This window comes from Castor canadensis, chromosome X, assembly GCF_047511655.1.
Source record: "Castor canadensis chromosome X, mCasCan1.hap1v2, whole genome shotgun sequence".
In the NCBI taxonomy this organism is placed as follows: Eukaryota; Metazoa; Chordata; class Mammalia; order Rodentia; family Castoridae; genus Castor; species Castor canadensis.
The window spans coordinates 96,718,717-96,790,805 of NC_133405.1; the positions used below are offsets into that span (position 1 = coordinate 96,718,717).

Consider the following 72,089-nt stretch of genomic DNA (forward strand, 5'->3'; position numbering starts at 1 on the left):
ACTACAAGGTGGCTCTCATATGTGGAAACTAACATGTGTCCATGTGAAATTTCAGTAGTGAGGATTGCAGATTATGAAGGGTGTAGGGAAGAGAGACGATGGAAAAGGGTGGTTGGATTTGATGCACACTGTATGTAAATGAGGAAATACCACACCAGACCTTATTATTATGCAAAACTACATATGCTAATTGGAAATAAAGTGAAAATTTGAGAGATCTGGTGAGAATTGTATGGGAAAGTAAGAGATACAAGAAACCTGCAACTCCCATGTTGCTGAGTCCTATGGGATGGGACAGAGGCTATGCTGAAATCTTTAAAAGTTACCATTTTAGACACTACTTTAGAAATGATTGTCCTAATCCCTGAGGAGTTAGCTCATTGGAGACACAGGCAATGTGAGATTATGAGAAACAAGAAAAACGTACAATGGCTTGATTTTTTCTATATTAGCAAAATGAAAGTAAAGAAAGGTTGTGAAGATGGTTAGGCTGAACTTGGATTTTGGCCTCTACAAAGTCAGGCTGCATACCTTATGTACACTACCAAGAGGAGTAGGACAACAGACAGAACTCCTACGTCTGGTTCCTCAGATGAATTTAAAACATCAGCATTCTGAAGAGCCTTTAATAAGATGAGCAATGAGCGTTACTAATTTAGGAGAAGTCTCCTTAGTTTTGATTGTGGCAGAATAGAGAAGCATGTTTAGGTTGATGAGAATTCACAGCTTACTATTTAGCATCATAGGTGGCTGCATAAAATCCTGCTCAGAGGAGGTTATTCTCCAGGGGAAGCCAACCTGGTAGACTGGATAAAATGCATGTGACTCATTCATCCAGCAAAGGAGAATTGGAATTTTCCTCCTTTAAACACCATGTGAAATCCCCTGAATTAAAGAACTCATAAACTGCATATCCAAGTCTTATTGAATGGGTTTTATAATGAGTGGTATCTACTTACTTCATCATGGTAAATGGCCTGAGAGGTTACAGTATTGAAAATAACAGTAGTTTAAAAATTTGTAATAGCAGACAGCTACAAAAAGATTTTGTTCCCCTCATAGAATTCGCATAAGGCTTTCTTGACCTGATATCGGGAAATAGTCAAAGGCCCTATGTCCATTTTTGTTTCAGCTTCATTCGTGGAATTTTTTTAGTACTGCATTTTAGGCACTCAAGATACCTGCCACTTAAGTCATGCCTCCAGCACTTTAACTTGCTTTTAGCTTGTTTTTTCAGACAGGGTCTTGTGCTTTGGACCATGGCCTGCCTTGGACTACTATCCTCCTGTTTTTGCCTCCTACATAGCCAGGATTAAAGGCATGGACAACCACACCTACCTCATTTGTTGAGATGGAACTGCACTAACATTTTTCCTAGGCTGTCCTTGAATGTCCATCCTCCTATATCCACCTCCTGAATAGCTAAGATTCCAATTGTGCATCACCACACCCAGCCTTCTGTTTATAGTTCTAACATATGCTAGGTTATTCATACAAGACTAAGGAAAGACAAAGAGACCAGGCAAGGGACTTGCTCCCAGAGGATGGAAATATTTAAATGTTCATTAAGAAACGGTTAGAAGTAATGAACACCTAAGGCAGCAGCTCGCTTAGCTCAACAATGAGGTTAGTATGGACCAAAGAGAGGCCTCGGTGGTCCTACAGCATTGAAAAGCCCTGAACAGAACCACTCTAGTTTGCAGTAGTTGGAAAAAACCACAAGGCAAAGATGACCACAAATCCCCAGACATAACGGTCTGGCAAATTCAGAGGATGAAGATAGAGTTCGTCAGCCCAACACCCAGCTGGGGCACTGAGGCCTCATGCACATTCTCATTAAGACTGCCAAAGAGAGGAAAAGTCTTTTCGTCACATGGGAACCTGATACACTATAATTACAAAACGTGTTGGTAAAGTCCTAACAGAACTACAAATGCACTGGAAAGAAAAAGTGAGACTTAGAGAGGGTATTTCAATAGGAACTGAACAGCAGCCACCTATCTGTGTGTCAAAGTGGTGACTTGAATGCCTTTGCCCTTCAGACCCACACTGAGACATGACTTCAGAAATGTCTGCAACCCATACTCACACAGATTGAAGTATATGGGGAAGCCATCAGTGTGATGCTAATAAGTTCCAGCAATATTTTACTCAGATTTACTGACTGCTTCTTCTTTCCAAGAACATTCCTCATAGTATTGGAGCACATGGTCCACAGAAGTGGTAGAATGCTTACTGTTACAGCTTAGTGACAAAATGCTTAGAAACCATTTTCTGTTTGAATAGACAAAAATGCAGTTCCCAGACACCTCAATGCCAGAATCTACTGATCCTATATACCTATAGCTTTTTGTGTGTATGGAAAATTATTAGACAGGACAGAATAAAACCATGAGTTTCTGATAACCTGAAACCTGAGTTTCTGATAATCTGAAAGCCGCAGGCATCAGGGAATCCAAATTCCCCTGGAGAATGACCTCATCATGAAACAAAAAAAGGGTAAAGGTAACTTCTGGCATATACAAACTAAGTTGAAATTGCTAACCCAATATTTTATTATAAAGTTTATATTAACTGCCTTCAGGCCAGTGACATCACGAATGATGCATGAAACATTATCCTACAAAGGAGAAAAGGAGATTAAGGGTCCTTGTCTAGGCTTCGCAGAATAAACCAAGCTCCCTTTAAATTAGGAATGTCATTTCAGATTTATAACATTCAAAACAAAACAGGTTGGTAGAAGAAAGTAGCTTTCAGAACGAAGGGAAAGTGTATGCATCATGCCTGGCAAGATGAGGAAGTTTGAATGTAGGGCATACAAATATTTCATAATACTAGAATCCAGAGCATTCAAATATTTCATAATACTAGAATCCAGAGTGACTTGACAGGGCTTCGTGACTATTTTAATACAGGTTTGGAATAAACAATAAACCAAGGGCTCGGTATATTTGCATATCTCATGGATACCAGAATCTTATGAATAACCCAATTATGGGAGTTTCTGGATGACCTAACTTGTATCAGGAGCACATGCCTTGTATAAGAACTCATCAGAATAAGACAGATGCTGCAGAGTAGTTTCACAGATACCAGAACTATTCTGAATAATTTCCATGGTCTTCCAACAGGAATCCAAGCTCCACAACACCACTCTTGTTATATGTATATGGGCTGAGAAAAGGTAATTTCCTTTGTCCTAAAATAACCATCATGGACCATGTTATGAATCTTCTCCATAATAAAATGGTAGCCCGGTCCTCTGGGCCTGCAAGGCCTCCAAGCACCCTGATAGCCAACCATGGTAGAACAACTTCCAAGGAGTCCCTGTGGGAGCAGAGAGCCTGGCAGCTGCTCTTTTCTCAACAGAGTCTTTCAAAAGAGGACCAGAAAAATGGTGCCAGGCCTTGCCACCATTCATGTGGTGCAGATTTTAAAGGCATGGCAAACATAAGAATTACCACGTCGTGGAGGCTTCCATCCAGATTTCAAGAGAAAGCCTGGGAGATAGACATTGCAGGAACAGAATCCCTGAAGACAGACCTTGAGATGGTTACGCATAAAGCTGTGAGAGTGGGGGCCTAACCTGCAGCAGAGATGCTGTAGTTGCCATGAACATCTGCAGAGGAAAGGTGCAGGCAATGAGCAGAGCCAGTCTAAGACACCAGCCATGTGGGCTGCAAAAGCAAGGCTGCAGGGCTGGGGCTGCCAATGTCTTTTGGATCACACATCAGAGTAGTTTAACAGATGCTGGATGGGGAGCTGTGGGTCTTCCAGTGTTTGCTGTGCTGGGTTTCCCTCTTGTTTTGCTGCCATTCTTTGCTCTTTCCCTATTCCTCTAATTTGGAATGGAAATGTTTACTCTGCACCATTGTACATTGGAAGCATATAGTTTTCTTCTTGATTTCACAGGGGCTCATAAGTAAGAGTTTTCTCTGAGCCTCAGAAGAGGTTTTGAGCTTGGACTTTAAAAAATGTTGTCATTGTTAAGACTTTGGGGACTCTTGGGGATGGACTAAAAGTGTTTGCATTATGAGATTGTCATGAACCTTTGAAGGTCAGGAGTGGACTGTTACCCTTGAATATTAAATGACGCCCTCCCCACAAAGGCTCATGTGTCACAGGCTTGGCACCCAGCTAATGGGACTCTGTTGGGAGGTTCTGGATATCTTAGGAAGTGGGGTCAGGCTGGAAGAAGTAGGTTTCTATGGGGCAAACCTTTCAAGGTTTGGCCTGGTCTCCAGTCCTCCCTCACTCAGCCTCCTGGCCACCATGAGGATTGGTTTTTCTATTTTGGGGAAGACTGTCATTAGAATTTTGATGAAGACTACACTGAATCTCAGAACCATTTCTCAGTAACAGAGCCATATTCACAATATTACTTCGGATGATCCATGATCATGGCAGTTCTTTCCATCTACCGTCTTCCTCAATTTCTTTATGCAGTGTTTTACAAGTTTCATTTTGGAGGGCTTTCACCTCACTCGCTGGGTTTATTCCTACATATCTTTCTTTGAAACTACTGTGAGTTGGATTATTTTCTGATTTCTTTCTCAGCATATCTGTCAATGGTATGTAGAAAAGGTACTGATTTTGTACTTTGGTCCTTTGCTTAAGGTTTCCATCAGGCCTAATAGTTTTCTGATGCAGTCTTCCTATCTTTTCAGTATAAGATCATAACACCTATAAATAGGGATAATTTGATCTCATCTTTTCCTATTTGTATCCCTTTTATTTCTTTTCCTTGCATTACTGTTCTGGATAAAAAATCAAGTGCTATAAATATTGAATGAGAGTAGAGAGAGCTGAGTGCTGATGGTTCACGCTTGTAAACCTAGCTACACAAGAGGTGGAGATCAGGACACTGGCTTGAAACCAGTCCAGGTGAAAAGTTCTCAAGATCCTATTTCAAAAATACCCAACACTAAAAAAATGCGGATAGAGTGGCTCCAGTGGTAGAGCACCTGCCTAGCAAGCAAGCATGAAATCCTGAGTCAAAACTCCCATTCCATCAAAAAAAAAAGGAAAAAAAAGAGTGGAGAGTGTGGTCACTCTTGTCTCATTTCTGATTTTAGAGGAAATGCTTACAGATTTTATCTGAGTACAATCTTGGCCATTGGTTTGTCATGTATATCCCTTATTAGGCAGAGGTATGTATGTTCTTTGTAGTCCTCAACGCTTCAGGTTTTTTTATCTTGTAGGGACGTTGTCTCTTTCTCAATTATTTTTCTGCAACAATTGAAATTATCCTGTGACTTTTTTTATCCTTGACTCTGTCTACGTGATGTATCACATTTATTGTTTTGTATATGTTCATCCATTCTTGAATCCCTGAAATGTAACCAACTCCCATGATATGTATGATATTTCAATGTGTCATTGAACTTAATTTGGGAATTTTTCATGGAGAATATTTGCATTTATGTTCATCAAGGAAATTGGTCTATGGCTTTCTTTATTGCATCCTTATTGGGTTTTGGCACCAGGGTAGTACTGGCTTTTCACTTGAGTGTGGAAGCATTCTTTCCCTTTCTACTTTGTGGACTAGTTTGAGGAACCTTGTTGTTAGCTGATAAGGGTCTAGTGGAATTCAACTGTGAATCCATGTGGTCCTGGAGTTTTCCCTGTAATGATTACTGCTGCAATCTCATTGCTCATTATCAATTTCTGCATGTTATTTATATTCTTCTGGTTCAATTTTGTTAGGACATATATGTCTAGAAATTTATTTCTGCTAGATTTTCCAAGTTGTTGGAATGTGGTTTTTCAAAATATTCCCTAATGGTGCCCTGGATTCTACGAATATGAAATAGAGATATAGAATTCTACAAATTTAGAAATATCTTCTCTAATTTTATTAATTTGGATCTTGTCTCTCTTTTAAGGGTGTCTGTGAAGGGTTTGTCAATCTTCTTTATCTTTTCCAGGAACCCACTCTTTGTGTCATTTAGCCTTTGTATTATTCTTTTAGTCAGCATTTCATTAATTCCCTTTATTATTCATTTCTATTAATTGTGGCTTGTTTTGTTTTCTAAGACTTTGAGGTATGGTGTTAGGTTATTTGAGAGCTATCTAATTTTTAAATAAGACACTGAGAGCTGTCACACTCCCCTTAGCCAAGCCTGGTGGCATACACCGATAATACCAACACGTGGAGGTGACTAAATTCAAATAAGAAACATATGCAGCCTCCTCATTTTATAGTAAAGTTGAGATGCATAGTAAATAGTGCTGTCAAATCCTCTCACTTGAAGACCAGTGTCTATCTTCACAGCATGTATTCAGTGGGTTGTGACTGCTTGGTTACATAAAAAGGGAAAGATCCTTTTTACCATTACCAACTCTTCAGTTGATTGCCTGTGATGTTCATCACATTCTGGTACACTTCTTTTTAAATAATAAAAATGATTTATTTCTCTGCCCTCTTAAGTGGAGAGGATTTCTGGAGCCAGAGAAAATTGTGGTTTTAATACTATTTCCCCAACATTTGTCTGAGAGAAGGAACAAAAAGACTAGACACTCAAATTAAGCTGGCAGTGAAAACTGGGATATTCAGGAATTAGGAGAATTAGGAGGGTACTACACAATAGATGATATACACAACTGTGCAGTGAACAAATTAGACCACATCGATGAAACAAAATCTGGAAACATGAAACTGCCAAAATGACTTAAGAAATATAAAATCTGATCAGACATATAGAAGGAGCAATCAAATCAAAATCAGTATCAGTAATCATGATCTTCCTAATAAAATGAAGAGCTTGAGGTGCATCAGTAGGATAACTCCAGTGGTGACACTGTTGGGGCAAGCCTGGCTATTTTCCTGGGATTTACTGTGCCTGGTATTACCTTGGTTTCCCCACTCTGTCTTCTAGCAGCTTTCTGCTAGCAGCTCTGCAACACTGCAGTCACCTGCTAGCCCTGCAAAGTTTCCCACAATTGTAACCACATACTAAAAGGGGCAGGGGGGAGGTAGTAAAGGGCAGGTAGAAGGGGCAAACTCTGTAAGTATTTAACCAAGCCCCTGACACAGATCGGGGCTCAGGGCTTTGAGAATTATCTCCCCCAAGTTCACTATTGTAATAAACTCTCTGCTTCCTGTAAAAATGGTCTCGGTGACTTTGCTTCCCTTGTTGTTCCCCAACACTTCTGGCGCATTGGTCTGGAACCGGGTTAGACCAAAGTTGGCATTTGTGCCTCCCTGGCTTAAAAAGTGCTTTGAGGACAACTGTAAGATTCTGATGGCGAGAGTATTGGCTACCGGGACTGTTAAAAAAAAAGAAAAATGAGGCTCTTAAACTACAGAATCTTAAGACGTTGCCACTTTTCCTGGAATACCCTCTTACTGCCAGTCCAGAACCCAGGCATCAATGATTACCGCACAGTGCAAAATCTCTGAGGGGTCAATCAAGCAACATTGACTTTACACCCAGTGGTTCCAACTTGGTTGGCCCTGATATCAGCAGATGCAACCTGCTTCTCATGTTTGCACTTTGCTATATATAAAGGAGACTGATTACATATTCCAAGGTATGGGATCCCCATCTCCACTGGGTAAGATCAGACAATGGACAAGCTCTTGTGGCAAAAGTTGTTAAACAACTGACAAAGAGACTACAAGTAACCTGACACCTTCACACAGCATACTGGCTTCAGAGTTCAGGCAAGGTTGAAAGGATGAAGCAGATACTAAAAACTCAGATGAGTAAACTCTGTCAGAAGACTTGCCTAAGACTTGGGAACAGATCTTGCCATTAACTTTACTTAAGATTAGGTGGAGCCCCAACAAACAAACTGGGTTCTCACCCAATGAGATTCTCTTTGGAAGTCCAACCCCACTTAGTAAAAGGCATTAAGAGAGATTTAAAAAAAAGAAAATCTAACCTTGCTCCAACACCTGAGCAGACTGGGAAAAGTGCTTAATGTCCTGCACTGCCATGTTCGAGAAAAACCCCCGATCAGCTTAACCACTGATGTGCATTTCTTTAAGCCAGGTGACCAGGTTTGGATAATACAGTAAAATCTCCAGCCTCTCCCTCCTCAGGGGAGGGGACCCTATCTGGTGATCCTGACTACTCCCACGGCAATCAAGGTGGAAAAAAAAAATCACCCTATGGATGCATCCCACCCAAGTAAAGAAAGCAGCTTCCGAGTAGAAGAGTCAGCTGGACTCCAACAATCCACTCAAACTGACCCAAAGGAGGGGATCTTCAGCCTTGCCCTAGTCACAAACCAGAAGCTGACTAGTCATGGTGGAAGCTTGAGGAATCAGCTGTCAGGCAATTAAGGAACTGTTGCTTCTCACAGTCAGAATTCTGTGGTAATGCTTGTGTGCTGCCATCCCGCACCTATCTCTCTTTTCAGCAGTGTAACCTTGCCTTGCTCAATAGGAATAACAGTAACTGCCCCAGCGGGATAAAACCATGTCAAAAGGCTTTCTCTGACAGTTTTCTCTTTCTCTCCAGCTAACAGGATGTGGTATTTGGGTGCTTCTATTCTGGGTTCCTTTTGCAAATCTTATGTACTACTTGGCCTAAAAATGCCATTACATAAAATAGATAATAAAAGAGATCACAGATAAAATAAAAAAGATTGCTCATGTTCCAGTTCAGACGTGAAAAGGGGAAAATCCTGATGCTTTGCTTGGAGGATGGTTCGAGGATTTAAAACGATGTGAGGGGCTGTATTACTTACGGTGTTGGGCTGTCTTATACTCCCATGTTTGCTGCCATTGCTCATATGTTCCCTATCAACCCCGATAAAAGCCACAGTGAAACAAAAAAATGGCTACACAATTACATATATTACAAGGCTACCAAAGAGTAAATCCCATTCCTAGAAAAAAGAAACACAGGATGCACTTTGATGAATAAAATGTCAAACCATCGAAGTTGGGAATGTTGAAGCCAGCTTGGCTATTTTCCTGGGATTTACTGTATCTGGTGTTTCTCCGCTCTGAGTCTTCAAGCAGCTTTCTGCTAGCTCTGTAACACTGCAAGCCTCCTGCTAGCCCTGCAAAGTTTCCCACAATTGTAATCACATATTAAAAAGAGCAGGGGGGAGGTAGTAAAGAGCGGGTAGAAGGGGCAAACTGTATTTAACCAAGCCCCTGACACAGATCAGGACTCAGGGCTTTGAGAAACTATCTTCCCTGAATCCGTGGGCATAATAAACTCCCTGCATTCTAGAAAAATGATCTCGGTGACTTTGTTTCCCTCATCATTCCTGCAACAACACAGCCATTAAAAGACTTTACATCATGGGATGAGAATGTAGCTCAGTGGCCTACTGTTTGCCTAGCATGCTCCAGGTCCTGGCTTCTATCCCCAGTACCACACATGCACACACATTTTTTTTTTCTAATTTCACACCAATCATCAAATTTGTCCAAAGAACAGGAGAAAAGGGAACAATAAAGCCAGCATTATCCTTATACCATAAGTAGACAAAGATATCTCAGGAAAAGAAAACTACAGGCCATTATTACTCATTAAGACAGACTCTTAAGAACAAAATACTAGCGAACCAAGCCTAGCCACTTACTGATGTTTTTACAATTACCGATGGAATTAAATTACAGGTGGAATTTATGGCAGAGTAATTTGGTTACCATACCCACTCCGTTTGAGGGGTTTGGATAAACCCTTATAAATTCTAATGCTCATGCACAATGGACTTAAGTCTTTCTCCATCTTCCTTCCCTTCTGTGTGTATTTGGCATCTAGCACTTGTCAAAATTGTGCTGGGTGCTGCAAGCATGTTCTCTGTCCTTATGTGGCTTACGAGGAGACAAAAGGATGGATACAGAAAAGGTAAAGGGAAGTCTCCGGAACATAGGAGTCCTTGTCCTTTTCCAGGTCTCCCACCTAATGGAGCAGGAAACAGGGGCCTCTTAAAATTTACTAAGAGCATGATGAGCCTGAAAGTCATCAAGTCAAGGGACTTGCCTTTTTTTTTTTTTAAACAGCGATTTATTTCATTTGGAATTTTCCTGCAGGCGGGGCTTGGTGGTTAAGCCTGCAATCCTAGCTACAAGGGAAGGCAACGATCCAGAGACTCCTGTTTGGAGGCCAGTCAGGACAAACAAGTTCAGGAGAGTCCATCTCAATCAGTGACTGTCAACCCAGCTGTTCAGGGACCAGGCTAGCATAAACCCGAGGCCTTGTCTCAAAAAGGAAGGTTTCTTGTTTTAAGTGATACGTTAACACATAAAATTGTACCCACTCTTTAGGTGCTACTTGATGAATGGACACATCAGATTAAGCACACCCATCTGCTTTATCATTTCTTCATGGCGAAAACTTTCAGAGCCTGTTCTCCTAGCTTTTTGAAATGCACAGAATTATTACTGTGCGCTAGCCTGTGTCACAGCACACCAGAGCTTCTTGCTCCTGTCACTTAGTACCCATTGATCCCTCCATTTCTCCTACTCTCCCAGTCTGTAGCGTAACTTTTGTGAGAAGTACTGAGTCGGATTCCACATGAGAGAAATCCTGGGGTTCCGGTCTTTCTGTGCTTGCTTATTGCGCTCCATGTAATGACCTCAGGTTGCATCCACGCTGTAGCCCACGGCAGGATGTCGTTCTTTTTGTGAGCAAGAAGTATCCCAGTGCACATTTTTTGGATACACGTTCAGTTATATGTTCCATTGCCATGGGTTTTTTATAAAGTAGCAGAGCGAAAGATCCGTCCAATTCCGTCCTTAAGTTCAGCCCCTCCTTGTTGACAGGTCCCACCTTGACGGAATCCGTCAGGCTATCCAAACTGTTTCAGAGTACCTTCTCCACGTGTTCTACTAGGTGGGCGCTGGGCCACGCAAGAACAGGCAGGGGCCGGGGCGGCGAGGCGGGTGCACGAGTGTTGCGGGGAGGGGGGCGCTTAGAGACATGCCGGTCCAAAGAGGCGACAGGGCGCGGGGTCAGGAGCGCGGGGGTAAACGCGAGCGCTTTGGCGGGGAGGCGCGTGTGGGGCACAGGCATACCTAGAACGCAGGGATATGGAGGCGCACACGGACACCCAGGCGAGGAGCACGAGGGCGCTGTCACGAGGGAGCACGCGGAAGCTCGGGAGCCGGCTCGTTCCGCCGCGCGGGGGCGCGAGCGCGCAGGAGCGGAAAGGAGGGACCCCGCGTGTGGGCAGGGGCTGTGTGGTGCGCAGGGTCTCTCGGGGGCGCGCGTGCGCCAGCTCGTACGTGGGCACGCTGACCCCAACCAGCTACGGAAGCCTGCAGCAGCTGTGACGACGCCATTTGCCTCCCGGCTGAGGTCTGTCGTTAGGGGACCTCACACGGTGTGCGGAGGGCCTACTACTGACAGCCTCTTGCAGCTTGCCCACCTAAAACTTAGCTTTCCAAAAGGAGTTGTAACCCACCTGGACTTACAACCCACCCCACCCAGGTTACCGTTCGCGCCATGCCAAAGAATAAAGGTAATGCTGCGGGGCATGGTTCGGTTGTATTTGGTATTCCCAGTCCTGACACCTACCGGGTGCAAGGCGCAGTGTCAGTTCTCCCTGTCTGCTTGCCGCTGGACCTGCGAGTGTGAGCTCGGGAGGGGCGCAGGGAACTCACTGCTCTTTCCCAAGGGGGACGTCGGGGTGGACCCCACACCATTTTTGTAGCAGCTCCTGTGGGAGGAAGTGAGCTTTCGCGATAGAGATGTGTAAGGAGACCTCGCTGCGCGCTTCCTCGACTTGGCAGATGGATCCCCCTTGACCTTCCCGGGACGTTTTGAGCAGTGCTTAACTTTCAAGGGCTACCTTAATGACCTCGTACTTAAGTAGGTGTTTTTATGGGCTGTTAAGAGTATCGTTGAACACAGGCCTTTTTCCTTCTAAACGGTGGGTGGACCTTGCAACACTCTGAGGTTTCATCTTCAGCGGCTTATGCTACTCCAGCCCTTCACAGATTTTAATACTCGTTTCCCAAAACTTGACTTGTTCCATGTTTTAGCAAACTTTCACATTCTTTTCCGATAATGGATATTGTGCGAGTGAAGACGAAGAGGTTCCTTAGTTCCACAGTTAGATGTTCACAATTGGATTCGACAGTAAGTTTACTTGGCAGTTCCAAAGCAGCAAACCTAACCCTGGTAAAAGCAGAAGCGTGCACAATCAAGACTGAAGGAAGCTCTTCTTGTAGACCTAAGGCGACCTCTCGTTTTTAATGCTCCAGTTTCTGGAAGAAAACTTGTCGGCAGAAACAAAGTTTTGCTATATATATATATGTATTTTTTTCTCCCATATATATATATATATATATATATATATATGGGAGAAAACCGTATTTCATAGCGCACAGTACCTTTCTTGGATTCTTGGGACCCAGACTTAACCCCCTGTTCTTTGTGTCTCACACCTGGCAGCAGGGATTCTACTTCATTTCCTCATTTCACTGATGTGTCATGTTTATCCCTTATAATGCCTAGGATTCTGTGCCTGACTTAGTGCAGAGTGCCCTGTAGACATCCCAGCTCGTCGATTCCAAAACCGACTGGCAGGTCGTTTTTGTAGCCTGGGTTTTACTGGTAATTACACTTGGGAAGACTGGTCTGGGGAGGAATGTCTTCTTATCTAAGTTAGAAGAAGAATTACACTTTTCTCCTAATGATACATCCAGTTTCCTTTCTATGCTATAAACTCTGATGATACTATCTCTCCTATGCATTATCCTCCCTATTCCTGACTCAGTCGGGATAAATAATAGGTTCCCTATGGTGCGTCCCACACAGGACTTTTAAACTAAGTAAGATCTAAGAAAGTCCTCATTAGAGGAGGTCTCCAAAAACACATCTAGTTTGTTTAAGCAAGGGTGTGTATGAATTTTGTGTTAATTTTAGTTTTACATAGCGACATAAAATATTACAAAGAATTACAGTTTTTGAACGTGCCTTTTTTAAGGCTTGTCTCAAAAGAATAGAAACTGCACAACTTTTTCATTGCAGTGAATTGAGTATGGTTAATTCTGGTAAACTTTCAACAGACCATTTTTATATGGTATTTAAGACACAGAAAGGAATATGCACAATAAAATAAACCCTGAACATTTGAATTACAGCATGATTAAAAAGCCATCGTGCACCTATTTGAAACCTCTTCCTCTTTCTCCCTTTTTTCTGTAGATAAGTGCCATCCTGAGTTTTGATGTTTTTGCTCTCTCCTTAGTTCACAGGGCACATCTCTTGACCCCAAATTAATTAATTTTGTCATTTATGGTGGTATTGGGGTTTGAAGTCAGGGCCTCAGGCTTGCTAGGCATGTGCTGTACTTGGCTTGAGCTGCACCAAGCTGTTTAGTTGTTTCTGCTTTCTCTACCACCACAGGGTCTGTGTAGGGGGGTTGCCTGGGACCAGCACGGGGCCCTGATCCTTCTACTTAGGCTTCCTGTGTAACTGGGATCCCAGGTGTGAGCACTGGCCTGAGACTCTGAATTTCATAAGAAGCAGCTTTCTAAGGTAGAAATAAATGCTGTAATTTTAAATATCACAAGCCTTGTAACATTGTCATGATAACGGCTACCCGAGTAAAGTTACATATTAGTTGGGGCTATATGTTGGATGACTTTGGGTTTGCCTCATTCTTACTCTGCTCCTCACATCAGGGAAATGGCCATCCATTGGCTCGCTTATGAATATTATGGTAAGGTGCACTTACACCTTAAGAGGGTTACTACAAAGGATTTAAAAATCGCCATCTTTTAGAAATACATGAATGACTGATAGCGTATTTCAAAAACTACCAGACCTTGTTATATAACTTAAAATGCAGCAACCCAGCGATCCTTTTCCTAATGCAGCATATTTTGTACAGTGTGTTTTGACGTTGTAGTGTGGCTAATACTTGAAGTAGTACAGTACTTTTCTCTTTCTAGGAAATTAGTTTGGGTGTGTCTTGAGAGTGGATCAGACCTTGAATGTGAATGGGTCAAGAAATTGAGGAAGCTCCCTTATCTTTCAGACTATCAGGGAGCATATGAGACTACCACAAGGGGGAGTTTGTGCATTTGAGAAGTAGATGGTTATGTTTAGAGACCAGCTGTGCACACGCTGACTCTTCTCCTTGGTCTTTCATTACTTCACAGCCTTCCTCCCATCTTTTGAAAATGGGATCTGGCGGAGAAGTACTCCTATTATCCCTCAGTTACTTAATAGAAAAATCTCAGAAGGAAATACCATTAAGAAATAATAGCTGAATGTGTTCAATTTTAGAGAAGTGTGCATTTAAATCTTTAGTATGGTGAGGTTGTGATGAACGTTAGGGTGACAGAGGACTAAATGTTTTTCTTCTTGGCTGATGGGAGTTTAAATTAGGAGAGCTGATCCAAAGCCTGAGGAACTGAATGCATACCCATTAACTCGGAAATTCTTCCTCTGTACATTTATTCTGCGGAAGTTGTTTGTAGGCTAATGTTCAACACAGCAGAATTTAATGACAGTGAAACAATGAAAGAAATCAAAAACCGGGACAAATACACGTTAGTGGTCAAGATGTTGGACCAAGTCTGTAGTCCTTGGCATGACATGATACTCGGGACAGATGATTGAGTGTGGTTAAAACACACTACAGAAAAGAATGACACCACCCTGTTTTGCTTTGGAAAGCGTGGACAACGTGTTAATATTTGTCGCTGGGTGATAACATTTTCTCTCTCCTACACTTGTATATGAGGTGTGGTCTTATTTTAGAAATACCCAAGCACAATTGCTCGAGAAAGGTTACACATTGGTAGCTGTCCCCTGTGATCGGAACCTCAGACCAATGACAAATGTTCTGAGAAGACTGAAATTTGGTAATTTTCCTTCCTTTTTGGCAGTATGGGGATTTGAACTCTGAGCTCATGCTTGCTACATAGGCACTCTACCCCTTGAGCCACACCCTCAGCCCTGATTTTGCTTTGTGACTTTTCAGATCGGGTCTTGTGTTTTTGCTTGAGCTGACATAAAGACCTCCCTCATCTTCCTTCCTGTGCCTTTCAGGTAGCTGAGATTACGGTCCTGCATCCCCATGCCCAGCTTGTTGGCTGAGAGGGTATCTCACTAACTTTTTACCCAGCCTGGCTGGGACTGGGATTCCCTGATCTCCATCTCCAGAAGGCTGGGATTGTAGGCATGTACCACTACACCTGACCCTTAAAATTAGGTACATTTTTGAAAGTGTTGTTTCCTGTTCTGTTAATGTAGCTACTTAGTGAAATGCTTCTAATTTTCAGGTGGCTTTACAAACATGCTTTGAAAGTCATTTTAGTTTGTTTCATAATTCTGTGTGAGAAACATTAGACTAGTACAATTAATTTTGTATTTACTTTTACTAACTAGGGAAAGGAGGTAAAAACAGGCGCAGAGGTAAGAATGAAAATGAATCTGAAAAAAGAGAGCTGGTATTTAAAGAGGATGGGCAAGGTAAGACTTGCTAAGTTAGGCTCTTTTTAGAACAGTTTTTATTGTTGCTAACATAAATTCCAATATGTAACCTAGAAGAGAGCCATTTGTTTGTTTATTTATTTATTTGTTATCTTTTTATTTATTGCTGGGACTGGGGTATGAACTGGGGGTGGTGCCCTTGCTGGGCAGTGGCTCTACCACTTGAGCAGGCCCTCAGCCCTTTTGTGCACTGGCTGTTTTTGAGAAGCATCTTGAGCTTGTGCCCAGGCTGGGCTGGACCTTGATGCTCCCCATCTGCCTCTTGAGTAGCCGGGATTGTGGCCGTGAGTCACTGCACCTGGCAAGCAATGTGTTTTGAGGGTATTTTTCCATACATTTAAACAAATGTTGAGTGAGTCTCTTTTTTACTTTCCTCAGAGTATGCACAGGTAATCAAAATGCTGGGAAATGGACAATTAGAAGCAATGTGTTTTGATGGTGTCAGGAGGTTATGCCACATCCGAGGAAAACTGAAAAAAAAGGTAGACATGTACGGTCTGTTTTACTTTGATATGCAGTGGCCTATAAAATGGTTCCTTTCACTGTAAGAGCAAGAAATAGGTTTTTGTGAGTTTCCAAAAGACTTTGATGAAAAAAGGTGATTTACATGACGGTGTAAAAAGGAAGATCAGGAGACCCTTGGTCATTAGGACCTGCTCAGCCTCAGCTGTATTCCTGCCGGAAGTGTTTACTAGGATTGGAATAGTGAGGAAATAAGTAGACGAGTCCAGGCTACAAATCGAATGGTCTGGACTCAATTAAGTGTTTCTTCCACGTAAGAAAAAGAAACGCTAGAAATTGTTTAAGATTAAAAGAGACTTCACAAACTTAGTAATGCAGTACACTAGTAAAAATCATGGGAGTTTTGGAATGGGGGAAATGCAGTCCTTAACAGCACACAAGACAGGTTTATAAATCAGATTACAAGTTTCTTCAGTGTGTGTTTTAAAGTTTTTTCAAGTCTCTTCATCCTTCCTCTTCCAAAATTAATGGTACTTTTAGGGGCTGTCTTTCTCTATTTGGGCTGCTAGTACAAAATACCACTGTGTGGGTTGCTTATAAATTGTAGGGTTTATTTCTTACAGCTCAGGAGACTATTCTCCTGGAGACAGTTTAACGCCTGGTGAGGTTCTGCTTCTTGATTCATAGTGGCTTGAGTGTTGAGAGGGACCAGTGTGATTTCTGGGGCCCCTTTTATCAGGGCACAAATCCCATCCATGAGGCTCCTCCCTCATAGCCTTATCACCTCCAAAGACCACCCCCCCCCCCAGTAAGTCACGTTAAGGGTTAAGACTGCAACAAATGCATTTTCCAGGGACACAAACACTTCAGGTAACAGTAAGATCTATACTTATGTTGATTGATTGCTGGATAGCTGTGTTTGCATAGAGAAGTAATTTTTACATATTTGGGTAATTAACCATCTGAAGGATGACTTGTGATTTTGGTCCCTTTCCACGATGAATGATCATTTTTCGACAATTTCAAATGTTCGAGTAGTTGAAATAAAATTGCCCCCTGTTTACGCAGGCTCCATATATACTGTGTGTACTATACTTTTTCCTACATTTTTAATTATATTTTTTTGCTTTAATTGCAGTCCTGTTTCTAGGGAGGAGCTCTGCCATTTGAGCCATGCCTGCGGCCCTCCTCGCACCTTTTTCTTTTCTTTAATGGTGCTGGGGTTTGAATCCACGTCCTTGGGCATGGCAGGCAAAAACTGTACCACTGAGCTACACCGTAATTGTTTCTCAAAAACCTATTCATTTGTTTACCTTGTTAATTTTGCGAGACGCCTGTCTCTGGGTAGCCCAAGGTGCCCTGAAGCTTGCTATTTGGCACAGGCTCGTCTTGAATTTGTGATCCTCCTGCCTTGGCCTCCTGGGATTACAGCTAGGATTACAGGCCTGCACCACCACCTTGTCCCTTTTGCAACCTAATTCTCGACAGATGCTTTTCCCAAAGTGGGGAAATTGAGGATCTAGTTTGTGGGGACACACATCTAACATTGTTCTGTACCATATATCTTTTAAATAATATGCAGGAAATTGTCTTTTACAGGTTTGGATAAACACCTCAGATGTTATATTGGTTGGTCTACGAGACTATCAGGTAAAAAAAAAAATCTCATTTGAATTTGTACTGGGCCCTTGTTACTTAGTGGTTAATGTTTGAAAGATCACAGTATTGGCATCTTTGGCCAGTTCCTGCCCATAGGCTCTCTCACCATTCTGCCATTAACATTATTACGGACCCTTGAGTCAGAGATTACGGCTCTTTTATTGTTCAGAATAATTCTCCAAGTTGATTAATAGTATATGTATCTTGTGGGAAAATGCTTTTTTCTCTTACTATTTTAAATATACGATGCAATAAATAATCCCTGGTAGGTGTAGATAAAAACCACAGATCCTTCTGTTCTCATTCATCTGAAGGCCGTGTGTTAGATGCTCTGGGATGTTAAGAGATGGCGATTCCCCAACACTGGTCTGTGAAGTAATAATGGCTCAAGCTGACGTTTTTCACTGCTCTTATGGTAAAATGGCAAAATTGTCCATTTTCTTTAGCAGTTCTAAATTACATTTCCTAAAAAGAATGACAGCCTAGGGAGGAGGTGTTCATTTTACAAAGGAGTCTTCCTTTCTAGTTTTCCCCCACTTTCTTGTTAGGGCATGTCAGTTGTACTATGTGTGTGGGGGTCTTTCATCGTGATATTTCCATATATGCATGCAGTGCACTCTGATCACTTCACCCCATTACTCTTTGGATCCCCCACAGTCCCCTTAGAAACATCTGTCTCACAGTTTGTTTGTTTGTTGTTTGTTTTAATGGGTTTCATTATGACTTTTCCATACATGCACACAATGTACTTTGATCCTATTCTCCCTTGGTAAAACAAAAATTTAGTAATCCTGTGGAGTTCCAGTCACTTACCACCTTAATGTATTTTTACTGGGGAAAAGGAGTTTTGCTGCATTGCCCAGGGTATCAACCTGGGCTCCAGGACTCAAGTGATCCTCCTGCCTCAACCTCCCACGTAGCTGGCACTGTAGGTGAGCCCCACCACACCCAGTTCATTACTTACGTCTTCATTTTTTAAATTTAACGATCTGGGAAACTGTTATTCTAGGAATGCAGATGAATAAGTCAACTCTTCCATTCTCTTGGGCCTTATGGTCTTGATAGTCTGCTGGTGGAGCATGGTGATGTGCATGCAAATGGTTAAAATACAAACTGTTCTTTAAGCATATGCTGTCAATTTAGGTAGGATGAGCACACAAGCTGTGGTCATACATAGCCCTCTGTAAGCTCAAGCTTGAAACTGCATATGCTTTGTGAGTTTGTGAAATCCATTTGATTTTCATGTAGAAGAAACTCATCCCTTTTAAGTTATGATACTGTGAAGTTTCCAGTGTGTCTATTGCTGTGCTTTGCAGGTTTCTGTAGGTATCTGTTAGGTCTCGCTGCCCTACACTTCAGGTCCTCTTATTTCCTTGTTGATCATTTGTCCAGTTGTTTCTTCTCATTATACAGTGGCCCCGTCAAGTCAGCTATTCAGTTTTTTACCTTTTATTATTATCCTAATTGTTGTTGGCTTAGCTGGAGGTTGAACTTGGTAGGCAGGCCAGCACTACTACTTGAGCCACCCCGCCAGCTCTTTTTTTTCTGCATCGGCCAATTTTGAGATAGGGTCCCACTTTATGCCGTGGGACCACCTTGGGCCGTGGTTCTCCTACTGGGCTTCCCTGTGCAGCCAAAACCACAGCCCCGTGCTACCGTGCCTAGCCATTGGTTGAGAGGGGGTCGTGTGAACTTTTTGCCTACCCTGGCCTGGAACCACTATCCTCCCAGATCTCCACCTCCCATGCAGCCAGGAACACAGACTTGAACAGCCATGCCTGGTTTGGAATTTGTTTTTTTGGAGAAGTTCTGTGTTTTCATTTTTATTTTCCATTTAGTGAGACTGTTGCGGGAATCTCAAGCTGAGATACAGGACACTGAGGCAATTCAGCAGGAAGCAATGGTTTAATTGTGCCGGCACAGACCCAGTGGACTCGTGTCGTCCAAGGGCTGAGCCCCTGAGAGCAAAGGGGTCTCACGTTATATACCCTTGCAAGCAGGTTACAGAAGCAAGAAGCAAACCTCAGCCCACATTTGGTTGCAGGTGACTTTACTGGCTATTCCATTCCCCCAGGGCTTTGTGACCTTCTTCATGTTTCAGTGTTTTATCTCTCTGCTTTGCCATCCCTTCCCCCTGCCTCATTACCAAACACACCCTGTCTGTTTCTCTTCTGGTCTCCTCCCTGCTACAAGACATCAGTCTCATCATCCCATCAGTATTTGTACATATGTTTTCCTTTAATTCTTTAAATGTATTTATAGTAGTTGATGTAAAGTCCAACTTCTGGCCTCTGTGAGATATTTTTTGCAGTAACTGTTTTTTCTCTTGTTGGAGGCCATACTTTGTGTTCTCAAGGTCTCCTACTTTTTGGTGGTGTTATTGTTCAGAACTGAACATGTGAAATACAATGTAGTGAGTCTTAAACTGGTTGCTGCTGCTTTTTTGCTAGTGACTTTTCTGAGCAAATTCTGTGGCCTTGACTGCTTGGTTCCTTTAGTGGACAGTTCATGTTTTTGGTTGAGATTTTGTTAGAAGCAGGAAGCCTGCCAGGTGTCCTGATACCACCAATAATCCTGGTACCTGGGAGGTGGAATGCGTAGGAGCCTGAGTTCAAGGGTTAGTTACATGGCAAGACAGTCTCAAAACACAACAACAGCAACTATGCACTACGCTAAGCCTCCCAGTCTATGAGGGTGACTTTGTACAAGTTGGGATACACTGAGCCAGTCAACAGAGCACTCATCCTTAGTTTTCATCTCGTGCTTTGAAGAGTCTCAAGGTCAGTCAGAGCTGAGAATAGGGCCTTCTAGAGATAAGAGATTAGTGTCTTCTCTTTTGTGAGCATCTGCTCGGGCTTTCTAGATTCACAGAAGTGTGCTGGGGTGTTCCAATCTCCTGTGGACATCGACTTCTAACACTTTTACGTTTTTTTGGTTGGGCTTTTTTCCCCAGATGTTACCTCTGCTTAAAGGCATTGCACAGACTATTTTTCTCTGAATCCTTTGGGCAAAGGGTGGTGGAATATTGCTAGTGAATAAGCTCTGAATTATTTCAAATAAAGGAAAGCTTTACTGTAAGGGGGAGCTTCCGGGTACTACGGAATAGCTCTGTAGAGAGTGGTGTTTTGACAGAGGTCAGAACTTGTTCTACATCTTCCAGTGGCTGCTTCGTTGCTGATTTTCATGGCTACATGGAACAGGTATGAGAGGCATAGGAACAGAGTCTTAGGACAGGGCAAGTTAAAATACTAGAGAGCTTGGTCTTCTGACAGTCACCCATTTTTCTCCAACAAGCACTCTTCAGATTATCATGTGCATTTGATTATTTTCAGACTTCTGACAGAATCGATAGTGACAGACTTTGGCAGTATTCTCAACTCGTTAGAGAATTTCAGTGAGTCTTGGTGTCTGTCACAAGCCCCTCTCTTGGAGCAACAGCCCCTCTCTGTGGGGCCCAGCTAACTGGTGGCTAAAGAATAACAGATTGGAGAAGTTGATGGTATAATGGGAAAGCTTCAGTGTGCTTGTTCTGGGAAGACAGGTCTAAGGGGAGTTAGGAACAGCCTTGAGGTCATATAGCAGGGAAAGAACAAAGGCAAGACTTGGGTGTTTGCACAGCTAGTGCTCCTGGTGGGAGCATAATCTGAATAATCATCATCCCTGAGTCATGACACGAAGTGCTGCTGCTCAGGTGCAACCTCCCTTTGCTTCACAGGACAGACTTTGGTCAGATCCACAATGCCAGAATTAAAATAATGTGAGGGGGAAAGAGCAACTCAGAAAAGGACACTGTGTGAGAGACAAAGTGGAGTCTGGTTGACCATTGGATTCTCCTCCACTATGACTGTTCTGTGCCTCTGATTTAATAGACTCAATCATATAGTAGTTTTCTTTTATAAAAACTTCCAAAGTAGAAAGTTACAGGTTTTCTCTGAAACTACATATTTTCATTCAAATTTGAATCCCATGTGCATTTTAATAAAATCTTTTTGTATTTGTCTGCACGTACTGGCTCACTTCATATGGTCAGTGAATCACCATGATTATTTTAGTTGCCTCTCTTTGGATTTCTTTGCAATTAATTGTAAGGCATCAACAGGAACCTCTGCCCACTCACCAGTCTAGCTGAGTCAGGTTCTTTAAAAGTTGAGCATTTTAGGTCTGTGCTTCTCAGGGATGTTTGCACCAAAACCACCCGTTGGAAAGAGCTTTTCAAAATTCAGTTTCTGAGGGTGTGCCCCACATCTACTCTCAGTCTTAGAAAGGAGTTAAGTATTTTGAAACTGCACAGATCATTCTGATTGGCAATAAATCCTAAGAACCAGTTGCAACCACGAAAAGTCTGGCTGTGCGGCTGCTAACATGGAAGCATTAGCACTTTGTATTATCTTGTCACTCTGTCTCTTGGTTCTCTGGTGACAGCAGAATTACCCATGGTAGGCCATCTTACATGATGCTGCCAAGAGATGTGTCTAACATCTTTTCTGGGAATGTTCTCTCAGTCTCAGTCACCTGGTGCCAGAGTAGCATTTTAATCTTTAGTAATGATAGCTTTTACGATGTGGGCGAGAGCGTTTTAGCTTAGTCTGCAGGTTGCAGAGCATCCCAGACCTGTGAAGGTAAGAAAGCAGCAATTGTGCAGAAATCTTGTTGTTTAGAGGTCCAGGTGTCTGGGTTTTCTCACAGGAAGTCTCTGCTTTACATTTTCCTCAGAGCTCTTCTGATTGTGACCTTTCCTACAATTTGGGAATGGCCAGTACCCAGGGAAAGGGCTGAAACATTTTAAATAATTCTATACAAAGTCATTAAGATAGGAAACACGGTATAGGGAGAAAATAGTTACACAAGCATCAACTGAACAGAATAATGAGGAAAGGAAAAGCCACTCAGCTCAGGCCCAACTTCACACTGACATGTTTTTCTTGGACCCATTGTACTCTTTTTCAGTTTTGAATTGTGTTTCACCTATAAAGTTTACATTGCGGTTTTTCTGCTTCAAGAGACTTCTAATCAAAAGTATTACTAAGTAAGATGAAGGGGAAGGTTGTCTGTTCTGCTTTTATGAAGGTTAAATCTGTAAAGGGTCCTTTGCATGAATTCCTCAGTATTAGTTATATGCACCCTACCTTTGTTTTCGTTAATTTACCCCCAAAGGTTGTTTGTGTTTCTTTGTTTGTTGTGGTACTGGGGTGTGAACTCTTGGCCTACACCTTGAACCACTCCACCAGCCCTTTTTTGTGATGGGATTTTTTAAGGTAGGGTCTCTTGAACTATTTTGCTGGCACTGGCTTCAAACTGGGATCCTTCTGATCTCTGCCTCCCCAGTAGGTAGGCTTGTGCCTGGCATATGTTTGTTTGTTTGTGACAGACGCACGGAGTGAGTTTTTCCTTATTGTGTGTAACTTGAAAATAATTAGGAAACAAATGATACTTTGTTCTCACCAGTTTAAAACATTAATTGTTTATTTTTAAGGATAAAAAAGCTGATGTAATTTTGAAGTATAATGCAAATGAAGTTAGAAGCCTGAAGGCATACGGAGAGCTTCCAGAACATGGTAATGTCTATAGTGTTACCAAATGCTGTCATGTGCTGTTATGGTTCCTTAGGGATAACATGAGGGGTTTTGGTAGAATTGGGTCTGTTGTGTGTTACAAAATTTTAAGTATGGTAGCATTTTAGAAAGTTAAGTAGGAATCACTAAAAAATGTTCTTTTGGTGAGCAGTTGGTGAGTTTATAAGCTTTGAATGTAGAGCATCCAAGAATGCCATTTAGGAAACTTTTTCTTACTCTCTCCTTTTTTGGTACTAGGGTTCTCCTCCTTCTCCTGCTCCTCCTTCTACTTCTCCTCCTCCTCTATCTTGTTTTCCTTCTTTCTCCTCCTCCCTGTTCTCCCCCTCTTCCTCTCTTCTTCTCCTCCCTTGTTCTTTTTTCCTCCTTCTTTGCTTCTCTTCTTTCTTTTTTTCTTCTTTCTCCCCCTCTGGCTTCTTTTCTCTTCCTTCTTCTTTTCTTCCCGTTTTCCTTCCCTCCTTTTCTTTCCCTTCCCCTTCTCCCTCGCCTTTGTTCTCCTTTCTTCATGCCTTCCCTCTTGCCCCTGCCTTCTTAAAATACTGAGTTTTGAACCCAAGACTTCTGTGATGCTAGGCAGGCACTTGATCCATGCCTCCAGAACTGAAGGTATTTTTTAAAAATACAGTCTCACATCTTAGTCCAAGATGAACCCAGACTGTGATCTCCTACCTATGGGTTTCCGCACAGTGAGGGCCACAGACCTGGCTCATTTGCAGAGGTGTGATCCGAACAATTTTCTTTTTGCCTGGGCTGGCATTGAACCATAATCCTCCCAGTCTCCATCCTCCCCGTAGCTGGGATTATAGCTGTGAGCCACTGTGCCTGACCCCTGATAGTAGATTTGAACTCAGGGTCTTGGGGTCAGTAGTCAAGTGTACTACCTCTTAAGTCACCCCTCCAGGTCGTTTGCTTTCACTTGTTTTTCCAATAGGGTCTGTGGCTTCCTCAGGCTGGCTTCTGACTACCGTCCTAATTTCACAGTTAGGATTATAGGCATGATCTACCACACCCAGTTTACTGTTTTGAAATAGGGTCTTGCTAATTTTTTTGATCAGGCTGGTCTCAAAATAGGATCCTCCTTACTCCACTTTCTTAAGTAGCTGGCAACTTTATTTTGTTAATTCTTTTGATAGGGGGTTTCACTATGTACCCAGATGAGATCCCCCTGCCTCAGTCTCCTGAGTAGCTCGGGTTGCTGGTGTGCTGCACCATTCTCAAGAGACTGGCAGTTTTCATGTAAGCATTGCCAATTATGATACTTGTTTTGATTTTTATAGAGAACAATGTTCTTTTATGTGTTGGCATGGTTAGGAGTTGTGTGGTTTTGTATTGCAGTGCTGGGATTAGAACCCGGGGCCTTCACATAATGTAGTACTCAACCACTGAGCTACATCTTATCGGTCAGAAAGATTTACTCAATTCATGCTTACGCGTAAGAAATAAAACCAAAACAGAGCTGCTACACTTAAACTGCCAATAATTTCATCAGGATCCTCATGTTACATTCCCAAGCCCTTCATGATTCATGATTGTATCTACAGGGTATATAAAACAAAAATACTTATTTTCTTTCTGAAAGGCCAACATAAAGCATTGTCACTTGAAAACTTGGAAAGACTAAACTAAGACCATGCATGAATTTGTAAGCCTCAATGTTTTCTTTATAGGGCAGCTAGTTTATTTTTAATTCCAGTGCATTTTATCATAAAAATAGTAAGATTCTTCCTAACAATGATGATCCTCATGAAATTATTGGCCTTTTTAAAACTAGCAGCTCTTTTTGTTTTATGTCTTACAGGTATTTGACTAAGTCTCTCTGACTGGTGAGAACTCGCATACTATGAGGATATTTCTAGGCCTTTCTCAAATCCTTTCTGAAGGATATTTTGAAGGTTTTCAGTGAGTCTAATCAGAGCCTGTCGGCTTTACTAAAATACTCTTTTGAACAAAAGAACACATGGCTCTTGTTTTTGTAACAATTTTTAAATGAATGATCTTCTGGGGGACTTTTATTAATTTGATCTCTGGGATTTTTGGTAAAGAAACATGCATGAATTGAAATAAAGAATGTGTATTGTTTTATGTCAGACCCATTTCTTTTCTTAATAATACTTAATAATATTTTGATTATTCAGTGGGCATTTTTGTTATTGTATGTTTAGCTAAAATCAATGAAATGGACACATTTGGTCCCAGAGAGGATGATGAAATCCAGTTTGATGATGTTGGAGATGATGATGAAGACATTGATGATGTAAGTATTATGACCCTTACAGATGTTTGGTGTATGTTCTTTATGGATTATATGTCTTATCTGGGAGAAAGTCCCCTTCTTACCCTGATATTTTCCTTTGGCTTGATTATGCTGAATACGTAAATTTAGGATATGTTTCTGAGCTTGAATATTCAGCACTTGAATATTTGGAACTAGCCAGAAACAAGCTGTTTATTCTCTGCTTTATAATCCCTTGGGATATCTCTTTCTCTCAAAATCAGGATTCGTTTTGGCAGAAGCCGTGCCATAATCCTAGCTGTTTTAAGGAAGAGTACGTAAAGAGGTAGTCGTTGACAATTTCTTTTGTGTGTGTGCGTTGCTGGTAGAGGGGTCAGCATAGTGTCTTCCAAGAATTTTAGCAGTTTTGAGCTCATGCCTTTTCTGAAACAAAATATTTGTGTTAAAAAGACTTATTTGATACAGCGTTGAAATTGCAGCATCCTTTGACAACCTTCTTTCAATGGGGGCATGTTGTCAGGGTCCTGTTATTTTATCAGGTATCACTATTGCCCTAAACCTCATTTGGAGTTGCTGTGTGATTAATTTGTGAAAAACGGCTGTTCTTCCTAGCATAAAGTAGTGAGCTCACAAGAGTACTATGCTTTTTAGTGTTCTTTTGCTGTTCTACATTTAAATGAAATTCCTTGATACACATTTATTATGACAATTATGTATATGTATATATTCATGTATAAACATGTATAAGTTATGCTTAGCAAGCACTCTGCCCCTCACCTTTATCCTTAGCAGTATATCCTGCAGTATATTTAAGTCAAAAATATTTATTTTCTTAAACGTATGTATACCTATCCATACACACACACACACACACTATCCCATTCCAAACCACTGACAGTACTTATACTGTGAATGTGTGTGTAACTGGGATGGCAGTATAGCTTACAGTTCAGTGAGGTTCTTCTTTTAATTCCCCAGTAATGAAAATGTATAAAGCCAAAAATAATGAGTGTTTGATTAGACACTAAGTTGAAAGTTTAGAATACGTAGAGTAACTTTTCAAAAAAGATTGCATGTGGCATAATTACCAGAGCTTGTAAAAAATGCACAGGGCCAATCTTGGGGAAGTCATTTGGGTCTCAGGTGACCCTAATGTTCACACCTCATGGAGAATCCTTGATCAAAAACAGTGATCTCTAAAATTTTATTCCCTAATATCTTTGTAAGAGCATCTTCAAGCTACTCAAAGAAGTTGAAAATTTTCAGTTCAAGTAAACATCAGCTAATTTTACAACTTGCATTTGTTTATACGTGGTTTGTCATACCATCCCATTTTCTATTTTTACATCATTCCAAACCATTTACATTACTTATACTGTAAAATAACATAGCCTCTACCCCTATTCTGTACCACTATTGTGTGTGTGTGTGTGTGTATTTATAAATTGTATATACAAGTTTTAAAACATACATCACTCCAATGTTACATAAGTCTTAAAGCTATCTAAGTGTAAAAAGGAAGAATGGTGAGTAGTGAACATGTTCTTCTAATTTCTTTGTACAATTCTCTTTCGGGACCCTAAGCCAAAGGAGTCTTACGACAAAACAATATTAATGATACTTTCCTGAGACAAGAGACTGACATATCATGTCACTATTGGTTGTGGCTTAAGGGCAGACCTGAACATTTTGTCAGCTGACCTTAGTTTTAGATAATTAAAGATCCTGTCCAGACTGTATGTATTAATACAAAGCTGTGTGCACAGATGATAGACTAGATGAGAGTGTAGGCACAGTAACCATGTTTTCCGGAAAATATAATCTATGCCACTATTTCTTCTGGAACACTTTGAGTGGGCTGAGAGGGGAAGGGATTGGAAAGAAGTGGGACTATTAAGGAAATTTGGTATTTTGACTATTTCATAAAGGCTGCTTTTGTTTAAGACCTGAGGACTCTACTACTTCTAGAGCAGCTCTCTTTTTACAGGTTTGAACATCTGCAAAAATTTAAATTACACTAAATTAAAATTAAGTTAGGGTAGATTTAGTGTTGCTCCTGTGACCAGATCGACTCAAATTAGAGAATTTGGTTTAGTGATACTTCTATTCGGAAAGAATTATATATATTCCTTAGTGTGTATGATCAGCCTCAACACAGCAGATCTCTAGAAACAGAGAAGGAAGGAGATGCTGAGTTGTATTGTGGATATTATGGATAGTGTGTAACACGTATAAGGATATTATGCATAACATATAACATTCTGAAAGCGAGAAAGATATTCTGGCAACAGAGAGGAATAGAGGAAAATTTGATATACAGAATGTTCATAGAACTTTAAGGGCGTCTTACATTGCGTAGAATGTTGTAATGATTATTTTCATCCATCTCCTGTTCTTCTTGCTTCCAGATCTAAGCTGAACCCAATGTGTTATATCCCGAGTATTCTCAGGGTCGTTCTACATTCGGGATCTTGGTCGTCAGCTGTTAAGAGTAAGACTTCATTTAGCTTGCCAAGGAAAGCAGATTGGTTTGTTTGCATTTTAAAAAGTATTTGTTATATTTCTTTGAAGACTGAAGATGTTGTGTTAACTGACATGTGAAAACGTAGATGTAATGCTACCATGTGCACTGATAAACCAATACTTCATTTCTAGTAAACGAATGCCATCACTCAGTTGTTTCCCTTGTGACCAGAGTGGATTTTAGCCGCTTTCAGAACCGTTATGTTCTAATTATCTGGACGTTCTCTGGAGACTTTTTAAATCTAATTTATAAATTTTTAGAATTCATCAACATAAATCTGCATTTGGAGTTGAAGAATATCGATCTGTTTTTGAAATGCATGTACCCATGTGTATTCTTAAAACTTCGATATTTTATACATTCTTGTTTGTCATTTACATTGCCACTGTACCAAAAACAAGCATTTTCAAAATGTAAATTTAAAAGCATGGGTAGCAATTTGGGGTTTGTAACATTAGCAGCTGGAGAAATTGAATACTAAGTGATAACCAGTTATCTTGAGGTTTTAAGGGAACAAGAAAGTGAAAATAACTATGCTGTTGTATTTACATAGAAAAGTTTTGAAACAAGACAGGTTGTAGTGGTACATAAAACATTTACTTTTACTTTTACAAAATAGGTTAGGTAAAAATGTCATTTTACTCTAATTAAATTGCATTGTACAAGTGAAGAGCCAGTCTCATAATAAAAGAGGTCTCTATTTTCCTGATGCAAGACTCACAGAAATAAAACCATAATAAAGTGTCACGTTGAGCATCTGGTCTTCTTACTTTGTGTTACTGGCATGTTGTTACACATACTGATATGATACACATACTGGCACATCTGACTAGCAATTTGTATCATAGTCTCTCTTTTTAAGATTTGCTTATTTTATAAATTTGTTAACTCTAATAAAGTAAGATCTGGCACACAGTTCAATCGTCTACGTCTTTAAGGAAACAGAGTCATTGATGAGTTTGTAAAACATTCTCCCAATTATTTTCACAACTGAAAATAAGGGAATACAACTTCACATGGCTTTGTAACAAAAAGGTAACAACTATGAAGATGAATAAACCTGCATTTGACTGTGTCCCATTTTGCCATACATCACAAACACACCAACACCATAGATTGAAGATACGAGGCCGGGTTATTTATTTCCTGAAATAAGTAAAATAAGAAATATAAGTACACGGTGTAGTTTGAAGTTCTTACTCTGTGGAGTTCTGAACACTGACATAAGTGGGATGTGTCTTGAGAGTAAGTACTGCTTTTAACACTTAAGTAAGCAGATTTAACGAGCTGACTTACCGTCAGTGTTGATGAGTAATCAAAACTCACATTTCAGAGTAATACATTAAAGGAAATTGCTGAATTTACAGGGTATATCCTCTTGCCGTACTTTGCCTAAAGCTTAGAATTGTGCTTCATGAGTGTAAAACTCCTCTTACACTTTTCTTCTAGCGATACGGTTTGTCTAAAGATTCTTTGAAAAGACAACTGTGGTTGCAATTTGTGGATCTTTGTTGTGAAACACTTTTGCTTTTGATTGATAGTCCATTTTACCATTTCATCCTGGAAAGTCTAAAATTGCAATTAAACATTAAAGCAGGAATAAGACACAGCTCTATGTACTCTACTTGAAGGAGTTGTTTTGAAAACATTGTGTGGAGATTTTCTGGTTTCATGGTTTTGATTATGTTCTAAATGGTTTTAGGCATTGTTAGCATAAGCTGGGTTATTTGTCAGAGTCTCTGGCTCTGTCTGTAACAGTAGCGCAGACCTGATACAACTGTCTTCCAGACAGTGGTATGGGCCTAGGTACTTCATCACCACCTATCTGACACTCAGACCAGTCAGGGCAGCAGTGCATGTTCAGATAACATAGTGCGTCACCTGGCAGTAAGAGTCACATGGATGTGGTGACAGCAAATGCTGTTAGTACTTAGGGTTTTGTTTTGTTTTTTTCTCAGAAATGGTACCTTAACCCCACAATCATTCACACCTGGATTGGGGCAAAAGCCTGGGGTTCCCTTCTGCCTGTGTCAGCTGTTGTGTCCATTACAGAGCAAATGGTAACTGGATATGGTTTGAGCTAGGCAAATAAATTCTTGGGACCTTCTTTGCTCATGTAATACCCAGGGCTTTTCTCCTAGACTTCTTCAGCTCAGTGGCCTGTGGGTGCAAGTTGAAGTATGATGAATCTGTGGCCAGGCAAACTTTCTGTTGGAATTCTTCTGGCAGTACCTCGAGGATGGGGCAACAATAAGACTATTTACACTGCTCAGTGTCACATCAGCCTGCACTGTAGAGGGACAGGAGTAGCTCAAAGGTTTTCTTGCCCTACCTGTTAGTGACAGGCATTTGTACACTATGCAGGAGGGAGAGGTGAAAGAAATACATCTTTCTTTGGTTGTGGCACTGCTGTGAATCTGCATGTGATGAGCAGTGTCCATGTGTTTTCCTATGATGTTGTTGGAATGTCTTCTTTTTACCTCAGATGTTGTTTGAGTTATCTCTCTTGTTGTGTTTTAATTCGTTTAGCATAGGTTCGTGTCCTTCATTTTCCTTTCGTGAGGAACCAGAACTTTATTCCAATGATCTTTTATATTTTTGTCTCCATTGCATTTTTCCTGCGCTGATCTTAATTTCTGTTACTTTTGGATGAAGACCGCTCTTGTTTCACTTGTATCTTGAGATGCAGTGGTAATCTGTTCCTTCATGTCTTTAAATTTTTTTTTATGGTGTACTTTCTTGATTTGGACATTGACTGCTATAAACTTCCTTAGTAGTGCTTTTGCTACATCACATGGGTTTTGATGTTTAGTGTCTCCATTTTTGTTTTATCAAGAAGAACTTATTTTTTCTTATTTCCTACTTAATTCCTTTGTTGTTCAAAAATAAGCTGTTTATTTTCCATCTATTTGTATGGTGTTTAAAGTTTTTGTGTTTGATTTCTAACTTGATTCATTATGGTCAGAAAACAAACTTCCCATGAATTCAGTTTCTAAAAAATTGTTAAGACTAGGCTTATGAGCACTCATAATCTATCCTAGAGAATGTTCTATGTGCTATTAGGTAAAATGTGTATTTAACAGCTCTTGAATGTAATAATGTGGGTATTTGTTAGGTCCATTTGGTACCAGGTGCAAGTTAACTTGTATCTTTCTTACCTAGTATTTTTGCCAATTTTCTGGAAGGCCCTGAAATCTTCCCATCTGTGGTGCTCACTTTCATTCTTTTTTAGCTGTAAGCAATCTGACCAGGTGTGGCTGCAATCTACAGCACAAGTGTAGATATGGTGTTAGCTACTACTGTTTTTCTTTCTTTCTGCAGATACTGTGGGCTAGTGGGACTTTAGCCTCTTCCTAAGTCTGCAACTTTTATCATCCCAGTTCTTTAAGGAAGAAAATCTGCTAGAGTTTGAGTAGGAATGGGTTGTGGCCAGAGGTGGACTTAATTCTTCTCAACTGAGTTGTGGGGATAGCTCAGAGGAAGAATACCCAACTCTGGAATATGTGGGCCTGGTCTCAGTTCCTAGCAATGGAAAAAACAATGAAAAGTAGATCAAAGGAATAAAACCATAAGGAAAAATGAGAGATAAAAAATAAAATTGTAAAGATAACACAAAAGAAAAAACCCAAACAATAAGTGATAAAATACATTGAAAGAGAAAACTGAGTGAAACTTGTCCTAACTTGGAAAATCAATCAGGGGTGGATGCGATGGAATATGACAGTCTAATCTCTGCGTGTCCCAGGTGTCCTGTATGGGAGGAGTAGCGGCTCATCCTTCCTTCAAATCATACAAAAATTAACTCCTGACACACTGTAACTCCATATACAATAGCTAAAATATCATGCTTTTAGAATAACTATAATGCCACTTAGAAGATATAGACTAGAATATTTGTGACCTAAGGTTATGCAATGATCTCTGATATACACAAACAGTATAACCCATACACCATAAAAATGATGAATTCTGCTTCATCAAAGTCAGTACTTCTACAGTTCAGATGATACTGCAAAGAAAAAAGACAAGTCACACACAGTGAACACGTTTGCAATTTGTATATCTGATAAAGACTTGTACTCCAAATATATCAATAATGTTTACAATTAAATCTCAAACTCACAAACAAAACAAATTGAACCAATGTCAAAAGATTTCTTGGGGCCCTTTTTTCCTTTTTCTTTCTGGGACTGCTTCTAACTATGTAGCTTAGGCTGGTCTCGAACTCATGATCATCCTGCCTCAACCTCCTGAGTGCTGGGATTCGAGGTTTTCACCACCCGGCCTAAGAAAAGATTTTAATCAGTATTTAACCGAGGAAGATATATGAATATCCAGGAAGCACATAAAAAGAAGCTCACCATGGGCTAGAGTCATCGCTCAAGGAGTAGAGGGCCTTCCTAGACAGTGCAAAGCCCTGAGTTCAAACTCCTGTAAGGTAGGGGAAGGGGGGCCCGTAAGTAGGGTGTGGGGGGAGAGGCTTACCTTTATTGAGTAGGGAAATGCAAATCTAAACCACTTCGAATCCACAATAACTGCAATTAAAATGAAAAGAAATATGAAGTGTTTTGGAGGATGTGGAGAAACTGGAACCCTTCTACATTACCAATGGCAATATAAAATGGTAAAGCAGTTTGATAGTTTGTTAAAGAATTAAACAACGATAAAATATGCTTGCCCTGTTAGGAATTTACTCAAGAGAGTGTGGCCACATTCTCCATTGCCAGGAATCCGCACCACACCAAAAGGCCTTGTTTACAGCAGCACAGTCAGGCCTGGTCGACAACAACCATGCCATTTATCAGCAAAAGTCGCCCTGCTCTGCATAGTGCCACCACCTAGCCAGGCCACACTCACCAATGCCAGAAATCTGCACCAGGTCCTGATTTCTGCAGCCAAACTGCTCCGAAATGTGCTGTCCTCCATAGCAGTGGATCTACACCTCACACTCCTCTTCTAAGATGCCATGAATCTATTCCAGGTCCTACTCTGCAAAGCTTCACCACCCCCTTAATAGTTTCTGCTCTCCATAGCCACGCGAAACTACCAGGCCCTGCCCTACACAGTCAAGCAGTTAGGTCAGTTTCTGTCCTTCCCTCTTGGGGAAAACCACCAGGTCCACTCCTTTGCATTCAGTAGTCAGGTCAGGCCCTCCTCGCCACAACCAGTGCAAATCACCAGGCCTTGCCCTACATAGTCCAGTAGTCACTGCGGGCCCTGTACACGACAGCCAGACCAAATCATCAGGATCTGCCTCGTGTACCAGTCAAAAATAACAGACTACGCTTTTTGCAGCCAGGCCAAACCACCAGGAATTTCCCTCTGGAGCCCCAAGCAAGGTCGGTCTCTGCACTCTGAAACAGTGCCACTACCTCAGGCCCTGTCCTCCACAGCAGGTCCGCATCACGAGGCCCTGCTTTCTGCAGGCCTGTCTTCACACCAGTCTCCATCCTACATAGCAAGGCCTCTCACCAAAGGCCAGTCTTCTGTTTCCTCCCTTCTCTGTCTGGTATGCTTGTCCCTAGGACTCTTCAGCCTGGGTTTACTTCAAAGGCTTTTCTTCTACAGCAGCTCACCTAAGGCTGAGGTCCTATGTCTTGAATCCCTGTCTGATCATGACACTCACAGGAGCTCTTCCTCATCCACCAGTCTTGGTAAATTTATTTCCCCTAGTGAAATGTCTTCTCGTCCTCCCCCAGGTACATTGGCTTGAGCTCTTCTTTCTTCCCTTCTGGGTTATCATCCTCAGCTCCTCTCCCTCCTCCCATGGGTTTTGTAGCCTGGGCTCAATTTCCACCCATAGCCTTGATAGCCTTAGGTGCACCTTGCTCTCTCACCTTGATGCCCTGAATTCTGTCTTTTTCAGAAGAGTTGAAATAGGGAGCATATCTCACTCTTCTTCACCACCTGTGCTGGGGCCCTCTGTGAGCATCCCCAAGGATCCCAAAAGGAATCAACATCTACCCACTGTGCGGAGTGAACTGTCAGATGCATGATTGTTGGGAAGTTTTGTGAGCCAGAAATCCTCATCCTGACCATTTTGAAGCCTCCTTACCACAAGATCCCATCATCCAGTGTCTACCTGCTATTGGGCTTTGATTCTTGTTGCATTTCTCCCTCAAAAAGGGCCTGCTTCTGCCCCGAGTTTAGGTTTTTCTTTCCAAGTTGCATCCTACTCACTAAATACTTAACAAATTAAATTAAAATGTTGTCTTTATGTCTTTTAAGGTACAGTGACTTCTTTTCTTGGTGTTAGAAATTGAGTCTAGGTATATGGTGCCCAAACTTTATTTGGAGCTATACTTCCTTCAGGTAAATGAGTTTTGATTGTGACAAAAATGGCTAACTCCTTGCCATATTGGGAGCAAAGGAAGAGAGGCTTGTATCTGGAGCCTGAGGGCAGGAGTGCTACATTTCTAGAGGAAAAAAGTGTATGTGCTCACACTAGTGGAACCAGAGTGTTAGGAGGCAAGGGGTGATTCAAAGTTAATGACTGACATAGGGATTAGTCACATATTAACTGGAGAGCTCTGAATGGAGAATCCTATTGTAAAAAGTAATTATGGCATACTCTGTGAGGAGGAATATGAAGTTGACTGATTGTGTGTACATTGATTAGTAGTTGCTTGTGTGTAAATGATTGACAAGAACTGTAGGAGCATAAACCATCCTATGAACAGGGTTGATACTCTGCTCTTGGATCAACTGGTGACATCCATGGTCCTATACCTCCTTGCACGTTGTGCTCTTGTTTTCACTTTAAGACCAAGCTGACAGTATTCACACCACTTGAAGATTCCCAAGAACCTTGTGTGAGTCTATGTGGACATCATTAGCATTCACTCTGTTACACAACAGCCCCACCCATACATTTGGCAAAGGGAATGCCTTCATTTGTGGTCCTGCTGCGATGGCTGAAGGACAGTAACATTCTGGAAAACATCTGAATGTCTATCCACAGTTGAATGGATAAATACATTCTGATACATTCATACAACAGACTACTATGCAGCAACAAAAGTATCAAACATCCATATCTACAACATGAGTAGATCTCAAGATCACAGTATTGAGCAGAAGAAGCTAGGCATAAAAATGCCCATTGTATAGATTTTATTTCTATTAAAAGTTTTAAAAGAACAAAAATTGCAGAGCAGCCAAGGTCCCATGTGACCTAAAAACAGTAGTGGTTAACTTTCAGGTATAATGACCTGAAAGGCATAAGGGCATATTCTAGGTTACTGGAGTGCCAGTAACATTTGATGTCTTGGTCCATTGTCAGCTTCCAAGCCTGTATTTCCTTGGTAAAATGCCATCAGTTTGTTGTTCCTTCAGGTTTGTGCATTCTTCTCTTTGCATGTGTTTAACTGCAGTGAGCAAATGATTTGAAAAATAGGAAAATGTGTAAAGCACAAAAACAATGGGCAGAAATACCCTTCAAGTCCCAAATCATTTATTGCAACTTGGAAAATCTCAAATTCTGTCTAACCAATTATTTCTCATTTGTCATTTGTCTGCAAAAGAATGACATGCAGTGAGATGAGGCTGTTAGTAGTCTCTATCTTTCCAGCAGCAATATTTATATTAAGTTGCAGAAACATTTTTTATTACATTCAACTGCTTTCTGGACCTTCCTGTGATTTTTCTGAAATGTATGGTGTATGAATTTCAACACATTTATTCACAGTAGGGTCAAATAAAGGATTGTGAATAGCTGATATTTACATGATGCTGTTGTATTAAATACAAATGAAATCGGGGCTAAAGTCACTTTATCAAAGATGAATTGAAGTTTTTCAGGTTTTTGTCCCCAGCATTCAAACGATATAACTTTTCTCCTTGAACCTACTGACATGATGAATAATTACAATAATATAATTTCCCTAATATGGCATGATTTATGCATGAGTAGAAAAACTACCAAGATGCTGCAGGTTTTCTGTATTTGAAGATACTTACATAGTCAAAGTTTATGGATGAAAACTCAATCTGTCCATCTTCCTAAGCAAGACAGGTTCCCTATTTGGTGTGCACATGCACGCATGTGAAGGTGTGCAACCATGCTCATACACACACTTGTCTGTGTGTGCATTTGTGGGCTTTCTACATGGCACCATCTCCTCAGAGGTCAGAGCAGAGCTTAGATAACCTCCATTAGCTAAGTTTGGGAGATTTCCATCCTTCCTGGAAGCTTCTGAAACACATAAAGAAGGCTCTATTTATGACTTCAGAATGAATTGATTCCTTATATTCACTTCTGCTTGTACTTTCTTCTGAAAAATGTAACAGCTTTTTCTGAGAAAGCCATGACTATTCAAAAATTTCCATTCTCAGGCAAGCAGAGAATTATGTGTGGAAGAATGCGGAGGCTGATATCAGACAGACTTGGCATACTGTTCCATATACACCATTTAGTGTATGACTTTTAGCAGGTCCCTTGATTTCTTTAGGCTTTAGTTTCTTCATCCGTTAAATGGAAATTCAGCCCCCCTTTCTTTCTTTTTTCTTCCTTCATCCTTCCTTCCTTCCTTCCTTTCTTCCTTATTTAGCAGAAGGCAGTTTTCACATTAGCACCACAATTGGCAATTATTGTGCAATTCTGCTGTGATCGTGACTAATACATGTTTATTGACTAAGTAAGGGTGTGCACTGATTGAGGTACATGGCAAAAATAGTTACAAATGAGAATCATAGTCCAGATCCTACTTCCAGGTAGGCAAGAAATCACCAATCTTGCTCTTACCGTAAGAAAATACTGGGGAAAATGAATCAATGTAATTTTCAGATACATCAGAGAAGTTAGGTTCCAGGGAAAATCACCACCCTGGAATCTTGAAAGAATGTCACATCCAAGTGTCATAGCTGTGATCTCCATATGGATCAGAGCTCTCTGCACTCACAAACTGGTAGGAATAATTGAATGGTAAATAAGTTAAATGATTTCAAGCTGAATGTGGACTGCTATGAAAGGGAGGGAGGACATCCTTGGGGCTTAAACCTTTGGAGTCATGCACACATGGACTATAGTTCAAGAATTGGTTATTCATGGGGGAAAATGTTACAAAGAGTTCCTACTTTCTGTGGCTTGAAGACAAGAGTAACCACTGTCTAATTTCATCAATAACCCTCTTTTAAAGGCTAACTTTCTAGGGAAAAAAACTTTACCTGAGACTTACCAGAGATAGAGGAAGGGTATTCTGCCCACCTCAGTCGTGTCTACCTTCCTTATCTCAGCTGAGGAAAATAATCAGGGGGGGTCAAGTCTCAGGCAACAATTTGGGGACACTGTGGTCAGTGAAAGAACAAAGAAAGGGGTTAAAGGGAAAATCACCAGAGAAACACTTGTGAAGGTCACAGCCCAGAGCTACAGTTCCTTTACAAGCCAGAGATTTGGTCCTATACCTGTAGATTTCTCTCCCTCCCCATACCAACCAAGAACAAAGGCTTCACAGTCCCTTTATAGCATATAGTGATCCAAAATAAGGGCAGACAACTCTCTCATCCAAGTTTTTTGGGAGCCCCCCAATCCAGGCTTTGATAACAAAAATAAGTATCCTAGAGGAACTGTAAGCCTCTGTCTTTGTAGCTATAGCAACCATCAAACAAAGCCTTTATCCCAGGAAGTTTCACATAAATATTCACAAATATCACCATTTCAGTCCAGTCCTATTACCCAACAGAATGGGTCTCCTTTCAACACAAAATAACAAAACTTGCAAAAAATCACTAGAAATGGAGGTTGAGGAGACAATGTCTGTGTGAACAAGTCTCAGATATGACACAGGTATTAGAGCCATCAAACAAGTACAATTCATATGCTAAAATAGACAACATGCAAGAGCAGATGGTTAACATAAGGATAGAGATGAAAATTATGAGAAATAATTAAAAGAAAATACTAGAAGTCAAATATAGTATAAGGTAGAAAAAGAAGATTGTCTGCAAGGGGTTCATCAGTAGAATTAGAACAATCAGGGACTTGTTTGGTGAGTTGAAAGATGTGTTTTAGGTCAACAGAAGCTTCCCAAACTGAAATACAATCAGAATAAAGGAGGGGTGGGAATGAAACCAAATGTATGACCATGTGAAATCTGTACATCCAGGGGACTGTGGATATAGCTCACTGATAGAGCACTTGTGAAACATGTGAAGACTGAGTTTCATCCACAGCACCACACACAAAAAAGCAAATCTGAACTCTTGACATAATAAATGGAATGCCAGAAAAATAAAAGAGATACAGTGAGAGCAGATGAAACATTGCAAATAAAAGGGGCTCAGTCTGTCAAAATTAATAATAGACAACAAACTACAGACCCAGAAATCCCAGCAAATGTTAAAAAGCATCTGTGCCACATATACACATGTGTGCGTGTGCACGCGCACATGCACACACACGCACACACACACACAAAACCCCCACAAAAACTCTTCTAGGTATATTATAAATTCAAATTGCAGAAAATAACAAATGAAAGGAAAATCTTGAGAGAATGATCCAGAGTTCCACACCAGGTTACCAACAATTTTATATCCAGCAAAGTTATCATTGACAGGTAAATGGAATTAAAGTTTTTCTCAGAGAAATAAAAATACAGAATTAATTTTTAGGAAACCAGCATGGGAAGGAGTGCTAAAGGAGAGAAGGAAAAATAACTTACATCATGTACTTAGAATCTGATATAAACAACATGTTAATCTTATATAAACAATGGAGGAAGTCAGGTATCGTGATACCTCCAGCATTGTTCTTTTGACTGAGTATTACCTTGGCTATTCGTGGCCTCTTGTGTTTCCATATAAATTTAATGGTGGATTTTTCAATCTCTTTAATGAATGTCATTGGAATTTTGATGGGAATTGCATTAAACATGTAGATTACTTTTGGGAGCATAGACATTTTTACTATGTTGATTCTACCAATCCATGAGCATGGGAGATCTCTCCACTTTCTATAGTCTTTCTCAGTCTCTTTCTTCAGAAGTTTATAGTTTTCCTTGTAGAGGTCGTTCACATCTTTTGTTAGGTTTACACCTAGGTATTTGATTTTTTTTGAGGCTATTGTAAATGGAATTTTTTCATATATTCTATGTTGATTTTATATCCTGCTACCTTGCTATAGCTATTGATGGTGTCTAGGAGCTTTTGAGTAGAGTTTTTTGGGTCTTTATGTTATAGGATCATATCATCTGCAAATATCGACATGGGATATTTTGACAGTTTCTTTACCTATTTGTATTCCTTTTATTCCTTCTTCTTGCCTAATTGCTCTGGCTAGGATTTCCAGTACTATGTTGAATAGGAGTGGAGATAGTGGGCATCCTTGTCTGGTTCCTGATTTTAGAGGGAATGGTTTCAGTTTTTCTCCGTTAAGTATAATGCTGGCTGTAGGTTTGTCATATGTAGCTTTTATAATGTTGAGGTATTTTCCTTCTATTGCTAGTTTTCTTAGAGCTTTTATCATGAAATGGTGTTGGATCTTATCAAAGGCTTTTTCTGCATCTATTGAGATGATCAAGTGGTTTTTGTCTTTGCTTCTGTTAATGTATGTTTATTTACAGTTCTTGTGGGAAGTGGCCTTCCCCTTCTCCTGTGGAGTTTTCCTCTCACTGCCACTTTTACAAGCTTTCCCGCTCCTGTGTACTAATCGACAGTAAGCTGAACAGATATTAGAGAGACATAGAGAGGATTGAAAATCAAAGATAAAAAAAAATAAAAAATAAGTAAATGAAAGAAATATCTATATATAAAAATGAATTAAAATAAAATGGAAAATAGAAAATTTAAAAAAAAAACAAAACACTTCCAAGTTTATATGCAATGCAGTTTCAGTCTTAATAATTTAGGTGTCCGTCTCAATCTCCAGTCCTGGAGTTGGTGCCTCAGATGTTGTTCTGTAGTTGTCTCATCAAAGGGGATGCATAAAGTAGAACAAAACTACACACTCACACACACACACACACACACACACACACACACACACAAAAAGCCCCACCAAGTGTCCCCAGTTCAAATGCAATACAGTTTCAGTAAGTTTTTCAGCTTGCAGGTATAATTCGGTTGTTCTCTCATCAAAGGTAGGGAGAAAAAGAAAAAAAAGAGTCTGGAGACAGTTCTGAGAGTGGTATCTGCAACTGTGGCTTGCCTGCTCTCAGCCTGCTGTTGCTGGAGGCGTTATTTATGCAGATCTCTGGGGTGAGCTTAGCACTCACCTGGTCCCACAGGCTTTGTTTGCTCAGAGTTCTCCTGTGCGGGAGCCTCTGCTACAAGCTTTCCCCTTTCCAAGCACTGGGAAAGGTGCCACTGCCCCGCGTTGTCAGGCCTGCGTGTTTATTTACAGTTCACGTGGGAAGTGGGTCTTCCCCCCTCTCCTGTACAGTTTTCCTCCCACTGCCACTTTCACAAGCTTTCCTGCTCCTGATTACTGGGCGGTGCTGTTGCTCCTGCCAGCCGCCATGTTTATTTACAGTTCACATGGGAAGTGGGTCTTCCCTCCTCTCCTGTGGAGTTTTTCTCCCTCCGCCACTCTCACAAGCTTCCCCGCTCCTGGTTGCTGGGTGCGTGCCCCGCTCCCGCCAGAGGCTCTCCTGCCCGCCCGGCTGGTTTGTTTACAGTCCCAGGAAGGATTCCCTTCCCCCAATCTTCAGTGCTCAGGGCGCCCCACCCTCTTTCCAGCGTGTCTTAATTGTTCTTATTGCTTACTACTCAGTTTCTCTTTTTTTCCCCGGGTGGAGGTCAGTCTGTCCAGGGGGCTATGCTGCTCTGGCCCAGGCTTGTCTATGGGAATACCACGGTACCGCGAAGCTCACCTGGTCCGCGTATTCCCAGTGGGTGCCGGCCACTGGTGGCCCCGGGGGCCCTCCTCATTTCTCCATTTAACGTGAAGTGGAGATTCTCTGTGCCAGCTGGAGGTGTGGAGGGGTCAAATTATGCTTTTTCTCAGTGATTATGCCTGCAAAGTATGTCTCCAGCATCTCTCCAAGATTTCACTATAGGAAGCTCGCTTTCTGCTTCCTACCTCTATCCGCCATCTTGGAATCCTTGACCGCTTTCCCACTCCTGGTTGCTGGGCATGTGCCACCTCTCCTGCCTTCTCTACCTGGCTTGTGAGGGATGTCCCCTCCCTCCTCTTCGGCACTCAGGGCACCCCACCCTCTTTGCTACATGTCTTTTTCGTTGTTATCGCTTATTATTCAGTTTTTTTTCTTTTTTCCCAGGTGGGGGTCGGTCTATCCAGGGGGCTATGCTGATCTGGCCCAGGGTTGTCTGTGGGAGTACTGCATACTGCTTAGCTGACTTTGTGGTCTGCATCTTCCCAAGCTGTCTGGGCTCTGCCGTCTGGCAGCAGCTCAGGAGCTCTCCTGCTTTCTCTGTTTAACGTGAAGTGGAGATGCTATGTGCAGGCTGGAGGTGTGGAGGAGTCAATATTTTGCCTCTTCTCGGTGGTTTTTCCTGTAAGGTGTTTCTCCAGTGTCTCTCCAAGATTTTACTTTAGGACGCACACTTTCTGCTTCCTCCCTCTAGCCACCATCTTGGAATCTCCCGCATTTTCTTAGAAGACAGGAGTTTTGAGACCTATTCATGGACAAGTTCTGAGCTCTTTTTTCATACTGGAGCTTCTGCAGCTGTGGTTCCATCTTCCCTATCAGAATGAGAACCTATAACCCATCCCTAACTTTCACGTTTTCCCTAGGAAGGCATATGGAGGGACCCAGACAGACATGCCACACTTCATAAAAATCTGTACTACTGTTCTTTGTATAAACTGTCATCAGTATAGTGAGGAATAGACCAGAATCCCACAGGGGAAGGAAGAGAAAAATTATTGCCACTCATATCATTTCCCATTTTGTCCTTTTGTCTAAAATATGAATCTGCTTTCTTAGATGGTTTCTACTAAGAGTTTATAAAAATGATCAGTAAAGTATTCATGTTAGCCTTAAGTTTATTTTGAGAAAGATGGCAACAGAAGTGAAATTGCACCCTCCAGTGGACTTTGTTAGAGCAGACATAGCTCTGAGTAGTTTTGTTTTTCAGATGTTAGGGATGGAACCCAGGCCTTGTTCATGCTAGGCAAGGGCTTTAATACTCAGTTACAACCTAGATAGTACTTTTTTATGCATTTATCCTATACAACATGATGTTTTAAAGTGTGTATACATTGTCAAATGCTTATATACAGCTAATTAGCAATTGCATTACTTTACATAATTATCATTTTTGTGGTGGTGATAACACATCTACCACCTTTCAGTTTTAAAGAATACAATATATCATTGCATAGTTTTAAACCTTTTACAGACACGTAAAGTCACACATAAGAACCTAGAAACATCACCAGAAGTCAGAAAACACCTGATTCTTGTCTTCAGGTAGTACAGAAAGAAAGTGCTAACTGGGTGCCTGATATGGCACTTATACTTTCATTTATAGTGAGTTTCAGACATCACACCCAGTCACAGCAGAGAGGCTATTTTCCTGATTGTACTTTTTAAGAAGTAGAAAATACTCCCCATGAATATCTTGGTTTATTCGGTTGTAGCTCAACTTGGATGAACAGGAGCAGGGTGCTGATAAATTATCCCTGTGTACCCTGGTACTCCCATACTCACACTAGTTTCAGTTCTCAGACCTGTGGATCTCACTTCTGTGCAGTGAGGATCTGGGGCTTTGCTAGTGAACAAAGTAGACATGGACTCTTCTTTCAGGGAATTCACAATCAGCTTGAGAAAGCAGACACCAAGTAAAGAATCCTCATCTCTGATGAGTGTGGTATCTGACAGCAAATCCTGTTTAGATGATATAGCCCCATAAGTGAGTAACTACTTAATGCAAATGTGAAGGATGGGTAGCTAGCTATTAGCTGAGTCAAAAGCGGGTGATAACCCCAGGCAGACAGGGTGATCCCAAGGAACAGAATTCTTCCCTGGTCTACTAGCAGATCACAGAAGAGATTAGTTTATCTGGCTCATGCCCCTTTAAAACTATGAGCACTCCATCTGCTTTGTGTGAATGAGTTAAAAATTAATTAGTCTCCTTCCTAGATAATACACACCAAGGAAGAGTCCATGTCAGCACACAACTTTGGTATGGTGGTACCCTGATCTGTGATTTCTATCCTCCAGAAGTGGGAGAACATAAATTTATGTTGTTTCAGCCACCCAGCATTTTGTTATGGCAGCTTCAGAAGATCAAGAAACCTATGTATATACTTAACAGAACATGTGTGGTATCTGTATGCTGCTATGTACATTATGATATACTGGTGAGGATAATCAAAGAATAATTACATAAATGGAAAGTCATACATGCTTGGGGATTAGAAGACTCAACAGAGTAAAGATGTCAACTCTCTCCCATTTGATACATAGGTTCAGTGAAAATTCTATCTAAATCCCAACAAGGTTGTTGCAGACATAGTCAAGCTTATTGCAAAATTTTGTATGGAAAGACCCATGCACTAAGATGCCTTAAATAATCATGAAAATTAATAAAATATAAATAATAATTCTGTTAGCTATATTGAAGCTTAGTTTATGGCTACAGTACTTAAGATACTGTAGTATTGATATGAGTATGGACACATAGATCAATGGGATGCAATAGAGAATGAAGACATGAACCACACAAGAATGCTCAACTGAGTTATGGCAATGATGTGATATAATTAAATAAAGGAAGGAAAGCCATTTTTTCAATAAAATGGTGCTGAGGCAATTGGACATCCATGGGGAAGGGGTGGAGATAGGGGGGAGGGAAAAGGGAGAGGGAGAGAGAGAACAGCCTTGATTTAAACCTAACATCTTATATAAAAATTCATTCAAAAAGAATCACTGTAAAATTTGAGAAAACATTAGAAAATCTCTGTTATTTAGGGCCAGGCAATGAGTTCTTAGACCAGACAGGAAAAGCATGATTGATTGATAAAAGAAAAACATTGTATATTACATTTCACAAAAATTAAAGAAAAAACTTTGCCCTGCAAACCTCATTGTGAAGAGATTGAAAACATAAATATAGACTAGAAGAAAATATTTACAAATCATGCATCTAACAAAGAACTACTATTCAGAATATATAAATAAATCTCAAAATGGAGCAGTAAAAATGTAAAACAGAAAATCCAACAAAGATCCAATGCATGGGAAAGGATATGCGTGTTTAGGTATGGCATATAAACACAGGGAAAGGTGCTCAACACCATTAGTCATGCAGGAGATGCAAATTAAAACCACAATGACATATCATTACAAATTTATTGGAATTGTTAAAATAAGAATTACACCAAATGCTAGGGAAGATATGGAGGCATTGGATCACTCCTGCATTGCCAATAGGAATGTAAAACCATACACTCTGAAGGATAGTTTGACAGTGTCTTATAAAACTAACTGTGAAATTACTGTATGCTTCAAAACTTGAACTCTATCTTAGCACAATGAAAACGTATGCTACCACAGAAACCTGAACACTGTCTGCAGTAGATTTATTTGTCATAGCTAAAACTTAAAAACATTCTAGATGTCTTTCAACATGTAAATGTTAAAACAAACTGTAGTACCTAAAAAAAGTGATCCCTACATACCCTGCGATACTACTCAAACTACTGACACACTCAACAAGCTGGATGATAACCAGAGAATTTTGCTGAGTAAAAAAGGTCAATCCAAATTATCTGTTTCATTGCACTTTTTAAAAATTTCAAAACCAGGCAGGCCCTGGTAGCTTACACTGTAATCCTAGCTACATAGGAGGTAGACATCAGGAGGATCACACTTCAAGGCAACCCGGGCGAAAAGTTAGCAAGACTCCATTTCAACAGACAAGTGGGGCTTGGTAGTATGTTTCTGTAATCTTAGTGAGGAGGATCATGGTCTCAGGCCAGTTGGTCAAAAATTGAAAGCCTATTTTAAAATGACCTAAAAATGTAAAGGGATGGAGACATGCCTCAAAAGCACTTGCCTAGCAAATACAAGGCCCTGAGTTCAAACCTTAGTTCCATAAAAAAAGATAAAATATGAGAAACATCAGTCAGATTTGTGGAATTAGTGGTTATTGATTGTAGTGATGGGACATGAACTTGTACATTTGATATAAAGTAACTGCATAAAACTAAACACACACAAAAGCACATGTAAAACTGGGGAAGTCGGATTAAGATTGGTAGATGTTATCAAATTGTCATACTACAGCTTTGCAAAATGCTACCATTGAGAGAAACTGGGTAAATAGACAAGTGGTCTCTTTGTAGTATATATTATGACTGCATGCATATCTACAATTCTTTCAATTAAAATTGTCCGTAAAAAAAAATGTGAGGCGTGTGTGGTAGCTCATGCCCTGTAGTCTCAGCTACTGAGGAGGTAGAGATGGGGAGGATTGCAATTGGAGGGCAGCTTCAGCAAAAAATTAGAGTGATCCCATCTCAATCAGTAAGTCAGGCACACATGGGTATCTGCCCATGATCACAGTTAGATGAGAGGTGGTGGGTAGGAGGATGCATCTGAGGCTGACCATAGACAAAAATGTGACTCTCTACCTGAAAAATAACTAAAGCAAAAAAGGGCCAGGGCTGCTGCTCAAGTAGTAGAGAGCCTGCCTAGCAAGCACAAGGGTCCAACTTCAAACACCAGTACCACAAAAAAAAAACAAAAAACAAACAAACAGAAGAAAACCACCATTTTGTAACCCAACAGCAGCAATGGAATAATTGGTTCAACCAAAAAATATCACCAATTTCTAAACCATTAGACAATAGGTTGGAAAGGAACAAGATAGTCACACAGTGTCAAAATCATGTCCCTCAGATTACTTGGTTATTGCAAGAGAAAACCATACCTTCATAATGAAGAAATTTGGCAGTCACTACTTTAAGGAAGAGATAATATATTGGGATTCCTTGAAATTACGAACCTGTGACGTGAGGCATATGAAGTATTCAACACCACACACGAAGTATAGTTGCCAAAATGAGCTTCTGGAATCTCATCAAGCCATTAGACTTAACATTCAGTTGTGTGAGAAATGTATTAGGTAGAGCAACATCTAACGGCACCACGAGGAAGCAACCAAAATACATTGAACAAGACTGCTCAATGTTTCCCCAGGCGTTGATTTGATTACACCCCAGAAAGGAGGACCCAGGCTCACTCTGTGCAGTCTTTCCTCTGGACACACATAAATTTCCAAAGAAAAAGTTTTTCATTCATATTCATGCCTGACAGCCCTGCTAACTTACTCTTGGTACAGATCGACAAATAAATGTATTGTTCTTTTTTATTTTTTATTTCTTTTTATTTATTTATTTTTGCAGTGAGGTAGATCAAACCTGTAGCCTCACACCTGCTAGGGAAGGGCAAGGGCTCTACCATATACATTTATATTAACGACGAAGAGAGGAAAATCCTCAGCCGTGTTTCTTCTTTTACTTCCTGTCCTTAGGGGATGATTTAAACAAGTCATTGCCATTGAATTTCTTTGGTTGGATGCACTGATGTAACATACTGTTGTGAGTCTTCATCCCTACTGCCCCCAGCCTTGGTACAACTACTTAGATACTCCACAGTGTCATTGTTGAAAGGGTTTGTACACATCTCTGTCTCTTCTATAGTGGGTGAATTATGCACATTTTAGCCTGTCTTACATGCTGCTGCATAAGAACTAAATGGTCTGCAGCATTTCCGGTGTTTCAATTTTGTAAGACAGGGCTGCTGATATTTGTCAACAATAGAAAATAACGTTTAGAAGGATATGCTGATAGGCTCATCCAGAATTTCAGATCAGCACAGACTGCTTCCATAGTGTCAGGGGAAGGGTCTCTTACATTGCTCTCCACAAGTAGCCAATCCTGCGTCTGAATAGGAAACAAGGGACAGTGGATCCTGGCTTGACAGACTGAAGTACCATGGATAGGGCAAGGAACCAAGCGACAACTCTGTGGCTCATGGATCCTCTGGCAGCCTCAGTCGTCAGGGTCAGGAGCACTAGCTGGGTGGTGCCCATCTGTACAAGTCCTGTATCTTCAGGAACCATGAAGCAGGAAGCAAGCCGGCAGCGGTCAGGCAGTAGAGGCAAAGGGCATGGTATGCGCTAGGCTAATGCTGTTCCCAGGGCTACTGTGGAACCCTTGGTCGCTACTGCTGTACCCGCAGGGGATCTTTATGCCCCACACTGACCTGGTCCTGGGCACGCAGCTCCAGCGATGTGATACATTCAGGAAGCTGCGGAGCTTCCTCTACAAAGGCGCCGCCAAGTTCCTGCTGGGCAACTTTGAGCCCCCAGGCCTGGTGCACCACACCGGGCGCTGCCAAGGCAGTGTGGTCCACATTACCACAGGCCTGGGCCTCTGCAGATCTGTGCGAGGTACAGAGCAGCTGCCACGGGTGACAGAAGCAAACTCCGAACACTTTCTTGTCCAGTCCTCGCGCTTCACCCCGCTCCATGGTCACCAACCCGTCCATCATACAATAAGCACTGCACATCTTTTGCAGCAGGTGCGGCCTGCACAGTTTCTATGCTCTGTGTCTGTCCCCTGGGTGTTCCGTGTGACCCCGCACTGCCTGGAAGCGGGCAGCGTGCCCAGAGGAGGACCATGGTGATGACTAAGGGAAAAAAGACATAGAAAGCAAGAGACGAGCCAAAATACCTCCTCAGGGAAGTCCTTGCCTGTCCTCGGGAAAAGGGGGTGACTGGGGCAGCAAACACAAGGAAATCCTTCTGGAAAGCCCCAGAATGAACTTGTAAAAAAAATGTTACTGTGTAACTGGGTTCTGGACTGGTAAACCTTCCAAGCCCTATTTCTGTTTCCCTTCCAGTTCTTTTCAATGCACTCACTGAGAATCAAAAATTTGACATATGTGTGTCCTTGTAGTATGGGGACCTTGCAATCAAATAACATGCACTCTCTGTTTTGGTGCTATTGTGAACAGGGTTGTTTCCAACAGTTGCATTTGGTTTTTAGGACTGCTAGATCCACTATTTGGAACATGTATTAGGACATTTTCCTTTGATGTCATATGTGTTCCTTAGGTAGACATTTTCCACTACTGAGAAATGTGTTATTTTCAACCACGTTGTTCATTTAATGTTTTCAAATGATATGTTTTCAAATTCATTAAGGTTGGATATTTCTCTGCTCTTACTTGAGAAATGTTAGTATTTCACTTGGTTTTGTTTTAGTAACTACCTGGGAAATGGGTGGGGAGCCAGGAATGATAAAGATATCCGTGCACTGGACATACTCTTTAATCTTTTGAAATAATTATCTTGTAAATGTGTCAAGTGTTCAGAAAGTAGTAAGTAATAAATACAAAATATGTACTTCTATGCTGTGTATCAACATCACTTTGTATGCAATCACTTGACAACTGAAATTTTAATCACACTATCTGTGGTGGATACCTTTTCAGGTCTAAGCGTACATATCACAATTATTGTCATTTAATGGCTTTAAAGAATTATAAGGGAGGGATGTAAAGGAAAATGATGAGCGGGGTGAATTCAACTTTTGTAAATGTCACAATGTACCCTAGGACAACAATAATAATAATTTTTTAAAAAGAACTTTTGTAAATGTCACTATGTATGCTATGTACAACAATAATAAAAGATAAAAAAGAAGAAAATATAGGGGAAAAAGAATTAAAAACATTGTAGCTCATATTAGCATTAGCTATCCTATGGAAAATGAGCAGCGATGCTCCTTTTAAGAATGGCAAGAGCAAACAGGCATGAGGGCATGGGGGACCAGTGCATCCCGAGAGCATGGACACCTGTCCTGAGGGTTTCGTACAGCCCTGAGGCACACATACATGCAGCAGTTCTTTTCTTGTATAGATTGCAATATTCTAAACTCTGCACTCTGGCCAGAGTTTCAAAGTCCTTTCAAGAACTAAGAATCAAGGAAGCGCTTTCTCAGCAGCTTCCACTGCATTCTGTGGAAATATATCTTTTTCTCTACCAAGAAAGCAATTTTCCCAGACACAGAATGCAAGGACTGCAGGCTTCATGTTCTTTGGAGATTTACCGCCATCTAGAGTAGAGAGTGGCACACTGCAAGACAAGCGTGACAGGAGGGATTTCTCTCTTCTGGGTGGGTGGGGTGGGATGCCAGGAATTGACAGCTGCATACCATCCAAGAAAGGAAAGAATGCTATCTAGACATCTCTCATTTAAAAACATCAAAATACAATCCTATTCTTTGTGTACACAGTTCCGAAATGCTTGATTTATTAAAGATTTTTCTCCTTAAAAAAAAGAATTAAAAACATTGATTTTCACTAACTGGTCTAACCAACGTCCTCTTATGAATATTTAGCTTTCTGCCAGCCTTTCATTATAATAATATTTCAAGGGCGAAAAGTAAAAATAACCATCTTCAGTGTTGTGCTACCTGAGAGATCGGGCCCAGATCCTCTTTCCATGTGTCTTTTTCTTCTTGTCCACTTCTTCTCTATACTTGCATTTCATGCTTGTTCATGTAATAGTCACTAAAGTGCTTAACTTGGTTTACCAATTCAGCAAGTTAAAACCATGTCAATCAAGTCTCTGTGTGTTTCCATGTGAATGAGAAATAACAGGGCTGTGCCATCACACAAAGGAGCTCTCACACTTCAATCCCTACCTCTCATCAGGCAACTCCTGCCATAGCTGACTACAGGGAGGGGGACGGACCACCTGCTGTCTCTAACATGTGCTACCACTCCCCTGATCGCTCCTTTGTTCTGTGGAATAGCTTACCTCAAACTCTCACCACCTTGGGATGAGTTTTGTTAGCAAAGGGAACAAGGGAGCATATCATGATGCATAGATCGCCCAGGAAGTTCACTCATGTTCCTACTCAGAATACCAGGTTGCAGATAGAATTTCACCTGTGTGACACTCTAGTGCATGAGCAGAACAAAAACACGGCAAGAAATTGATCAACACTTCATGCTTCCACCATGGCAATGCTTGTTTGCAAAGATATTTCTATGTCTAGAATCTTTCTCTTGTTATAAATACCGTATCTTTGCACTCAAAGCAAATACTGAAAAGAGGAACCAATGTTCATCGCGGTGCTCAGTTCCACAACTTAGACTCATTGATGTACTCTCTATCAGGTACCATGTTTAGACACTTACAACAAGACTGAGAGGAGTCTAGCAGCAGAGTGGGAGGAGAAACAAGCCCTAAGAGCACAAGGTGCCGAATGCTCTTCCTCCTAAAGGATTCACTAGACAGTATCTCTGTCTCCTCCCTATCTTCCTGGATATGCCTGTCCTCGTTTATGGAAGCTGATGACAGAGGACTCGGCCCAGGGGCAAGAGGGGATCTCTTCTCTCTTCTGCCTATGCTCATTTCATGCCTCTCCATGGCCCAGCACTCTTCTCAGTGCTAGCATGGAGTCAGGAGCAAAACCCAGTCAACAGGCACTTATCATTTCCACCCTGTGGATGAGAGAGAAAAGCCTTCATGTACACCTCAGCGACACTAGGGAAAGAACAGCATGCTGTGGGAACACAGACAAGAGGCCCTTAGTCTGTTACTTGTTTTTTGAGAGAGACTCTTGCTATCCTGCCCAGGCCGGCTGCCATGTCCTGGGCTCAGGTGATTCTCTTACCTTAGCCTTTCAAGAGCCTCTGTCTACAGCCACGGTTCCCTTGCCTGGCAAGGTCCATATTCTTTTTTTAATTATTATTATTTACTTACTTATTTTTTTTCTTTTTTTATTACATTCATATGTGCATACAATGTTTGGGTCATTTCTCCCCTCTTCCCCCCGCCCCCTGCTCCTTCCCCTCCCTTACTCCCCTTTCCTCCCTCTCCCCCCCATCCCCTCAATACCCAGCAGAAACTATTTTGCCCTTATCTCTAATTTCGTTGAAGAGAGAGTATAAGCAATAATAGGAAGGACCAAGGGTTTTTGCTAGTTGAGATAAGGATAGCTATACAGGGAGTTGACTCGCATTGATTTCCTGTGCATGTGTGTTACCTTCTAGGTTAATTCTTCTTCATCTAACCTTTTCTGTAGCTCCTGGTCCCCTTCTCCTATTGGCCTCAGTTGCTTTAAAGTATCTGCTTCAGTTTCTCTGTGTTGAGGGCAACAAATGCTATCTAGTTTTTTGGGTGTTTTACCTATCCTCATACCTTCCTTGTATGTTCTTGCTTTACCATGTGATCAAAGTTCAATCACCTTGTTGTGTTTGCCCTTGATCTAATGTCTGTATATGAGGGAGAACATACGATTGATTTTTGGTCTTTTGGGCCAGGCTAACCTCACTCAGAATGATGTTCTCCAGTTCCATCCATTGACCTGTGAATCATAACATTTCATTCCTCTTCATGGCTGCATAAAATTCCATTGTGTATAGATACCACATTTTCTTAATCCATTCATCAGTAGTGGGGCATCTTGGCTGTTTCCATAACTTGGCTATTGTGAATAGAGCTGCAACAAACATGGGTGTGCAGGTGCCTCTAGAGTAACCTGTGTCACAGTCTTTTGGATATATCCCCAAGAGTGGTATTGCTGGATCATATGGTAGATCAATGTTTAGCTTTTTAAGTAGCCTCCAAATTTTTTTCCAGAGTGGTTGTACTAGTTTACATTCCCACCAACAGTGTAAAAGGGTTCCTTTATCCCCACATCCTCGCCAACACCTGTTGTTGGTGGTGTTGCTAATGATGGCTATTTTAACGGGGGTGAGGTGGAATCTTAGTATGGTTTTAATTTGCATTTCCTTTATTGCTAGGGATGGTGAGCATTTTTTCATGTGTTTTTTGGCCATTTGAATTTCTTCTTTTGAGAAAGTTCTGTTTAGTTCACTTGCCCATTTCTTTATTGGTTCATTAATTCGGGGAGAATTTAGTTTTTTGAGTTTCCTATATATTCTGGTTATCAGTCCTTTGTCTGATGTGTGGCTGGCAAATATTTTCTCCCACTCTGTGGGTGTTCTCTTCAGTTTAGAGACCATTTCTTTTGTTGACCAGAAGCTTTTTAGTTTTATGAAGTCCCATTTATCTATGCTATCTCTTAGTTGCTGAGCTGCTAGGGTTCCACTGAGAAAGTTCTTGCCTATACCTATCAATTCCAAGGTATTTCTTACTCTTTCCTATACCAACTGTAGAGTTTGGGGTCTGATATTAAGATCCTTGATCCATTTTGAGTTAATCTTGGTATAGGGTGATAAACATGGATCTAGTTTCAGTTTTTTGCAGACTGCTAACCAGTTTTCCCAGCAGTTTTTGTTGAAGAGGCTGTCTTTTCTCCATCGTATATTCTTAGCACCTTTGTCAAAGACAAGTTGGTTATAGTTGTGTGGCTTCATATCTGGGTCTTCTATTCTGTTCCACTGGTCTTCATGTCTGTTTTTGTGCCAGTACCATGCTGTCTTTATTGTTATTGCTTTGTAATATAGTTTGAAGTTGGGTATTGTGATACCTCCAGCATTGTTCGCCTTGGCTATTCGTGAAGGCCCATATTCTTAGGCAAACTAATGAACCTCTGTAGATCTCAGTTTCAATGTCCTCATGTCTAAAGGAATTATGATAATGCACTCACCCCCAATAATCTGTTCTTCTGAACTCAAATGGAACCCGACCTCCAATCTTATTGACAATATATTCCTACCACACAATGTCATAGTAAAGATTGTACAAGCTAACAACCAGCCACCTTGGAAAAACATTGAGAAACTGACTACTTAGTACATCTCCTGGAACAGCTAGCAGAACCAAGAAAATATGTCAGCAGTATATTCCTTCTACATCTTAAATGCTTATAGCCCCAACCCTAACCTCATTCTGGGCTGATACTACTCCTTTTATCCAGTCCCTCTCTTCTCTCCCGTAGTGAATAAACTGCTTCTGCCCCAATTCTTGTTTTTTCTGTGAAATCTTTCACACCCAACATTTCTGGTGGTCCGTACAGGGAAAGTACTTCCCCCACCACTCAACTGATTCCATCACAAAACAACTTCCCAAAGATTCCTGAAGTCTTACTTAGTTTCATTTTGGCTTTTAGAGGAAAAGACAATTCTCAGGACATGGTAGCAATTTTCTTGGCTTAAGACCTATAACCCCAGCATCGTGTTTGTCATCATCTTTAGGCATGATTTGCCAAGGCAGAAATGTCCTCTTATCAGACTTCTTCTAAAGTCAGAACTCTTAATTTGGGACACTGAATTCCAAGAAGTTCCTGTGGGTTGTTTTAAGGGGGGCCATTTCCACTGAACTCTGGGCTGAAAGTGTCTTCTCTCAAATTTGTTCCCCTCTATTTCCTTCTAATTCAATTATGGGAAATACTCAATTGGCCTCACCTAAGGCCTCCCCTTTGATCTGTCTCCTCAAAACTGGAAGCAGATGGGCCTGACTGACCTAAAACAGAAGACGTTAATTTCTACTGTAATATTTCCTGGTCACAATATAAATTGCCTGACCAAGAGGTTTGGCCTGAAAATGGCTCTCTTAATTTTAATACTATTCTGCGACTTGATCTCTTCTTTCTCTGTATAAACAAATGTTCAGAGGTTCCTTGCAGACCTCCAATGTCCATATTGTATGCTTCTTCCAACTCCTCTCCTCTACTTCTACATCCACAAATGATCTCCTTCTCAGTGTTCCCCTGGCTTATCAACATCCATTTCAGGTTCCTCAGAATTTCTCCTCCCCCTCCTCTCATATATCCCCTCTATATCCTTCCATTAAATCCTTTAGAGACCATGGGTACCCTACTAATCTTGCATCCTCCTCTCAGACTCCCTCCAATCAAGGTCCTCCCTCATCTAACCCTGATGATATCCCATTGCCACCCTCTCCTCTGTCCTCCTCCAGACCCTCCTCTCCTTCCATCTCATGGGATTTACTAGGTCTGGGTACCCCTTTATACTTCAAAGACACCTCCCGTCTCTCTACCCTCTTAGAGAAGTGGAAGGAGTGGAGAGAACATGAACTCTTCCAGAGTCCTTTCAGGATCCTAGCAGTTTCTCCCAGGACCCCTGTGGTTTTCTAAGGAATTTGAATATCTCATCCTTACTTATGATTTGACTTGATGGGATGTTCATATCCTTCTAACAACCTTCTTGAATAGAAAGAAAAGAAATAAGATTCAAACAAAAGCCAGAGAAGATGCAGAGCACTTAAATCACTAATTGGACAATGAAAGCACCCTGGAGCAGAAGCAGACCACTTAAATCACTAATTGGACAATGAAAGCACCCTGGAGCAGATGCAGTGTCCAATAAAGACCCCAATTGTGACTACCACGTACCCCCAGATGGTACTAAATTCCCTATACTACTGACTATATTTCCTATACTCCTGGGACTTCTGGACACAGATGATTGATGGGCCCCAATGCCAAACCAGGCTCCAGATTTCACCATCAATATGGCTGAGCCTCAGGCAACTGTCCATAACAGATAAATCAATTGATCTTTTCTACACTGGAGCTGCTTACTCTTCTCTCTCTGAATTTATAGACCTTTTCTCCCTGTCATTTACCACCATAATTGGAGTAGGAGGATATCCTCTTAAGGGCTTTCAAACCTTATTAACTTTTGCCCTGGGAGAGCAAGTCTTTACCCATTCATTATTAATTATCCCCAATTGCTGAACCCCTCTCCTAGGTAGAGACATTCTGACTAAACTAGGAACCTATATACCCCTGACCTCTATATCTCCTCTCAACTAACTTGCTCTCCTGGCCCCCTCCATACCAGATACTTCCTCTTTTCTGACACCTTTCATTGTTTAGCAAGTTTCCCTGAGGTATGGGACACAGAATACCCAGGCAGTGCTACCCATTCCTATATCTATTAGTCTGAAGGACCCTTCTTACTTCCTTTGTAGAACTCAAAACCCCATCAAACTAGAATCTCTCAAGAGACTCAAACCTCTTATATAAAAATTCCTTTAAACAGACATATTAATTCTTATTAATTCTCCCTATAATACCCTAATCCTACCTGATCAAAAACTGGACAGATCCTACAGAAATGGTTCAAGACCTGAGATTGATTAGTGAGGCTGTAGTTTCTCTTAACCCAGTGGTACCAAACCCCTACACTCTTCTTAGTAGAAGAAGCTATACATCAGGCAAAGGACTGATAACCAGAATATACAGAGAGCTCAAAAAACTAAACTCCCAAAAAATCAATGACCGAATGAAGAAATGGGCAAATGAACTGAATGAAGCTTTTTCAAAGGAAGAAGTCCAAATAAGTAAAAAAAAAACACATGAAAAAATGCTCACCATCCCTGGCCATAAAGGAAATGCAAATCAAAACCATGTTAAAGTTCCACCTTACTCCTGTTAGAATAGTTACCATCAAGAACACAAACAACAAATGTTGGTGAGGATGTGAGGGAAAAGGAACCCTCATACACTGCTGGTGGAAATGTAAATTAATACCACCACTATGGAAAACAGTATGGAGGCTCCTCAAAAAACTGCCATATGATCCAGCAATACCATGCCTAGGGATATACCTGAAAGAATATAAGTCAGGTTACAACAAATGCACTTGCACACCTATGTGTATTGCAGCATTATTCACAATAGCTAAGCTCTGAAAACAACCAAGATGCCCCACTGATGAATGTATTAAGAACATGTGGAATTTATATACAATGGAATTTTATTCAGCCACAACGAATGAAATTTTGTTGTTTGCAGGTAAATAGATGGAACTGGAGAACATCATCTTAAGTGAAGTTAGCCAAGCTCAGAAAGCCAAAAGCTACATGTTCTCTTTCATATGTGGAGTACAGACCTAATACAAATAGATAGAGCAATATTTTGAAAAATAGGTCACACTAGGGGTGGTCACATACGATGGGGGGGGAGTAAAAGAAGGAAACTAAGAACTTGAATATTGGGGTTATAAAACATGAAATATCACAAGAAAGCATCCTGTGTAGATATCTTTATCTTAAACAGGCAAAAATGTCATTTTTCTCTTTTTTCTTCTACAAAATTGGAGAACAGGAGAGTAGAACAGGTCCTGCCCGGGGTGGGGGATGGTACCAGTGGGAGAAGGGAGGTGGCAGGTAAGAGGTATAGGAGGGTGAATATGATGCATATATTGAGTATACATATATGTAAATGCGAAAATGATATCTGTTGCAAGTATTTAAAGAGTAGGGGAGGGAGGATAAAAGAGAGTGGTGGAGGGGGTGAATTCAAGTATGATATATTTAGTACATTGTATGAACTTTTGTAAATGCCACAATGCACGCCCACCCACCAAAACAATAAAAAAAAGAATAACAGAGCAAATAAATAAAAAAGAAGGATGAATATGGTGGATGTGCTTTATATATTGGTATGAAAATTCAACAATGAAACCTGTTGAAATCATTTTAATCAAGGGAGAAGGAGATGGGTAGAGTGATGGTGGGGTGAACTCTAACCAAGGTATATTGTAAGCATGCATGGAAATTTCACAACGAAACCCTTTGTACAACTAATATATGCTAATAAAAATATGTAGCTATGTAATTTTGAGGCAATTACCCAGCAATTGGTGAAACTGTCAATACAAGTGAACATTTTCACACTCACGAAACAAAGCATGTTTTTTCCAGTGCTGGGGATTGCACCCAGGGCAGTCTAGGTGAGTATTCTATCACTGAACTACACCCCCACCCTCGCAAAGAGATGACTCTCCTGGTTTTCCTCCTCCTCCTTTGGATACTACTTTTCAATGCATCCAAATAAATTCTACTCTTTTTAGTAACTGTGCTCCTGCTGTGCCAGGTAGACTTTGAATTAATCACATACAGTCCCGTATTTTATGTTTTATATATACATCACCCCATTCACTAGACTTCAGGAAACCCAGACTGAAATTCAGTAAGCATAACTGAGTATTTATTGAATTAACTGATATTTTATTATGCCACTCACACCAAAGGCAATCTTTCTCTTACACAATCCGAATTGGGACAATAGGTAATATAATTTGGCCCTGTACATTAGATGCCAAGTAGTGTTTCCATTGTACTACAAGGTATTAAGGGACAGGGGAATCCTAACTCAGTTTTCAGTGCCCTCTCTCACTGAAGAGGGTACAATCCATACGAAAGGACATAACCTGTGCTAGCATTTCTCAGAACTCAGTCATTCATTTGCAACTTTTAAGATTTTTGACAATTCTGGATACCTCTGTGTTATTTCTAATATTTTCAGCAAAAGTGAATGACTTTTAAACTCAAAACTCATTTAAAATAATTGATATGACTATAAAAGTGGAAAATCTGGGTAACAAAGATGACGAAAAAGATAAATGTAATAACAATGTTTAAAAGGGTTGTTTTTACATTTTTATTTAAAATTTGTTTAAAATTTATCCATTCATTTCACTCTATTTATTGAGATGAGTATATTCACACCAGGGATACATTGAGAAACCCCTTTGAACATCAACTTAAACATTAATAATGAAAGAAAGGACTGTAAAATAGGTACAGTGTGTGTGGGGTACCTGTTGGAGGGAGGATGGTGCATGAAAGAGATTAAGGGGAGGGTATATGGTGGATGGACTTCATACATGTAAACAAAAAAGAACAAAGAATCCTCTTGCAATTGCTTAAAGTGGGGAGGTGAGGGGGTCGAGGGGGAGAGACAAGTAGGGATGATGTAACCAATGTACAATATAAGCCTATTTGGAATTGTCACAATGAATCCCCCCCTGCACCACAAATATATCTTAATAAAAAATGTAGTGAACACATTTTCACACTACTAACTTCATATGTATTCTTTCATTCAAACCTCATTAAACAACTAATACACAATACCATATCCATTTTTCAAGTTGAGTAAATTGAGACCTGAGAAGTTTGAGCAAAGTAACAGACTTGCTAGGCTATAGATTCAGGATAGAAATGTTTTCCATGTTATTTCAAAGCCCTTAAAGGTGGCTAAGTATGGATTGAAGGAAGTCATCAACTTAATTATTCCCCGACATTCTCTCTGGTGTGGGTTTATGAAGTTTGCGTCCTTGCAACATCATCAACACAACCAGCCAATGGCTCATCCTTGCGACATCACCCAGATCTTGTGGCAAAATGCTCAAGGAACCCAAGATTTAGTAAGAGTTTTTTCTTCCTAAAACATAGTTATAATTCCTATCTTTCAAGGACAAGAAATTTGTGTGGATGCTTTCTAAAGAGGGGTGAAGTGTTTGCTGTCATCCATAGATTGTGTCCTTTATCACAGAAATGGTTTCAGGTAGAAAGAATGCAAATCAGAAGCTTAAATAATGCTTCTGCAAAATCAGGTGATAGTGTGAGAGGAGAGGGGGGCAGTTTCTATTCTTGGGGAAACAAGAAGTCCGGAATTTACAAAGAGAGAGAAAAATGAGCAATTGCTAATAAGGGAGAAAATTGGGGATAAGGGTGGAATTGATATTTAGAGGAAATTTTCTGGTTATTTACCATAAAATATGTAATGTCAATAATACTCTTTTCCATCATCTTATAAAGATCTTTTTTGTGGCACTGGGGTTTGAACCCAGGGCCTCCTGCTTGCTAGGCAGGCACTCTACCACTTTAGTCACTCCCCAAGTCCTCTTTGTGGTATATTTTTCAGTTAGGTTCTTGTGTTTTGTACCAGGGCCAGCATGGACCATAATCCTCCTACTTAAGTGTTCTATGTAGCATGAGCCTCCACACACAGCATTTTTGTTGAAATGGGGTCTAACTTTTTGCTCAGGTTGATCTCCAACCATGATACTTCTGATCACTACCTGCTGAGTAGCTGGGATTACAAGTGTGAGTCAAAGTGTTCAGCCTCCCATAAAGATCTTGATGTGTCCATGATATATTATGTTTACTACCAAGTAAAACACATTCACAGATTGAGTATCCTACTCTGAAAATCTGAAATACAAAATACAAAACTTTCTGAGCATCTACATGTAGAAAATTCAATACCTGACCTTGTGTGACAGACAGGTCATAGTCAAATTGTAGGTGCACTAAAAATGTTGTATAAAGCTGGGCTCATGCCTTCAATCCTAACTACTTGGGAAGCTGAGACGAGGAAGACTGGGATTCCAGGCCAGCCCAGGCAAACAAGTTTGCAAGACCCCATCTCAACAGAAAAAAGCTTGGTATGGTGGCCATCCCAGCAGGAAGCTTAAAAGAGCCAGGGCAAAAAGTGAGACTGTATCTCCAAAATAACCAGAGCAAAAAGGGCTAGAGGTGTGGCTCAAGCTGTAAAGCCCTTGTCTCATAAGCATGAAGCCCTGAGTTTAAACCTCAGTACTGTCAAAACATGTTATATAAAATTAACTTCAGCCTACATATGTAAAGGGCATATGAAACACAAATGAATCTCATGTTTAGACTTGGGTCTTATCTCCAAGATATTTCATCTACACATACAGATATCCCCAACTCTCAAAAATCCAAAATCTGAAATGTTTCTGGTGCCAAGCATTTCAGATAAGTGATATTCAACCTGTATTACTATTAAATCTCCTCATAGCACTAAAACGATTGTGGGTGTCACCAGTTTTCTGTATTGCACACTTTTGGATGTTTTCATTTCACAAAAGAGAAAAGGCTTTGAACTGAGACAGGCCTGAACTAGAAAGTTGCATGTCAAGGTGGGCGGAATAGGGGAACAATCAGTTAGCAATCTTGTCTATAATTAAACTTTCTGTATTTCACAGTGTGAGCTAGTACCTCAATCCTGGATTATGGCATTCCAGCCATAATCCATAATCAGTCAGGAAAGCCAGCATCTTGGCAACATCATTTCTACTGGGACAATCTAAAAATCCAATAAGATGCAGACCCCTATAATGTGCTAAGAGCCTCGTATTTCACACTAGAAGGACTCTCCCTCAAGCCAATAGGCCTGTAGGCCATCTGGCTAACATTTTATAAGTGTGGGAAGAACAGAGAACTCAGCAAATGACTGACATTAGAAGCATTTTCTCAGGAAGTTTTGGTGCCTTAACCAATGGAAAGGCTTGGAAGCCATAGCTGTCCCTTCTCTCCCTATGTGAGATTTAATTCTCAAAGAAAGCAGCTTTCCAGAATCTTCTGTGGCCTGGGAAAGGAGAAGGAAAAGGCCTGCCTCAAAGCCCAGTACCATTCAAAGCCAGCTAGAGGTTTCATTCCAGGGTTTCCCTGTGGACAGGCATCAAGAAAATACAAACTTGAAGCATTCTGTCCCCAGAAACTGTCTCCTGATCATAGAGTACATGGTATTTAGCTGATCTTAAGAACTTTCAAATAAGAAACTCCAGGGGAAGTAAGGTTTATAGTGGTTAAATCGAGTGACATTAAGAAAGAAAAGGCCAGGCAAGGTGGCTCACACTTGTTACTAGGGAGGTGGAGATTGAGAAGATAGCAGTTTGAGGCCAGTCCCAGCAAAAAGTTATCAAGCCTATGATCCTAGCTACTCAGGAGTCAGAGATCAGGAAGACTATAGTTTGAGGCCAGCCCAGGCAAAGTTCACAAGATCCCATCTCAACTAGTGGCTGAGTGTAGTAGTGCGCTGTCATCCCAGCTTCAAGAAGAAGCATAAATAGGAGAATCATAGTATAGGCCAGCCAGGGCATACGGTGAGACCCTATCTCAAAAATAACCAAAGCAAAAGGGGCTGGTGGAATGGCTTAAGTGATAGACTGCCTGCCTAGCAACTATGAGGTCATGCGTTCAACCCTCAGTACCAAAAAAAAAAAAAAAAAAAAAAAAAAAAAAAAACCTAGCACCAACAGTAACTAGCTGTGTGTTCTTGAGAAAGTTGCTTAATAGTCACTCATTTCTAAAGGAGTGTGAGTGTATGTATTTAGTGCTTGCTATATTCCAGGAACTGTTGTCTCAATTAGTTCCTCCTCAGGCAGATAGGGAGACTAATAATTGCCCCTAACTAAGACCACATGGATGAAGGGAGCCCAACTCTGTTTTCTCAGAAGTACTGTACTATAATGATCTGTTTGTCTCTCTGTCTATTAGACTGTGAGCTCTTTGAAACTGAAATCAAACCTCATGTGTACCCACCGTGCCTGGAACCTAGTACCCTGGAAGTACCTGCCAACATTAATTCTATGAAGAATACGTAAATTCTACATGTGTGATAAAGTTTAGATGTTATTACACTGGTTACTGGTTAGTTGGTAATTACATATGGTGAATGGTCACAGAACATCCCTCAATTCCAATGTCCTTCACTAAAAGAAGAATCTGTGTCTTTCAGCCCTGCATTCTTCACAACTTCCAATGCCAACATATTCTTGAATTCTTGACTTCTTAATGCATCTGACTCTATCTGTTACCTTGGTTTTCCTTACAATGGAATTGAACTGATAAGTACTAACAACTTCCCAAATTCAGAGTGATGGATTTACATAGACATGCTGATTGGAATATTTTGTTTTGTGGGTAAAAAACACAAATATCCTTCAAGCTTGCTCAGATAAATAAGAAGATGTAAACACAATAATGAATGGAATTGACAAGTACAAATAAGTGCTCTGGCACTCTGAAGACTGGGTTCTGCTGATTTTCCTTCAATTTCTGCAGCCACAGCACTTCTCTACTGCTCCTCTGAGTCCTTCCTGTGCCCTCCCTTGTTTTATATCTAACAGGCTGGTCACTGGCTGAAACCTGATGGGTATACTGACTATTTGTTAAATTAATTAATTAGCTGTGGCAATGACATTGACAGGAAAAGGAGTCGCTGAACCCAGTCTGGAGTTAGAACATTAAGTGCCATCACTATTAGCACTATTGAGTACTTTGTGTAGCAGATGCCAGATTAGTCCTTCTGATAAGCTGTGAGATACCAAAGGAGAAGAATTTTGACTCCTTTAACTGAGACATTGCACCTGGGAACTATCACAGAGTTCATCACACCTCAAGGGAGCTTTTCCCAGATCTTGATCATTCATGAATCTCCTTTGGAATTTTTACATATTCAAGTACCAAAGAATTAGATTAACATTTCCATTAAAGTCATTAAATTTTTAACTTCAATCTTTTTTTTTTCTGTGCTTAGGATCAAACCCAGGGACTTGTACATACTAGGCAAGTGCTCTACCACTGAAATAAAATACCAGCCCTTGAAATACATTTTTCAAAGAAACCTGACATCATGATCAAGAATGGAAAACCAATGTCATATGTCATAGATCACAACTAAAAATAAATAAAATAAAAGAAACACTTGGAAAATTCTTAAAAACTCAAACTTCTAGACATGTTAATGCTGCTTACCAGGAAGAATACAGGAAGACCCTTTATTTTAGTGTTGCCTTTTGGTATTAAGGTGCCCATAGAAGGGAGAATATAAAATGTCCATGCCAGAGAAAATGGATGAGGGAGAATCTAGAGAGAAGACCAGAAGTCAGAAAGGAGGTGTAGGATTTGGTGAGAGACAATGTATTAACAATTCCATCAGGAGTGAACTCTAGGGAAAATTTGAAGATGTTTAAGGTGTTTTATGGTGAATTCTCCTTTGAGTGCATAATGCTAGTGTTCTCCATGGCCATCGTAGAGCACACCTCTGATAAGCTAGGTTTTTTTCTGCTATTGTAAGTTAAACACACATTTCTCTCATTATTTATACAGGTTTGATCATATTTTACTCAGTATTCAGGGCAGCATCATTGTTCTTCAGAAGAACTGACTGAGGGAGAAGCACCAAGGTTTTGAAACTGGACAATTTTCTCTGTATACCAGCTGTGCCACCTATGGTTGTACAATCTATAAAAATTTGCACACACCTTGGCTGTTAGGAGTAATAGGTTAATGCATAAAAAGCAAGGTGCACCATGCCCACCCAATCACCCACATCATGTGTCTAGGACATGGCAAGAGCAGGAACTGCTCCCAGCTCCGAGGACTCCTTCTTCAGTGCTCTTTCCATCTATAAGTTATCAGAATATACACCCCACCTCATCACTTCTTCCTCAGCCCGTAATTGTCCATAACTACAAAAAAGCTATCAGTCCACTTAAATAAACCCTTCTTCTTTTACTTGTCCTATCTGGGTCCCAGCTCCAAATGGTGCAGGGGACTCTCCTCCTAACTTTACAACACAGCCTTCCCAACCAGATAACCACACATCATTTTGTTTCTACCATGTCAGGCACTGTGGCCTGGTGCTGGGAATGCAATGGGTAAGAGAACAAAATCTTGAGACTGAGAAGATTGGCCTAGAAGGGAGACAGATGAACAACAAACTACTTACAAAGCTATGTGTCACAGTCAGCTGAAATTAGGCAATATATCTAGGACAAAAGGGCCCCTGAAAAATTCTATTCACAGGTTAAGGATAGAGTGATATAGGGTTTGGGACAGGATCATTTCCATTTCCATCTTTCCCTTTTGTTCATGCAACCAAGTCCTTGACCTATTTTACATTTGGGCTGTGAGGACTTAAAGAGGCCACCACTGTTTTACTTCTACTCTTTCCAGACAACATCAACACTGGAGTACTCACCTCCAGCAGATATTGGGGGCAAATGTATAATCCTGGATAGGTTCTTTGAGAAACCAGCGTTTTGGGTGAATCCTCTTCAGCCTGTCAGGAAGGGTTCCCTGAAGACAGAAGATAGTTGGTTTCTTTCTCCAGGGACTCCAGGAAATGAACTTTCTGGCACCTAAAGACACTTCTGTTAGAATGCTTTTCTCTGCAATAAGAGTTCCAGGCATCAAGTCTAGGCACAAAGGCATCCAGCAGAAAAACAAGGGTGCCTTCTCCTGTGTGTTTTTTCAGGCACAAGAAAAGCCTTCCCAAAAACCTTCTGTCCTCATATTTTATTTCCAATTATATTTTTCTAAATAAGATCTTGTTTGATTCAGGATATTAGTAATGAACTTCCATCATCTTTGTCCACTAAAAAGCCAAATCCTTTATTCGTGCCTTTCTAACAGTCCTAATCAATATTGGATGATAGGGGATTTTGTATTGGTCTCTTGGACCCAAAAGACAGAGACAATTTTCCTAAACCTGCCTTCTGGGCACTGCATTAGATTTTGGGATGGTAAAATGAACAAGGTTCGTGTCATCTGCTAACAGAGACAGAAAATGAAAAAGAAATGAACACAAAATATGTGTATGCTATCTGAGATACAAGTAATTCAGAATGGTTTGATGTCACTCAGGATGGAAATCCTACCTAGTTTAGGAGGGCCTCCTAGAGGAAGACAGTTGCAAGCTGTCACTTGAAGGAGCAGTAAATAACAGCCAGGTGGAGAGCTGAAGGCAAGTTTTCCAGTTAGTGGGACCAGCATCTCTGAGGCCCTACTCAAGTAAGAGAATGCCCATCTAATGAGAACACTATTTCGTTCACTTAAATTTGAATAAACTAATTCTGGAATGGGAACTGGAAACTAGGGCCCTGGTGTGAAATGGGAACTTTTTAACCCATGCCTTTTGTTTTTGCTGATTTTTAAAAATGTGAGAAAATATTACATAATTAAAATAATTTGAAATATGTAATTAAATCACATGGAAGCAAATTCCAAGAATAACAAAATGCACATAAAAATGGGGAAATATATCATCTGCAATGCCATCATTACAAGATGTTTGTGTTTATGTATCTTGCTAAACTTCTAAGCATGCATATACATGCACACACATTCATACATACATGTCTCTACTTCAAGAGATGCTCTTTTCATTTGGCCTTAGGAAAATGAAGATATTTTATGTCAAATAATATGTGCTTACACAATTATTCCAAATGTCTCTGTGATATTAAAACTCATGGATACTGTGCAAGTCATTTAACCACTGCCCACTTTGATAAATACTTAGTGGTTTTTTTCAGGTTGCCTATGGTTACAGTGCTAATGCAGTCTTCTGCAGTGTGCAGAACTGTGGGCACAGTGTACTACATTTCAGTAAAAAGATGAGGGGAATTTCTTGATCAATATATTTATTCACTTTGGTGTTACTGAATATTTTTTACCAAGTAAATGCTATAACGAATGATTTAAAATCAACAAAAATTTAAATTAATAGTCATGGACTCACACATGATTTACTAAAATAGAAATAATCTACAAAGCCTGCTATACAGAGAAGCCTACACCCCTTGACTCTTCTACCCTTCAAAACCTCCAGTCCCTGATCACCACCTCAAGAATTTTAAAGAACAGGTTTCCATGATGTGTCCACTGTAGGTGAGCAAGTATAGTGATCTTAAACTGGCAGAGACCACTGTGGGAAGGGCACTAGGAAGTAGTGAAGAGGTCTGGTAGAGATGAACCTATGTGGGTTGCTATACACATGTGCATGGAAGCAATGCTAGGAATCTCTCTGTATAGCTAGCTATCTCAAACTTGCAAAAATGCTATGTCATTCTTATTATCTCTTATGTTTTCTCTTCAACAAAATAGGAGAAGAGGACAGAACAGGCTCTGCCTGGAAGCGAGGGGGGTGGGGAGGTGGGGGGACAGGTGGCCCAAATAATGTATACTCATATGAATAAATATAAAAACAACAAAAAATATAAAAATGGGTTTTCCAACCTGTTCCTTTACTGTCCAGGGCCCTGTAACTTCTTGTACTTTTTCCTCAAAAATCACCTGTCATCACCAATCACCTCTCTTGTGATAGCAGCCCACCCCTGTACACATACTGTCCAGTGCCAAGGACTTCAATGTTTTAGGGGTCCCAGGAAGTAGAGATGCATTTTGTATTTAGTAGAAATAATTAGGTCTTTTACATAGAGACATCCAGTTTCTCTTTACATCCTGCACCCTACTCTGCACCCTACCACCCCTGCCTTAAAAATGGATTTAATGCTAATCTCCCCTAATACTTCATTCTCCCTAACTAAAACCCATGACCTTTGATATTCAGGAAACATTCATTACAATCACTTCCCCTTTCCACAGAACCACTCTGTGGTTTTAACCTTGCCTGGCCTAGAGTGGCCATTTGTTTCAAGGTTGAGGCCAAAGAATGTCAAGTGAGAACTTGAATTTAGGAGTTTGTGATAGCCAATAGAATGGATTTGAAGGCAGGGAATGGCAAAGGGGAATGGGAGAGAGGGAAGGGAAAGTGAATATAGCAGAAAGTGTTGTGAGCTTTTACTATGTCTGCATTGCTGTATAAAATGTCCTTATGTTTCTTCTTTTCAGAAGTTGGAAAGGTAATAATGTACTCTAGTGAGTTACGGTCATGAGTACTAGGCCTGGACTCTGATCTCAGCTCTGGAATTTGCTAGCTGTTCAAGCTCAGTGAAGTCCCTCAATTTCCCTAAGTGTGATATTTAGAATACACCTACATCACAAAGTTGTTGTGAAGATTTATTGGTGCATAAGACTTTTTTTTCTTTTTTTTTTTTTTGTGGCATTGCAGATTAAAGCCAGGATCTCACACATGGTAGGCCTGTGATCTACCACTGAGCTACTCCCAAGCCAAAAAGTAGTTAAATAATGCTGGTAGATCCTAAGAGTTAAATAAGTGTTAATGTCAGTGTCTCAATTTAGACTTTCCTCTTGGGAGGAAGAGGCAGGGCAATCACCTCTCTAACGTCCAGGGGATTGTTTGGTTTGTTTTTTGCAGTGCTGGGGATTAAACCCAGAGCCTTGCACATGGTAGGTAAGTACTCTACCACTTAGCTAGCCAGTCAATATATCTGTATGAAGAAAACCCCTGTTGCTCAAAACCCAATGTTTAGAGGTATCAGATATCACTGTTTTCTTGACACAGTGTTCTCCAACAGGAAAAAAATCAATATCCTAAGAGCTGAGTATTTATGAGGTACCCATGCTATAGCATGTGCACATGATTGTGTGTGTGCGCGCATGTGCGTGCATGTGTGTATGTGTCCATCAAGCCTGCCTGGAATAAAGGAAGAGGCACTTAATGTTTTTTAATTATTTTTGTGCTTCCTGCATGAATCTGACCTGGAGATACATATTTTGTTATGAAGATCTCCATGTATACTATTTACAAAAAGTATGGGAACCTTGTGTTTCAAATTCAGTAAAGTATGATAGACACAGGGAAACAATACTACATTGTTCTTTAAAAGTACATGGTATGCTTAACTACTGATTTCCATTTTCATTTTGCTTTTGGTTATAAGAGATTATCTTGTTTAGAATGCAAAGTAATTTTCTGCTGTTAGCAGTATTTTAGCAAAACAGATATAAAGGTGTGAATTACAATGTATTAAATAGTATTCATCAGTATTATTCTCAAAGAGTCTATTGTGGAGAGCAAGGGGTGGAGATGCTACATTGTTTAGATGGGTTTTAAAATTCTAGCTGAAGGACTTAGATAATGGGAAAAACTTAGGAGTCCCAAAGAAATCACAAAACTGGGGACAAGCCATTTGCTATAGACTCATATGAAGGGATATTTCTTCAAATTAGTTTGAAAATTGAGGAGCTTACATGTGTGCTTTTAATTTTTTTGAAAGTGGGAAAATATTTCATCATACTGCTAAACAAATTTTTGTCATGAAGTTAATTCGAGTGCTGTGGCCCATCTTCTATTTCACAGCATGAAAAATGCATGTCATAAGGAGTCAGTTTTGGATGATAATCACAATTTCATCATGTTGAAGCTGTTGAGATAAAGATTATTTATTTCTGAGATAATTATTCACTATTAATAAATGTTTTACAGAAAAAATGCAGGTGCCTCATAGGACATAGCACTCATATAAAGGATACTTAATCAAAGCTCAGAGGATGCCTCTGATACAAACAAAATAGGGTACTATTTTTCCAAATGTTTATTGATGAGAATGGAATATGAACCTAAACAATGAGTGAAAGACACCGTGGGAGAGGATGGCAACCTCACAGAGTTGAAAGGACTTAGGAAATGGAGCTGCTCTTTTTATCCTGCCCACCCATCAAATGGAGTAATGTAGAGGGAGAAGCTCCTCAGAAACAGCTGTTACCTGAAAAAGAGGCAGGGAAAGTGTACCTGAAAACCCTATGCCACTTACAAGTAGAGAAACCTTTTACTACCAGAGTTCCCCTATTGTGACATGAGTAATTAAAAATTCAAGAGAAAAACCTATCTTTCCAGGAAGAAAGTAGTGAAAGGAGCCCTGAAGCCAGAGAATATGGCAAGGTAGAGTTTTGAAGAGGAAACATTTTGATAATGGAATCTCTTGATTTTGTGAATGAATCTGTGTACATAGTCCAGGCTTTGGGTTTTGTTGCACATACACAGAATTGACCCAAACATCATAACAAAATAGTTTGAAATTAACTGTGACAAAAGCCACCAATCAAGTCTCAGAATAAACCCTGAGATTATGTGTGGGACATTGGAGGTAGCAAAGAAATTCCTCTGCAAAGTGAACTGTAAATGGCGTAATCCTCCAAAGAATGTGAAACAGAATTTTTAGTTTGAATCAAACCAGGTTGACAGAGCTAAACCAATCAAAACCTAAACCTCCATAACAAAAACAATATTCTGCAGAGGATATTATTGGGACCCAGAGTCTACAACGTAAAATTACAAATGTTAATAATGCAATCCACAATTGTACTATATCAAGAACCAGAAAAATTTCAAAAATAATGCTAGGTGCTAATACCTAGGTGACTCAGACTTTGAAATTGGCTACTGTAATCATGCTCCAAGGAATGAAAGTTGAATAAGGTAAACACTGTTGAAATGCTTAGAATTTCTTCTCTAAGCAGAGAAGAAATATTTTATAATGTCAACTGGAAAATTAACAAATACAACATACAACAGCTGAAATTTAAAAATTCATGGGATGAGGTCAATGGAAGAATGAAGATGGTAAAGATTCAGTTATTTGGATTTAGGTAAATAGAAATTTTCTAATCACATGAATAGATGGAAATAAGATTACATAATCATGCATGGTGGTGCATACCTGTATTCCCAGCACTTGGGAGGATGAAGCAGGGGGATCTCAAGTTGAAGGCCACCCTGGGCCACATAACAAAACCCTTTCTTATAAAAAATAACACATAACAACAACAACAAAAGATTGATTTAAAATGAACAGAGATTCAGAAATCATGCTGTTCATCAGATTCCGAAAAGGAGGGAAAAAAGATGGTACAGAAGGCATATTTGAAGAAACATATTTCCTGAATTAGGGGAAAAAACAAAATAATAGAAAACTCCTGATTAAATTTTTTATATCACTGAGATTTGAACTCAGGGCCTCATGCTTGCTAGGCAGGTACTGTTACCACTTGAGCCATTCCTCAAGCCCTTTCTTGTGGTGGATTTTTATTCCAGATAAGGTCTCCCCGTGAACCATTTGCCCAGGGCTGACTTCGAACAGCAGTCTTCCTGATCTCTGCCTCCTGAGTAGCTAGGATTACAGTCATGAGCCACCTGCCCCTGGCAAAATTTCTAGACATAAAGACAACACCTTGAGAGTGACCAGTTAAAGACAGTGCATATAAGGAGATAATGATTCGAATAACTGTACACTATACCTCAGAAACTATGAAGGCCAGAAGATGGTGGGGAAAGAAAGATCTTTAAAATGCTGAAAGAAATAATCATCACCCTGGAATTCTATATTCAACAAAACATATCCTTCAGGAATGATAATGAAATAGTGACATTCTCAGATGACTGCAATGGTAATATAGTTTGTTGCTTAAAGCTCTCATGTAAAACAAATGCCTAAAAGGAGATTTTTTTAGACTGGAGAAAAATAGTAAGAGAAGGAAATTCTGAATTTCAGAATGAATAAAAAGAAAAAGACATGGTAAATGTCTGGATAAATATAATCGAATGTTTTCCTCTTAGATTTTTCGAAATACATATCCTTGTAGAAAGCAAAACATAACTGATAGCTGGGATTGTCAAAGTCTGTGGATTTAATACTTATGACAAACAACTATAACAAAAAGCAGGAACGATTTTTACTTCAAATAGCAAGATATTAACAGAAATAGATTTTGAAAAGTAGGTAAGGCACATAAATTCCAATCCCTAGAAAAACCACCAAAAATTTAATGCAAGGAGTAAAGAAGTCAAAAGATAATTAAAATATCATATTAAAACCAGAAAAATAATCTGAGAGAAGAAAGGAAAGGTTGAACAAAAATTTGGAGGATTAAAGACAAAAAAACAAAAACATATCACAAAATAGTAGCGCTAAGTTAAACATATCAATAATTAAGATAAATGTAAGTGGTCATACCATCTAAAAATAAATGTCAAATGTCAAATTAGGTAAAGAAAAACAAAGACTACCCAGGTGCCAGTGGCTCACACCTGTAATCCTAGCTACTTGGGAGGCTGAGATCAGGAGAAAAAATCAGTAAAAACTAAAAGCTGGTCTATGATAAACAAATTTGACAAATATCTGGCTTGAATGACCAAGAACAGAAGAGAGAAGACACCAAATACCAGTATCATGTGTGAAAGGGAATATTATGACAGCCCCTACAGGAATTAAGAGGATAAATAAGCAAATAATCCGAGATCAAGGATACAATCCAGGATTACTATAATTCTAAGCATGCACAAAGCTAGCAGGGCCAGCCTCCACCCTGAGTGTTATTCCTATAGTTACCCTTTATTCCCTTCTCTCATCCAGCTCATAGGTTCTACAAAGTTTGTATTCTAATTTTCTTTTAAAGTTTCCACCAGTTCCTTACTCCAGTGATGTCTTCCCAGATTCTTCAGACAACTACATGGCTAATTTAAAAGTTTTAAGTGGAACTATATCAGTATTTTATTTAGGTTGTTGCAGGGAAATTTATTTTCAACTCTTGTGAAAGGGTTATATCTATGTTTCCAGTTGCCCCTATATGGAGTACAGATTTCTTGCTGAAAACCTAGCTTAGGCATTGATCATGCAATAGGGGCTTAGAAAGAAGTCTAAATTCATTCATTTGTGACCAGGAATAAGTGAAGCCAAAAGATACTGTGGTTGGAGGGAAAGAATTGTATAGCTATCAGTAGTGACAGCTATTCAGGGAAGATTGAACACAAGGCCTCCTGCATGTTAGGCTAGTAGTGTACCACGGAGCTACACCACACCAGTGTGTGAGATTTAATATGTGGAATTAGTGCTTTAACAAAATGGATCCCATGAGTGAGGTTGATGGGTAAAGTCATCTCGTTTTCAGGTTATTTGCCATAAAAATCAGAGGGTAGGAGTTTCTGCTATTATTCAGACATCAGAAAATTGTAGCAGACTCTACTAATTCTTTGGAGCTCTAAGGCAGATGACAGGTAAGGAGAAACAGAAGCAAAAATTGCAAAATCTATGTTTACCAAAGCCACTATAGCTGAAAAGAGAAATGGCTTCTGTTTCCATGGCACCTTCCAAATCTCACTGGAGGACATCTTTTTAGCAGAACACATAAAACATTGAAATTCTTGCTGAATGAGGTCTATTTAGTAAAACAATTCCAGTCACTGAGATTCAGGGAGGGAAATGGAAATGAATGTTCATTGCAAGGAAAACACAATGTCATTCTGGCAACATTTTGGGAAATATATTTAAATGCAAATATGGGGTCATTGTGACAAAATGTTCTCATATAGTGAGCATAGTGTCTGGTTTGTTTGTTTTAGAATGAGCTCTTTACAATAAGCTTGATAAATTGATTAATTTTTATTTTCTGAGAAAGGGACTTGTTATGCTCCCCAGGATAGCCTCAAACTCACAATCCTCCCACCCCAGCCTTCCATGTAGCTGGGATTACAGGTGTGTACCACTGTGCCTGGCTTCCAATTTTTTTTAATATTTGAGATATGTTGGCTAACATGAGCACAGGTTTGGACATGTGAAAGGATTGAGATCAAACCACAGCTTGGAACCTTCTTAGCTATGTGACTAAGGGCCAGTAATTTTTTTCTCAATCTTAATTTCCCTATCAGTGAAATTGAAATAAATACACCTATGTCATCAAATCTTTGTGCTCATCATTAGTAAGATCACCTCTTGTTCACCCCAATCCTCCTAAATATACACATGCTGCCCAGGATAAATAAGCAGCTCCAGAAATGTCATGGGTTCTTAAAATTTTTTAAATAATTTAAAGATAAGTATAATGAATACAAATAAAAATTTTTAAATAAACAAAAAATTTTATAAGGCTCACACAAGTGTATTTTGGCCTCAATATGCTCAGTAAAATATCTTCTTTGCTCATTTGTAAAAGCTTCAAATATCTTTCTGTACAGCCTATTCCAGAACTCACTCCTATTGACTCCCCTGGGTTATGGGTATGACCAAGCATGTGACACTCAACACTGAGCAGATGTGAATGACAACAGTTCATTAGTC

At 40.3% G+C, this 72,089-nt stretch overlaps 1 protein-coding gene across 4 annotated transcripts; it reads left to right on the forward strand.

The window, feature by feature from the left end:
- The first annotated feature begins 11,086 nt into the window (after nucleotides 1–11,086).
- Nucleotides 11,087–28,788, forward strand: LOC109680711 (eukaryotic translation initiation factor 1A-like). 4 transcript variants are annotated; one of them, XR_012444631.1, is made up of 8 exons: nucleotides 11,087–11,430; nucleotides 15,315–15,398; nucleotides 15,798–15,901; nucleotides 17,481–17,531; nucleotides 23,014–23,095; nucleotides 24,244–24,346; nucleotides 25,273–25,364; nucleotides 27,752–27,799. XR_012444631.1 is itself a non-coding variant. In XM_074064138.1 (7 exons), exons 1-7 carry the CDS (start codon nucleotides 11,415–11,417, stop codon nucleotides 27,755–27,757), a joined length of 435 nt encoding a protein of 144 aa, XP_073920239.1. In that variant the 5' UTR covers nucleotides 11,091–11,414; the 3' UTR covers nucleotides 27,758–27,891. The 4 variants fall into 4 exon arrangements, 3 of the variants coding, with proteins under 3 accessions (XP_073920239.1, XP_073920237.1, XP_073920238.1); XM_074064138.1 differs by lacking the exon at nucleotides 24,244–24,346 and having other exon boundaries at nucleotides 11,091–11,430; nucleotides 27,752–27,891; XM_074064136.1 differs by lacking the exons at nucleotides 23,014–23,095; nucleotides 24,244–24,346 and having other exon boundaries at nucleotides 11,093–11,430; nucleotides 27,752–28,788.
- The last annotated feature ends 43,301 nt before the right edge of the window (nucleotides 28,789–72,089 follow it).

Excerpts from the sequence above, each read along its gene's own strand:
- LOC109680711 (XM_074064136.1), top strand. Across the intron at positions 15,902-17,480 it reads GAGGAAAACTGAAAAAAAAG|GTTTGGATAAACACCTCAGA; the intron begins GTAGACATGTAC and ends TGTCTTTTACAG. Across the intron at positions 25,365-27,751 it reads ATGATGAAGACATTGATGAT|ATCTAAGCTGAACCCAATGT; the intron begins GTAAGTATTATG and ends TCTTGCTTCCAG.